Source organism: Pomacea canaliculata, linkage group LG7 (assembly GCF_003073045.1).
Source record: "Pomacea canaliculata isolate SZHN2017 linkage group LG7, ASM307304v1, whole genome shotgun sequence".
In the NCBI taxonomy this organism is placed as follows: domain Eukaryota; kingdom Metazoa; phylum Mollusca; class Gastropoda; order Architaenioglossa; family Ampullariidae; genus Pomacea; species Pomacea canaliculata.
Genome location: NC_037596.1, coordinates 9765939 through 9837418, shown reverse-complemented (window position 1 = coordinate 9837418; position 71480 = coordinate 9765939). Strand labels below are relative to the sequence as shown.

At 37.4% G+C, this 71480-nt stretch overlaps 6 protein-coding genes and 2 long non-coding RNA genes across 8 annotated transcripts in view; 4 read left to right on the top strand and 4 right to left on the bottom strand.

Moving 5' to 3' along the window:
* The window catches only part of LOC112568301, a 7741-nt gene extending 5673 nt beyond the window's left edge, over nt 1–2068 (top strand). The window contains exons 9-11 of the mRNA XM_025245541.1: nt 290–490; nt 923–1056; nt 1277–2068. Coding sequence (XP_025101326.1) covers nt 290–490; nt 923–1056; nt 1277–1579 — 638 coding nt within the window. The 3' untranslated portion in view covers nt 1580–2068. The remainder of the gene's footprint in view (nt 1–289; nt 491–922; nt 1057–1276) is intronic.
* A 3084-nt stretch (nt 2069–5152) lies between these two features.
* LOC112568821 lies at nt 5153–9281 on the bottom strand. The gene is made up of 6 exons (XM_025246318.1): nt 8958–9281; nt 8520–8642; nt 8053–8106; nt 6909–7073; nt 6454–6600; nt 5153–5843 (listed from the first exon to the last, which is right to left on the bottom strand). The coding sequence occupies exons 1-6, from the start codon at nt 9250–9252 to the stop codon at nt 5704–5706; spliced, it is 924 nt and encodes a 307-aa protein (XP_025102103.1). The 5' UTR covers nt 9253–9281; the 3' UTR covers nt 5153–5703.
* A 211-nt stretch (nt 9282–9492) lies between these two features.
* On the bottom strand, nt 9493–12780 carry LOC112568519. The gene is made up of 6 exons (XM_025245828.1): nt 12700–12780; nt 12123–12458; nt 11272–11396; nt 10704–10902; nt 10227–10529; nt 9493–9797 (listed from the first exon to the last, which is right to left on the bottom strand). The coding sequence occupies exons 1-6, from the start codon at nt 12776–12778 to the stop codon at nt 9493–9495; spliced, it is 1347 nt and encodes a 448-aa protein (XP_025101613.1). The 5' UTR covers nt 12779–12780.
* Nucleotides 12781–15632: 2852 nt separating this feature from the next.
* Nucleotides 15633–25967, bottom strand: LOC112569591. Its single transcript, XM_025247414.1, has 4 exons — nt 25830–25967; nt 20458–20847; nt 18361–18481; nt 15633–17556 (listed from the first exon to the last, which is right to left on the bottom strand). The coding sequence occupies exons 1-4, from the start codon at nt 25873–25875 to the stop codon at nt 17523–17525; spliced, it is 591 nt and encodes a 196-aa protein (XP_025103199.1). The 5' UTR covers nt 25876–25967; the 3' UTR covers nt 15633–17522.
* Nucleotides 25968–27182: 1215 nt separating this feature from the next.
* On the bottom strand, nt 27183–30242 carry LOC112568659. The gene is made up of 5 exons (XR_003100137.1): nt 30110–30242; nt 29303–29405; nt 28911–29020; nt 28413–28529; nt 27183–27808 (listed from the first exon to the last, which is right to left on the bottom strand). It is a non-coding gene; the product is annotated as an uncharacterized LOC112568659 (long non-coding RNA).
* Nucleotides 30243–34018: 3776 nt separating this feature from the next.
* Nucleotides 34019–40846, top strand: LOC112568518. The gene is made up of 12 exons (XM_025245827.1): nt 34019–34255; nt 34500–34841; nt 35079–35203; nt 35396–35594; nt 35950–36252; nt 36943–37230; nt 37416–37751; nt 38094–38216; nt 38499–38552; nt 39537–39686; nt 39940–40071; nt 40554–40846. Exons 1-12 carry the CDS (start codon nt 34180–34182, stop codon nt 40844–40846), a joined length of 2421 nt encoding a protein of 806 aa, XP_025101612.1. The 5' UTR covers nt 34019–34179.
* A 7638-nt stretch (nt 40847–48484) lies between these two features.
* On the top strand, nt 48485–51682 carry LOC112568631. Its single transcript, XR_003100129.1, has 4 exons — nt 48485–48829; nt 50035–50179; nt 50392–50551; nt 51037–51682. It is a non-coding gene; the product is annotated as an uncharacterized LOC112568631 (long non-coding RNA).
* Nucleotides 51683–52667: 985 nt separating this feature from the next.
* LOC112569052 lies at nt 52668–71133 on the top strand. The gene is made up of 4 exons (XM_025246700.1): nt 52668–52753; nt 62141–62539; nt 66844–66971; nt 67916–71133. Exons 1-3 carry the CDS (start codon nt 52708–52710, stop codon nt 66948–66950), a joined length of 552 nt encoding a protein of 183 aa, XP_025102485.1. The 5' UTR covers nt 52668–52707; the 3' UTR covers nt 66951–66971; nt 67916–71133.
* The last annotated feature ends 347 nt before the right edge of the window (nt 71134–71480 follow it).

Genomic DNA, 71480 nt, shown 5'->3' with positions numbered 1-71480 from the left:
TTACACTATATTTCCTGTGTAAATAACATTATTACAAATACTGTTCTCACTTCGTCTTGATGTTATGTTAAACCTATCAACTGTTCGATTGCCCTCACTTTCAAAGCGGACTGGTAAAAATGAAATTTACTGTTACATAAGCCTATTCATTGCGTCATCCCTTCAAAATTTTTTTTTCTAGCTCCAGTAAGAAGAGTAGCGACGATCTTTTGTACTAAATAACCTTTTCGGCCAGGTTATTAGCGGTTTCTTTTGTCGGTATTTTGTGAGCTTTCATTGGTTTTCCTAGAGTATCCCGAAAAATCTCATCGAATTCATGATCCTCGAAGCTTGCATGTCGGAGAGGAGGAGGTATATCCCTGCACCTCACAACCGGAAGGCTGTCAGACGCCCCTGTGTGCCGTAGTGGACAAAACAAACAACAGAACAAACATTCATTCTACTCAAGTCACTGAAGCTGGAGACCACATGGAAAAACTAGAGAAACGAGGTGTGTTCCAGGACAACAGACTATCGAAAGAGCAGTTTAAACTCTCAGAAAAGTAAAATAATAAATTGCAGAAAATTATTTTCGGTCCTCGAAGAACACTGCTATATAATGTCACAGCAATCAACCCTTGCAGATGATGAGGGACTCAACTTTTTTTAAGACACAATTGGACGAAACCTGGTATTATTACAATCAGAGTGCGCTCTAAGTGAAATACTGGTTTATTATTAATGTTACCTTTGTTTGGATGACAACTTGTGAAATATAAACCAATCTTTTGTGATGAATGTAACTAAATCAAATTGTCATCGTTTTCAATTCATCCAAGACCTATATAAATAGAGGATAAATGTATAATTAACCAAAACAGTGTGTTTATTTATTATAGTTTTTTTTTTTACTTAATAAGGCATTAGTAGAGAATCTGTGTAGAATTTTCAGAGCCAAGCCTCCCATCAGCTTGTCTAGCTGTTTACGCTGTTGTTGACAAAACCAAAGCCAAATCATCAGGCAGGTGTGATGACTCCCAAAAGTTGAACAAGAGTTGTGCAAGTCAAGGGAAAGAGGTCGGTTTTATCTCTTTTGTGTGTGGGTGTACGTGTGGGAACTTAATAGTTCTAAATATATAGTTACGCTTTTCATTTATTCACTTATTTATTTCAATTAGAGTTAATTCAAGTTGTTCTCCCTGATTGAAAACATTTTTGGCGCTAACGACAAATGTTTAGTGGTATGGAAAAGGAACAAAAGTTTATAAAATTTATGTGTAATTTTACTCATTTGCAGGAAAATATGTCGGAGGACGTCAACAGTTATGACAGTGATTTAGTTGAGTACCAGAATTCGATGTATTCACACCAAACTCAAGGTGAGGATATTCACAAGTGGGATGCCCGCAGTTCTGTATCACATTTCCATACAGTCGATGGCAGGTGGGTCAACTCAGCGAATCTTCTTTACACCTTCCCCACCTTTGATGTCGGAGATGATCTCTGCAGTCGATCATTGCCTACCCACGAAGAGACTGAGTATTGCACACTTCGCATGGTTGAAAAGTTCTCGTCCTTTAACGAAGAATCAGACGACTGAGATATATTCAGGTCTGCGTGTAAAATAAGCAGCTAGAAGAAGCCCCAACCAGTCCAATAAAGAGCAACAAACTGTGCTTCAAGTTACTTAAAAAATCTTTAGGTAAATAGAAGAAGTTCGTGGGGTGGACTGGCTGGGTGTTTATGATAAGATGTGACTGGCTGAGCATCAACATGTGATACACATAGAGCTGTTTGCCCTTGTTTCTATCTCTTAACACTTCTTTGCCATAGCAGTTGCAATAGTCACAGAATATTGTATTACTTTACTAAATTACATTCAGTGCAAACTTTTAAAATAATTCTAGTAATACACAGAGCTGTGCAAGTTATATTTCTTGTACAGAGTAAAGTGAACGAGTACTAAACCATGTTTCTGAATTGATAACATGGCCGTATGCTGTTTATTGTTCAAGTTTATTTTCTGTCTTTATCTGAAATAAAGATGTAGTTGACTATCTGTACTACGCGTAAAATAGATGGTTTTGTACTTCACATGATCAATTTGATGAAATAAAAGTTGTTTCCAATTGATGCTTTACTCTTAAACGAGATACTATTCATTTTGGTGTGTAGAAGTTGTCCTTTGTTATAACAGTTAATTCTGCTACAATTATAAATAAAAATCGGCCTTTGGAGTGATATTCCGCGGTGATGGAGATCATACTGACATCCTCAGCATCACCCGGAAACTGAAAGACGGTGCGTGGAGCTGAAGTATGGTTGCACTCGACTGTGGGACAAGAGTTGGGGTGGTGGCTGAAACATTTTCGGTGGAAGGAGATTGATCTCACACTTTCACATGCGGTGCTCTAGCCACAGTAAACCCCTTACATTCACTGCCCTTAGGCTGCAAGACTCTTCATGGTGTTTCATGCCAAAAAAGATAATCGGATCCACTTTGTCAGGCGGAATACTTACAGATGCTGATACCACACATCAAGGAGCATCTTCCTTCTGCACGCGGAACATCGAGATGGCGAGCGGCCCACGTGCGATGCTGATAAACTGTAAACCAGACGTGGGCTAAATTTTCGTTTCATGAAGACTTCTTTCAAAACAGCTAATGGTCTTTGTACATGCCATCAATATTAGTTTGTTCTAATACTAACTTCAAACTAAATTTAGTTCTTCATTAAGTCAACCCTATTAACCTATCATGAAATTATCGTCGTTGTCTTAAATCATCTAATCTTTTCATAGGCCAGGAACCTCTCTTTAACACATAGGTCATCTGGGCCAAAGTACAATGCGCCAGACGGGATTAGAACTGACTAGTCTGAACGTTTCCGTCTACAGCTTCTCCTAATTAAATATAAGATTTGAAATTGACTAGGTATTTGGATTGATTCTAGTTCATGCATGCTAGATCTTTAGTTTCTACTAACATAATTGAACGAAAGAAAAATAAATCGACGAACAGCCAAACAAAACAGCATTAAAATGAAATAAATTTATTGAATTTAGAAAGTCGCGGCAATGACCATACATCAAGAAAGTATGTGGAAGAAATACAAGCGATTTATTCTACGATTCCTGCTTGTAAGAAGGGTGGTACTCAATTTTTCAAATAATCCGCTTATTGTCTACGTACTCGTAAATTATAAATAAAACTGAGAGCACTGCGTTGTTCCTAGTTCTTAGACATTAATTTGTGTGTATGGAGGACGAGGTATCGAAATAGAAGGTAATCAGAATGAACAAAATGAGTGAAGTAAAGTAATTTTTTCTCTGTTTTCCATAACGACTAATATTTACCATTAAAATCAGTAAAGGTCATCCACGAGGAAGTATACAGGGTAGGTCACTTCAAAATATCCGTCCTGGTAAAAGTGTAGTACAGTAAGATGGATACTTTTAAGTAACCCTCCCTGTATAAGGAAATAGTAAGTAACTAGAGAACGGGATATATGCTCTTCATAAAGCCTAGACTTGTCGAAATTAATGCTATAAGTTCCTGGCTTTAAGAGATAAATGTAGATTACTTTTATCTGAGTCCGCTAGTTTCTTGAAGATCAAAGTTCTGAAAAATCTGTGTAGGTTCAAGCAATAGCGATCCACAAACTAATAACCTTAAGGAGGTTTTGTAGTGTGTTTGATTTCAAAGTACAGGTTCACCATTTAGAGGCTCATTAAACCAGTTAATAAATGCTTATAATGTTAACTTTTTAATAAGTGTTCGAGATTTACTCATCACGAATTAGCAAATCCCTGTCCGAGGTGATGTAAAGATATGAAGGCGTTGAAGAAGGCAATGATAAACACAATCTCTCTCACTCACTCTCTCACTCACTCTTACACACAATAATTACAATGCTAGCCCGCTGTGAGCAAGCTCATAACAACTTGAGGAAGTAAACAACGAAACGCCAAGAGTAAGAAAACAACAAACATTTATAAATATTTACACAATGAACAAATAAGTCGCATTCAGTGAAGTAAGGAGTGGCACAGTGAAGGGAGGAGGAGGATGACCCAGATCACAAGTAAACCGATTACTTGTTTGCGCGGAAATTTTAAACGATGTGTATAAGTATTGCTGTATATGGTAAGTGTAGTTTCCACGCGGAACATTCTAAATTTGTCCTGCTGTAGCTTCCTATGATGATTTTCATGTGAAAGAGGGTCTCTCAACAGCGTAAATTAATGTATTTATTATGAGAACTAGTAATTTATCTTTAAGATAACAGCACAGAAAAAGCGATAAACATAGAAGTATCATTTTCACAGTTTAGTGATATCAATCTCTCCGCTTATTGATAGCAGATGAATATTTCTATAAAATTAGTTCTTTTAAAATGTAATTTTAGCTACGCTTTACAATACTCCAGTATTATTAATTAATAAAAGAGTTTCTGGACATAAAAACGCCGATCTTTAAAATAACACGTTTAACTATCAAGTTGTTAATGACCTTTGTTTGTTGGCTCCAAATATAATGTTTAAAACACAAAAGCAGTTATTACTTCTCTTGGGGACGCAACTATTTGATCGAATATGCATGTAAATTAATACATCTACGTAAGAACATAAAAAAAACCCATGTGAATGGCTAGTGTAAAATAAGAAACTGAAAACTTTTGAAAATACCAAGATATCTGTTGCCAGTTTCCTTGAATAAAGAAAACATGTGTTTGACAAAAAATGTGGGGACATTTATTATAAGGAGCATCTATATTTTGGTGAATAATTACCTTGTTTTGATGTCTTAGACTGTTCAATGAAAACTATTTTACTGATATTTTCAAAACTAAGTAAAGAGATAGAGACGTTTGCCCTCAAGGAAAATAATAAAGATCAAGAACAGGGAAGTAATGTTATGTAGTAAGCGGAAGGAAAGAAAAACAGATTTTATTTTGACATATGAGTTCAGGATGACTAGTACTACTAACCCAGTTGAGTGATATGGTGTTTCACAAGATATATACTGTCCAAGAGATACAAAATAAAGCCCTTTACAGAAAAAGGTGTAAAATGATTTGAAAGTACTGTTTTGTTATGGAGATGGAGAAAGTATCGTGCTTTTACACCGAGTGACCTAATGGTCTCAACAGCAACAAATCTTGATTGAGCTTGTACCTCTGTCTTTATTACATGACAATCATCTTGCATGAAAACTGTAAATTCCAAGGAAATAAAATGAAATACAGCTCACAAACATGTAATATTCAAACTGATTTTAAAATATCATAAATTTCCATCTCAAGCTGACAGGATGAAGTCCTCGTTCTTCTTGGACAGCAAAACAATAACGTGTGATGTAAAGTTTCAAATAGGATTCTGGTCGTCTCTTTATTTTTCTTGTGTCTTATATTGCACCTCATCCTAATTTTGGGAAACAACTACTACCTGCACAAATACATGCAAGTCAGCATCTGTACATTCAAATACGCATCTTCGTCTGTGTTCTAATTCGGGAAGGCAGCGAAAGGTAAGGGAGAGAGGGAGAGGAGATGGGCACCACCCTCTCTTAAGGCTTATCCTGAGAAAGGAGAGGTCTCTAGCGACATAATAAAGGGTAGGGTATTACCTTTACCTCTTACCCAATTCTTTAATCGAAAACTTCATTTGTGAGCGAAAAAGTACATAATTTTGTCTTCTCTGGATACAATGATGGATGATAAATCAAATCGCCATCTGTAGCCCCTCTGCCTTTCTCCCCTTCATATGCACGTCCGACCTGGAAGTTTTATCCTGTTGTGGTGGTAGTAGGGGTCTGGCCAAATGGTCATAGATCTTCAAATCAACCTCGGTAGCTACAAAATCTGCCAAAAAAAATAACACAGAGAAAAAAATGCTTATGTAGGAACTGAAATATTTTCACCTTTATTCGAAAAAAAAGGGGGCGATATCAAGAAGCATACTTTCATTAGGTTTGTGGGGTTTGATTGTTGAATCTTAGATTTACAGAATAAAAAATATCAGTGAATGGTCAGAACTTTGAGACTATTTAAAAATATAAGGAATAATTCGTTGCCATCAACACACTTATCTGACATAATTGTCAGCATTGTTACAGTTTGTGATAGCGGCAATTATAGTGCTAACAGTGATAATGTTGACGCGATTAAAAATATAATTTTTTTTAATAATTTTTTTTTATCATTTTTGACTAACTTCTTCTACTTTTGAAAATCTTGCCTCATCCGGTCTACTTGAGAAACTGCTAGATACCATAAACAAACCGCCTTTGGGTTTTTAAAGGAGAAAAGTTTTTCTAATTGACTTAATATATAAACCAGAATACATTAGTGTGTACTCGTTTTTTAAACTACATTTTGTGTCTGAAAAATACCTGTCTGTTGAAACTAGTGATTCCTTTAAATCAGGGAATCCAGTGGATCATAAAAGTATTAGAACAAAGACAACAGTTACCTTTCTTTATGTTTGAACTGGACTCTTGTTTCATGGGTTTGTAGTTGTCTTTATCCCGTTTAGCTGGAGTTTTACCTCTGAATACATCTAAAACAGCATAATCATCATCTGTGTCACACTGCAATCCCGAATTCGAAACATTTACATCTGAAAGATAAACAAAAATATTGATAGATTTAGTAAAGTTATGAGTAAGTTTGTTTTGTATATTCTTTTCACATCTTTAAAAGGAAGTATTTCGAAACATGTAGATACAAAATTGATGATAGATAGATGACAGGGTCATAGAGATGGCAATAAGTTCTTTCAGTTTACCCAAGAACCGCAAGAAGCACATTAATTTTTACACACCAGTAATCGGGCTATTTTCCGAATAGTCACGACCAAGACTTTGTCATGCAGATGAATGTTTTCTAAGCTAATGAGTGGGATGGCCTTTTGATGATCATCATCACCTTGTGGGTCGTTTCTCCTTGCCTCCTTCATATCGTCTGCTACTTTAGGTCGAGTGTTCTTCTTTCTTGTCTTGTCTACTACAGCATACAGAGGCATCTGACAAGGACCAGGTTCTGAAGTAGCAGCAGTAAAATCTGTTTCCAAAGGTGGCATTGCTAGTGGAACTGGAATAAATATTCTTGATTAGCATCGACTTTAATGCCAGACGGTTTCATCAGGTTTGGTTGCATGATTTGAAAAAAAAATATTTGAGATAATCGAAAAAGGATTTTATGAAGTTTGTGTTGTGGTGACAGATGAATACACACATCTTTTACACACACACACACACACACACACACACACACACACACACACACACAACACACACACACACACACACACACACACACACACACACACACACACACATATACACACACACATATACACACACACGCACACACAGGCACGCACGCTCGCACATTAGCTACATTCTTACAGCTTTAAGTTGACCAACATAGTATAAACAATAATAAAAGTCAAAGCGTCAGAAATCCGCGGTTTTCCGAATAGTTCACCGATGCTGCATCGGACAATTTTCTCCTAGACGCACGTGTGGTAGCCAGTGTTCAAATACATTTAAACAAGTCGGCTCCTCGGTAAACTGAATTTAAAAATTCCGAGGTGACGGGCACACGTTCCACGTTGCAGCCCCGCAATAGCTGCCTCTACTGTTTCTTTTACAAAGACAAGATAAACGCTTTTTTTATTTGCTATTATTTCCATGTCATACCTCATCAATACAGTGATTTGCTTTTGTTTGTTTATGAGTTTCTCTTGCTTCTTTACTTAGATTTGTGTGAATGAATGAGTCGGCCATGCCAACAAACACAAGTAAATTAAATAGAGACTGGAAACAATCAACTGACGAAACAGACAACAAAACGACTTCACTAAGCAAGTTAAATAATAACCATTAATGAAACATCTTAATTAAAATCTGAGTCGCTGTGAAATGCCATGTTAATGCTAAATAATCGTTTTCTAAAAGTCAGTTTTTTATTATTGTTATCACTGTCTACAGAAATTTAAAACTATCCTTCGTTAATTTTAATTATGCTTAAGTTTTACGTTCAAAAATAAGCATAAAATTGTATGTACCACCATCCAATGGATTTTCGTATATATCTTCAGGTGCTTGGCTTGGCTGATCACCTGCACGACAAACGATTACAAACAGAGCAATGGCATTAAGCTAACAATTAGTCCGATGTGTATGAAATATATTAAATTCGGTATGTCTGTGCTGTTGATTTTCTTTATTTCCCTGTCTAAGAACTTTTCTATAAAATTTTATTTTGTTTTCTTTGTAATTAATTGTGGACTTTATTAGCTTCCCTCCTAGTTTGCCCTTTATTTATGGCGGTATGCATAACTTCCATTTAAGACACACGGTTATTTCCGGAACAAATGATATTCATTTCAAGTTTTGAAGTTTGGACAAAAGTGTTATATTAAAATAGAATTATTGTGTTCTTATTACGATTCCTAGTAGAGTTTGACTATGTATTTTTAAACACATGCTTATTGCTTATTTGTAATTAAATTGAAAAGATTAATGAGCATACCTTTACTTCTAGTAAGTTTTCTCATTACAACAATGAGTACGAGAATTGTGAAGGTGACAACGACGAGAGACCCAACACCACCAGCCATGGCTAGTTTAAAGAATTTCCAGTCTTCGTCATCAGCTAGAGAACAAATATTATTATCATACAATCAACTGAATTGTTAAATGTCTAAGTTTATTCAGCTTTTATCGAAGAAATGAATATATTTCTCGATTGGTGTAAATTGTTACACTATATAAGTAATATAGCCAGCTATCAATAACACCTTGAACGATGAGACATGGCCCTTAAAAGAAAAAGGAAAGATAATTTTGAGAAATGAAAAGTAAGATGCAGCGATACAGCAACGGGAGAGAGAAGGATAAAACAAAGTTAAATAAAAGATGAAGAATTTTTAAAAGATCATTAATACTTTTGCTTTACAAAATTACTCACCGTAACTGATCTCAACAGTGAAATTTTCTTTCCCGTGTTCATTGATGACTTGCAATATGTACAAACCACCTGACTGGAATGGAACACTTAAGATTGTTAAAGTACACCTGGACAGGTAAAGGTATTTGCTGGAAGCTTTACAGGTAACATTCAGCTCTGAACCTTCAAACTTCCTGGTGAAGGGCTTACTGTTGTTTATTTCTGGTGGATCGAACCATATTTCATAATTAAGTGGTACAGGGTAACCTATGACATCGAAGCTCAAGTCCTCTCTCTTGTTTTGGAACTTGACCATGCCGAGATGTGTTGATGAAAGACTTCGAGGTTTACCTAATATGTTAAAAAAAAAAAAAAACCACACAAATTACAGTGTGTAGAACTGACAAAAGGATTGAATCAACATCGAATAACTTGACATCGTAATGTTTGAAAAGAAATGTTTTAAGCGTAACTAATTTATTTATATAATAACTGGGCGCTACATGAGATATTGACACAAAATAAAACAACAACTAATAAACTTAACTGACGTTAGCTATATTTTATACTTACAGTTGACAAACAACTTGAGACTGTCGGAGGTAGTCACACCTAACTGACTGGAAAACTCGTTCCAGGCAGAGCACGTGTAGGTGGCAGTGTCCTCGCAGCGAGCGATGAATGTGTAGATGACAGGAGATGAGTTTCTAGTGATGACAGTGTCGTTGTCGTTGTTATAGATGGAGACATTCGGTGTGGGTCGACCGTCAGATTCGCACATAAAATTTACTTGGTGTCTTTCCTTGACAGTATAATTTCTTTCAAGTTTGTTGAGAAAAAGATGTGGTGTTTTAGGAGCGTCTGAAAATATGTATAAATATATGTTAATCTGTCTCCAAGTAAGATATACTATACTATAAAATCTGTGTAATGGAGTACACAGTAAGCAGAAGCATCAATTACAAATAAATATAACTAATTAAACTAATTAAATATTTATTTTTTAAGTTCTTTTTCCATTTTTTAAAAGATTGCAATCATAGATTTCAGACAACACAAATAGGGAATCGGAGTTTCGAGAAAGGTTTTGTTTTAAAACTCATTATTCCTAAGCTAAATTACATTCCGCCCCCTTCTTCATCCTTTCCACAACAAATTCTTTACTCGGTCTCATAGTTTATTTCCTGCTTATTATGCTTATTATTGCACTTTGAGAGCTTCTCTCTCAGGCAATGCATAAACATTCACGCTTAATGCTGGAATAAAAAAAAAAAAACATCTGTTACTTACATCCCACGCTAGCAGTGTAGTTCCCTCCTCCAGTCTCCTTAGGTCCCCAAATAATATCACATCTGAACCAAGTATTATTGTGATCTGAGGGGGTTAGGACCTGACTATAGTGTAGTCCTTTTGATGTCAATTCCTGTTTTTCTTGCCTGACTGCTGTACCTTGCTTTGTCTGGTTACCTGTGACCCATCTCAGGTACCCTGCAGGTTGTCCCAGGCTAGTTGTGGTACAGTTACAGTTGACTAAAGTGTTCTCTAACACGTAAGGCCGAGGACTACACAAGATTGTTGGTGATCTGGGCTGTTCTAAAGAAAATAAAAATCTTTTTTAGAACACATCTTATTTAACCAACTTTTGCTTCTAGACTACTGAAGGACGATTGTGGAATGTTTTGTGTGTGCCTCACTTTCCATGAATTCAGTGAAAAATGTGAAAAGTTATGTTTAGATAAACTAAAAGAATATGGGAAATATAAGTACCAACTGTGAACTGCTTGTGTTCAGTCATAAAAGTTCGTCTGCCTGGTAAGACAGAGACTAGGAACCCGTAGTGCCCTTCCTGTGGTGGGAGACTTGTGCTGAAATGACAGGAACCTGACCTCTTCACTTCGCTCTTGGTGATCCTTTTGTCGGTCGGGGATGTCATCATGGTGACATTTTGTAATGTTTTATTCTCTGACTGGAGAAAAGAGCATTAAAACAAAACGAAACAACCAATGCATAACTCATTTTGATAAACAGTTATATAAATAAATAGAAAATACATTTTTTCTTTTACAACAAACTAATACAAGGGAATATTAGCGTATGATGAAAAAAATGTCATTTATTTCCTTATTGTTAATTAAAAAAAATCTTCCTCGACCTCGTCTAAAACTTATTGTTCCAACGCTCAACATAAGCAGAACAATACTCACTGTATTCCGTGCATATTGTACATTGGAATATATCAATTATTGCTGTCTTACATTTTGAGACAAACATCTTCCAACTATACCAGGCATTGCACTAAGTAGGTGAAAATTTACTCTCTACTGTTTGGACAAACCATCTTTGTTCGGATCAGCGAGCATGTATAAAACTTCCGTGAGGAGTAGACACTGCCAATAACACAGGACACATTGATGGACCATGAGCTATTTGATGCTGTGCATGTAACATCCGATGGAGGATCTGAAAATAAGAAAAATTCAATCATAGAGAGAAAAGTGAGAAACAGATGAATGAAGATTTTAAAGGTGCACACCTGCAGAAAAAGGCGGGGTGGACAAAATGACGGATTGGCACACAGAAGAAAGAAGTCTGCACCCAGATATATTTTCAGCATTCTCCGAAAAATCGCACAATATCCTTTCATTTCCCTGTTTTCCTTTGGTATTTGTTGCTGTAGCTTTCATAAGCCACTGAGGTGTAGAATTGTTTTAATACATCAGACACAGCTTAGAATGTTTTTTAAGCGAATTGAATCTTGACTTAATGGCTATTAACATGATAAATTATTTCTTAATCTACCTAACTGAAAACACTGGCGATCAATTCTGAAATGATCTGGGTGATCATTATAGCGAGAAACTTCATTCTTCTCAAACATTTATTCAATAGAGTGTTTGCTGTATCATTATACGTCCATGCAACTAAAGTTTCCCATGACTACCTCAGAGTAAATGTTAATGTGAAAATAAGATCTCTGCTTACAAAAAATCTGAAATTTGACAAAGACTACCTGTCATATCACATTGGCGACCGACAGTTGAACGCAGCGAAGTGAAAATTAAGAGCTGTTAAAGGAAATAAAAAAAGGACATACCGTCTAAACACAGCTAGTTGATTCCTACTGTTGTATGTTGCGGATAGTTAACTTTTATGAACAAAAAAACAAAGATGATATTGTGTACTCACACACAAAGTTGAGCTCACAGCCAGCGAATATGTCTTCTCCATGACTGCACTCCAGACTGACATTCAGAAGTTGGACGTTGTCATATAGCTTTCTGTTGCTCACAGGATTAATGACCATAGTTGTTTTGTGAATGTCAGGGCTAATTGCTTTAAAAAGTCTTTCAAACGTATTTTGCATAGTGCAGTGATTAGTGCATGTAGCTAACATGATAGTATACGTGTTATTTAGTTTTAATCTCCACTGTATTTCTCCTTCAGCCGTGCAGTCAAAAGAAGTTTCTTGGTCAGCTAGTACTTCCCACATACCATCACTGCAGGATGGTGTGGTGATGAAACCTGAAAATAATAATCAAAGACGGAAGATGAGGAAGAAAAGAAATAACAGCAAAAATTACAAGAAAATGACAATGAGAATAATAACTCACAAAAAAACAAAATCCATAAGAAACAAGAGCAGAAGAAAGCGACGCCCACCTGTTTACTACAGGAGACCTAAATCAAGTCAAATAGATTGCATTAATTATAGAACAAAGACAGATTCGGCAAACACAGGACAACGAGATGTGCCTTTCCTTACCTGCGATGAGCGATGGACCCAAAAAAAGAAGCAGAAAGGTTCCTGCCGTTCCGTGTCGTTTGTTGAGTGTTGTGAGCATGATGAGACATTAACATGCTTGTGACTGTGACAGCTGTGAAGAAATTTTCTTTCTTCTTGTGTTCGTGTACATTTTATTACACGACATGTCTCACGAGAGGCAAAGACACACCGGGAAATAATATAGGTTTCCTGGTTAGGTTTGTCCCTTATAATGGGTGTGACTTCCGTCTATGAGGCGCATGTGTGTGTTTGTAGTTTCAACCCTGGTACAAAGGGCTAATCTTACCACTAAATCTCTCTTCCTATAACGGTGGGAACATTTTGTCCTTGAGCAATTTGTGTTTGCCGAACCGCCTGCCACTGTTCTACGTGTTTTTCTATTGCTGTATTTTCTTTTTCGAGTAACTGTTTCCAAAACCTTGTCTGTACCATCTTTCTCGCCGGTCTTTTGGAAAAAAATCCCAGTAGTACTCCACTTTCATTAGTGTTTCCTACACAAGAACTCCCACAGAAATTTGCTGATTTATTCACCAAGAACATTGTGTTGAGACGCAAGAGTCTTGATTCCTCTGTTGTTCCATCTTCAAATGTGTCAGCAGGCCTGACGAGATGGGGGGACAGGGGGGGTCTGGTGTACCCGGGCCAGCGGCTGTCAAGGGGGCCCGGCCTTGGTCAGTGGATTTTTTTTTCTTCTTCTCCTTTTCTTTTTCTTTTAAAGAAAGGTCTAAGGACAGAACACCCAAGCATTACACATGCAGAAGTGTAAATTGTAAACATTCGAATTGTAAACATACATTATATACTGGGAAAATAATTTACGATTACAAGTACAAGGGGCCCGGAGAGGTCGTCTGTCCCGGGGCCCGGGCTGGCTCTCGGCGGCCCTGTGTGTCAGATACAGTTCACAGTGGTCATATGTTGTGTGGTTTTGAGCCGATAAGTTTAAACCTACAGTATTCTCTATGTATCCTGAGCCTACTTTTCCCAGTCCTCGTATCCGACACTTGTGGTGGACGCACCGCTGTAACCACCTTAGAGTCTAAATTTGTAACTATGTACGTAAATAAATGAATACATAAGGGAAGAAACACTGGCAACCTTAGGAATAGTTCCTCTATGGATTGCTTCCCTTTGCTTCAACGGCTGAAAAAGTCAACCAATCAGGTATTTTGTTATGTTTTGGTTCACCTAGCACCATGTTGATGTTCATTGCCGGTTACTCAATTCGACATGGTTTTGTACTAAAACAACAGAAAACAGTAAATAATATTTAAATTCTAATGTATATTCTAATAAAATATATACTTGTTTCGTATTTTATCTGTGTATACATTGTGTAAATAATTTTTTCCTAATCCTAACTTTTGACCTATTTCCCGATTTGTGAATTCCCTGCCCCACACAGTTACAATCTTTGATTTGATTTTACTTCTAGAAAACAAAACCTTTAATTCTTAAAATTTACACCATACAAATGTTTTTGAAATGCTCTTTCAAACGGAGTATCACACATAGTTCTCTTTATTGTATGTTAATGAATATAATTTTTTAGAAAGATGGGTCAAAATTTCATTAGCGGGCAATCGCCGCTCCGCCAGGTCCATCGCGTATGAAGGGATCGCATCTTTTGAGACTGTGAGCCTGTCCCGATCATGAGCGTGCATAACGTGTCTGTATTTACTTTGTGTACGAGAGTGTGTTGTAGAAGTTAACGTGTATGTTATACGGAAATGTGTGTGCATGGCTGTACGGGACTCTGTATATCACTTCTGTAAAGCAGTCTAAGCAAATCGGTAAAGTGCTATATAAATTTTCAGCATTATTATTGCTGTTTTCACTGCTATTGTTTTGATGTAGCCTCCGTGACTGTCATCTAAGTATGTAACAGACATCTTCAAGTATGTTCCTCATTGTCAACTTCTTCGCCCTCGACTTCAGGACATGCCTTAACACTTGTGATGGGCGAGATACCACTCCAAAATATGTTTTTCCCAACTCTCCAGACCTCAATATTATACTCGACGCGATATTGTTGTTGCAAGCTTTGTGTGCATTATTCTCTTCTCTGGTCTGTATTTATTTCTCTATTTCAATGTGTGTATTCTATTTGTTGCTATGTTTGGTGTACGGCGTATTTAGCCAACTCTAAATAAGGGAAGTGCGCTTTATAATTGTTATTATTATATGCAGTTTTCATTAACATGTCTCGTCTTTTACTTATTTCTTAGTCTTGTACATTTCATGTCTTAGGTTGACTTATTGTAGTGCATGCACTGGTGTGTGTGAGAGAGAGAGAAATAGACAGACATTGGCAGTAACCATTGATGTTCTTCGAGCAATGTCTGGAAAAAAAAAGGAATTCTTTTCCGTCTCTATTTCCGTATCCTATATTATAAAATTCAGTTAGGACAACTCGTAATAATTGCATATTTTTTAATCATCCTTTGGTTATACCATGCACTAGCGACGACAGTAATTTAATGAATTCATCATTTCCTGTTTATCTGAAGCACTAAAACTAAATCGAATATGTTGATGAAATTAAGATACAAAGGGAAACAATCGAGTAGATTCTACTTTTAAACAATAATTGCATACCTTGTAATCTAGTGTATAATTCTTTGTACTACTCTTAATTTAATTTTTAAGTCAGAAAAACTCCATTTCCTTTTCCCTATCTTCTCGTATGAAAGCAGTCAAGACTGGTTGTTATGTGGCAAAAGTGACGATCCTTGTGGACACATAAACAGATGTGACACATAGTCTCACTTTCTTCAACATTCCGTAACTTTGATTCGTCGGCATATACACTGGAAGATACACAAAAACTTGGATCAAGATTTTTTTATTTGAAAAGAGAAGTGTTTACAATTTTGTCAATTTATGAGGAAAGATTCATCGCTGATCTACGGGCGTTTCTCTAGCCTCCATCTGCAAAGTGAGTCAGCTGAAACTATCATAAACTATTTCCTAATAACTTTAAGCAAAGTGTGCTTCTCGCCCTAGAGAGTATGACATGACAGGTAAGCTACAAACTAAACAGATAAACCTGACGCATCCTGTCTTTCTTGGCTCTCTTAGTAAAAAAGTCCAAAAGACTGCTTTATTCCTACAAAGAACGCAAAAAGGGAAAAACTATTTAATGCATTTAAAGTATGTGTCAGAAATTTACCACTCGTGAATATTTTTAATCTTTAAAATAGTCTTTTACTATGAAACCACAGCAAAAAGCGATTTCCGCTTCTTGTATTGTGAATAAAAAATGAGAAGTGTGCTTTAAACCAAATTTGATCTCAAGACTTCCAAACTTTTTCGGCAAATTTTATCATGCGTTACCAATGCAGAAATACCCTCACCCCCAAAAAACAAAATAAAAAAAAAAAAAAACAAGCAAAAACAAAACGAGGAGGGGTAAGGAACGATTGGAAAAAAATGATCAAAAATAAACAGTACACACAACAATGTGAACATAAGTTTTTCTTTATTTTTAACACTTTATTTCAATACAAAACTCTAGTGCTTTCTCATTTCTACACACATATATATATAATTGATAGTACGGTGGTATTCCCTGGTTGACTAGACCATCCGTTACTGACGCTTTAACGTAGCATACCCAAAACAGTGCAATATAAATATTGAGTTGCCACAAAAATGAAAAAGTCTAACGTCTGTTCCAAAAGGATAACAATGAAAAAAATATGAGATAGTAAACTGTAAAAAGATCTGCATGGAAGCTGCAAGCTTTGAGGACACGTGCGACCCAGTTACAGATAACCTTCTGGAGGAAAACGACACTCATGCGGCGACTAGACTTAATTCGAGATCGTCAATTGCCAGACACCACCCAAATACAGGAAATTTTAATACACACTCCACAAATGATCACTATGGTTAAAAACGGCTCACTTCTGACTAGAATCAAAGTAATACAGAAAAATCAAAACATTACAAATAGAAAGTCAAAAAATGTAATTTCGTCCGGAAAAAGTTATATAATTTTGTCAGGAGCTAAAGTTGCAACCTTGGCTACGTGTGTGTACTTTGACTTTATTCAGCGTAGGCCGTGGCTCATGACTGACAAGAGTAAACATAGATATTTACATAGATGTCATAACTCTCTCTCTCTCTCACAATGTCACATATCTAGTTGGAGTGGGAGGACTAAGCGCACGTGCAAGGACGAAAGAGCGTGAATGACGACAGTTTTCGGAATTCGTTTATCGATGATCTAAAAAAGAGAAGTGTGACGAGAGGGGGGAGAGGAGTTAGGGAGGACGGGAGAATGGTGAGGGAGAGCTAAGCGTGAGGGGACTAACTGCTGGATTTTTGACTATGAGGGGAGAATATTTTCAGGTTTAACATGGATGCTAAATGCCGAGACATTTACATCGTAATATTTGTGCGAGATCAAAAGGCAATGCCCACACGTTGTGCCAGTATTTATTTGTAGAAAAACGCTTTGCGATCAGTAGAAACATTAGAGAGCGACATGTCAACGCCTAGCCGTTACGTCTGTGCCCGTTGAAATACAGTGGAAAATTGTGTATACAGGAATATCAGTTTCAATGAAGGTTATAGATCGTAGTTAAGATTTTTTTTTTATATACGTTATTTTGTTTTGTTCAGTAAAAATAGGCAGACTCCCTCAGGCAAATTATTTTGTTTATTTGTATGAAAGAACGCGTATTTGTCTGACCCTGCAAGTGTGACGAAAGGAAGTGAGTGAGAGACACTTAGCGGTGTCGTGACACACACAGAACTTCGTGATCAATCTTGTATTTGTGGCCCATTTTCGTAGCTCAGGTCCTACAGAGGGTGATATACTTTCGCACCCTGAAACATTACAACCAGAATCACTTTGTTAATGTCTTGAAAAATTAAAAAAAACAACAGTTTACAACAGACGACATGCCCATGCAACTTACGATATTATCATTTTCGACTAATGATGCTACGATCTTCGACTATGTTAAATTCCTATTTCAAGAAGGAAACAGAGCGAGCAAGTTAAGGTGTGTGTGTGCGCTTGCGCACAGATGAAATACTGAGAGTCAACACCAAAACTTTCTGGTAATATGAAGAAAGTATAGAGGGACTGAGAAATAAGTTAAACACGCTGAACAACTCTGAAACACAACAAAAGTCTTAAAGTAAACTTTTTTTTTACATTTTTCTTTAGAAGAATTTGACAAAATCAATTTAAATTTTACAGGCGACATTTTTTTCACATGTAGAATACCAATTTCCCGCTTTAGATCTATTTATACGTCTATCTAAATCGTTGGATATTACAAGCCAAACGACAAGGAACTGCTCCATATAGACAGCTGTAATGTTTACATTTGACATGCAGTTTACTTACTTTCTTTACATATTTACAAAATGCAGGGCACTTTTACATCTATTATGAAGTATATTGATGGATGTGGTTACATCCTTGACTTACGTAATGTGACACTAGTGTAGCTAACTTAAGGTGTGTTTTCTTCAATGCATTTTTTATTGTTAATTTGATATGTCAACAACAGATGTTTTTACAGAAAAAGACTTTTTCGTGTTGCATATGAATAAACTTTGGTGCTTACATATTTTATAAAACTAACAACAAAAGCTGACATATCCAGAGTGCGAACTTACACTTCGAATAATGATGACCTTTTTATAATGGCGACAAATATGATCGCTGAAACAATTATAACTGCTACGCTGACACCAGCAATGAGACCAACATTCAAACCCTCCTCTGACTCTGATCTGCCTGTTGACAAGCAATATATATTGAAATGAGCGTTAAAAGCACAAATACTCAGAAAAATACAACATATTTGCTCACATTCTTTCTTACACTCATGTAAGATGTCGAACCCACTGACAATCAGATCCCCGAAGTAAAGATTAAAAAAAGTCAATGTCTGACACATTGATTCACGTACTCATACGCAAATGCTATCATCTGCATATTAAACTGTATGGTCTATATCATCAAATTATTGAAATATCATAAAGTACAGTTATCTTCACCCCATTAAGACCGTTGTATGAGTAAATATTTCTAACGACTCCGAAACTGAAAATGTATGACATTTTTCGCTCATTTAAAATACGGTATACAATCACAAAATATTAAGGGACCTATAAATTATACAAAAGATGGATAATGTTCGTGTTTCCCTCTCCACACATTGATCCTTATCTGTAACTATCACATTCTGAAAAACACTTGATTTTGATCTATTCTACGACAAGAGGAGTTGCTGTATGTGATGGAAAAATTCAAATTAAAAAGAAGCCCCACACAAGAAATCATTGAGTGCAGTAACAACATTCAACTAAAAAAACTTGTTTCAGTGGGTGTCCGTCAAGGGTGTCCCATTCCACTGAACTTTTCAACATATTGGAGAACATCACTGAGAAATTCTCCATTGCCATCACACCTTCCTGTCAGTCGATAGGAAGCCCTTGAGCAGCCTGCGCTTTGCAGACGACATTGTTCTCATGACATAAGTAACAACGAATGGCAAGACATCATTAACACACTGAGAGTTCAAGTGTACGTATGATGCAATATGATGAAGAGCAGCACTGGCAAGAGTAAAGACTTAAGCGACAGCTAAGCTCAAAGAGATAAAGAGGTTCCAGTCCTTAGGAGCCACGATTTTATAATGTACAATGTCTTTTACAAAGATAGCATCTGCTCGGCTAAAATATACATCAGAATTGCAACATTGTCAGCAGCAATGCCCAGGCTGAACAAGACTTAGTAAGACAGCTCATTATTAAAAAAAAACAACAAAAAACAACAAAAAAACAACCCTGCTCTTTCTTAAAAGAAACGAAGACTAACGAACAAATGGAGTACGGCTGCCATCAGGAATCTCTTCTGTTAAAAACGGAGCGGTGCAAACTGATCTGGTGACCCGGAATGACACTATCCCTAGGGCCATCCCTCAGTACCATAAAGGTGGTCGCCAGTCTTACTCAACATTTGGCTGCAGACTTAAAAGAGTATGTACTGCTATGGCATGTGGCACTTGCTTTCGGACGCTTAATTAAGACAGCCTGCATGGCGAAACTCGCCAGCCGTATCTTTTATTCAGATAGACAAGCATATCAGTATTGGTGTGACAGACGTTGCTGGTCTTCAGCTAGTACCAGTCCCAGAGTGGTGACGATTTATCTTTATGCTTGTTTGGAATTCACTATTTTCTTCAATTTAATATTACCTATCCCGCTAAACCAACAAAGAAAACGTTTTGATAGATAAACAGACGAAAATAGATGTTAACAATCTATAAAACAATAAGCGAAAGATAATAAAGTTAAAAGAACACTTTTTAAGTTAGTTGATACATAAAATATCATGTTTGTTGTTGGTGGTGTCAGCTACTCCTGTAATAAAGGGTACTTGTAAAAATATGACGCAATGTACTTTGGGAAATATAAAATAACAGAAAACTACTTCCAGATTTCCTAAAATAATATAGTAATATGTTATCAAATAACTTAAATAATACCTTTCAATTCCTAAGCTAAATACTCATAGTCTTGCGCTTCAAACAGATAAGAGGGTCCATCATGCTGGAAAAAAGCAAAATTTTAAATATTTACCACAACATTTTCTTCTCATTTTATTTTAATTACTCCAAACGATATAATTTTTTCAAAACAAACCCACTTCTACTAGCTTATAACAATTAACAACTTAATGCATTCTATATTATAAGAAATACTAACCAAAGTGCATACGTTTGCAATTATCGTTTATGCTTTCTTCAAGAGGATTCTTTGGTAAAATGCAAATTTTGCATTCCAGCTTTGCATCGATATCTTTGCTTCGATTGGCCTTAAAGGCACACTTGTAGTCGAACACCTCTCGATTTGATTCCTCACACCAGCAACCATCCGGGACAGGCTCTTGAGCAGGTCTGCAATTTGACAGATTAAAGCTTTCGGTGGAATTTATCATTACTGTATTCTTGAAAAGTAGTGTTTTTTCAAGAGTCACATAATCTTGCACAGACTCGCAATCCGCAGCCTCGACAGCTGTCCTGTTGATCTTGCAGGCGACAATATTTTGTCCATCTTTGAATATTGGACACGTGAACTCTACTCCAAGAAGGTGCACTGCAACAATACAGTAATGAAAAGTGTCACAATGATAACTTATAATGGTCTACACAGTGTCTACACTCTACATTATATGCTTGCTTGGCTTAAAGGAAAGACAGCATAGTAGTGTAATTTGTCAAAACTTACAACCTAAAGATGTTGACACATTCTGATTAAAGAATAAGACTTTAGTGCTTTACTTCATTTAGGCTGAACGTACAAAATATTAAGTCTGGATAAGCAATTTGAAGCTAATCGTATTTGATATGTGACAGATATCAATCACCAGTGGCCATTTTGATGATACTTATTGCTGCTCGCTCAGCATAAAAGAAACGGATAATAAACTTCCACTTCAGAATAATTCATAAAATTCCGAAAAAGGAAGAAATATGTGCAATATATGTAGTTAATAAACAGACAACAGTAAAATGACAGTTAAATTCAAAGCCTTTCATGTCTTTCGCACGGATTTTTTCCGTTTAGATCGATCTCTTGTGCGTTGTCTACGTTGCTAAGTTCAGAGGAGTAGAGGTCAGGTCATCATAAGAAGTTATCAACGAGGACGAGAGACTCGATCCGTTTGATGTTAGAATTTTTCGCTTTCATATAAGCAAATTATATATATATCCTCTGTAGCAGACCTGGGCAAAGCATTCAAAACTGTGTGTATTTGTTCTTTTTGAAGTTAAAAGTGAGAAGGAACATGGTAAGTCCTACCAAGCAGACATGAACACAGACATGTGTTCTTGCCCAGATGGCATCAGGCCCGTTCTTAGCCCCCGCGGGGCCCGAGGCAAAGGGCATGTGCGGGGCCCTCACGCCACGGCTGACTACACTTCCATATGCCTAGTTACCATATCAATCAAAAGCGCGGGGCCCTAGGCAGATGCCTTGTCCGCCTGCCCCTAAGCACGGCCCTGGATGGCATGACAGGTGCACCCTGCATGCTGTCATCAAATTTTAAAATGTTTCTTCATGTAATATTCCCTGTTAAGGATGTCAAAGCAAGGACTTTTCTTACAGTTAGCAGCTGGACACGATAGTATTCAGCAGGAATGGTTCCAGCCTCTTATTGATAATCGAGAAGACATCCGTGAACCGTATACTTTGAGTGCAAAATTCGGAAACTGCAGAGTGTAGACACACCACTTGAGGCCGACAACAACAACAGCTAGGTCTGAGGAAATTCTGAAACATGACTCCCAGGTCGAGTTTGATATCCCTACAAATAACAGACAAAATGACGATGCTATACAACAATGTAAAAACAACATAGACAAACTTTTAAAAGAAACTGAAAATAATAAGAATGAATTTGTGGGTTCTATCCAGCGGGACAGAGCCTTGGCATGTGCTGTCATCGACAAAGGTCATACGCTCGGACTCTGTATTATCCTGTTCGAGCCTTAGCTTTATCCCTCCCGAGATCCCTCCCATAAGGCAGCCTGACAGCGGACAGGTGGGTATTGTCTTGGGCGGTGCTTTCACGGTGAGAAGCTTGAACCTCGATGTCATGTCAAGCACCTATTTTCTGCCGGGGTGGTCTCCTTTAGCCTATGCGTTACAGCAGTACCCAAAAGGCAGTGGTGCCATCCAGGAACTGAGCCGATTTCAAGGTCGGGTGGTGAGGGGGTATTGATAGACCTGAAGAGTTAGTTCCCTTCTGAATTTCATCAAGCACCACAATGACATAATAAGTAACAATGACGACCAAGTGAAAGTGAACACGACAAAGAAAATGGTTATGTTTTTAAGAGCTTTTTTCAATATTTAAACAGGCAAAGTTGAATTTATAGATGCTTGAATTTATGGTTCCTGGGATGAAAACAGAGTGACTTATCTGATTTTGGTGGATTTTAAGCAAGTCTTAATAGAGATCGAGGTTTAATTATATTCCACATTGAAATGATACAAAAGACAAACTACGACTATTTTTTACAATAAAAATTGTAATTCTTGGTTATTTGACTCAGTATTAACATTTTAGTCAATAGTTTAAATGTCAACTGAGTAAGAATCCATCTCCTGATTATTCTTTTCCTAGGTTACTTCATAATGTTCAGCCCTATATTAAGACAGTATAACAGTAATCATTACTTATTTTACTAGTGCTATTTTTGTCCTAAAAAGATGGTGTTATAATTACATAGTTCTGACATCAATTAGTTTCATTAAAAGAAAAAATACAAATAAGTAAGATCAGGTCAATTATGATAAAGTTTTGAAAAGAAATTCATAAAACCATTAACACTTTTTAAATATTTGATCTAAATTTGATTATTGACCTATTCTGCTATCGTTCAATGCGTATAGCTCTCTCATTGACATCTTGAGCTATGAATGTCCTGGCATTCAAATTAACTTGACAGAGACAGCCACAGGAACTTTGTCTGTCTTGTGTTTGTTTGTGTGGAGAGACTGGCTTTGGCTGTAAAACAAGTTCACACCATTATTGTTATTATTATATTATTCCTTTACCACAACCAATCCTAAGATCTCTTCCCAATATGCACCTAAAGAGTACTTTCAATTAATTTAAGCAGTTTCTTTTGATATTTACTTAAAGTATGCTGACGCATTTCCTTTTCGGCATAAGCATTGCCCCCATATGTGAGCATTTCCCATTTGTGTAGCTGTATTGTGTAGCTGATGTGTACCTGCATGATAAGTGCTTTAAACCCTGTTTTCCAGGATAAGAACAATAACAATATTTGTTGGAACTAAATTTATGATAATTATAAAAGAGAAAGAGATAGTTTGGGTAAATAAAAGTTACAGGTTTGAATCTGTTTATTTTAACTTTTTTTTTTAACTCTAGCCTTTATCCTAATAAAAAAACAAACATGTTAAGTGTGCTTGATATATATGAGATGTAATTGTATGAAAATATTACTTCCCTGATGAAATAGTGGACTCTCCAAGCTGTAAATCATAAACATTGTGGAACAGAACGATTTACAGGATTTGTGTTTTACAGCTGTGATGTGTTACTTGCTATTTTATGTAGCCATTCATGCAAAAGAAAGAGATAAAATTTGTTTGATGTACATCTCATATGTACTCTTAAAGTGATGAACATTATGATTATAACAGCAAATAGCAGGTGAAAGAAAAATAATTTAAAATGCACTGTCTAAAATACTGTAGTATTCATCGTTATTAAATGTTATATAATTCGCATTGAAGTCATAATTTGGCTTTGTTTTGCCAACCTTTAAATGTTTTTAAATGTTAGGTCATGGTTAGGGTTAACTGTTAGGTTAACTGTTCTAAAAAAAGAAAAGACACAGCTTTAGGAGGGCTCATAATGCCATGGGACTTTTTGATAAGCTGGATTACTCATCCCCCTCCTTAGTTTTATGGTGTATAATGAAACAATGAAACTTTATTGTCTCGTGTTCCTATATTTTGGACAGGTATTTACAAGAAAAACGCCCAGAATAGACAAAAAAAGGTGTTATCATACTTCATTTCCTCACAAAGATTAGAATAAATCATTGCCAACACTCACCCCTTTAAATTCTCATACACCCAGTCTATTTCTCTCTCTCACACACAAAGAGTATAGTCTGGTCTTGTTCAGCCGAATTATGGACAAAGGAATAAACCTTACCTTGCTGATAACCTGGGCACCCAAAGTCTCTGACCTGATGGGAAAAACTGAAAACTGCTCACTGATACATCGAAAGGGTGGGGGGAGGGGGTATTTTACGATGAGCCAGCAATGAAGGTTATATCAGGGAAAGACAGCCATCCCTGCGATGATGCATGTAAGAATCAACTTGAGTTGTATAGCCTTGATCCTTGTCCTACATTTATGCAAGGTACCCAAGCTTCTCTAACTCACTAACAACTCTTCTTCATGTATTCACCTTGCTCTCACACTCAGACCCCTATACCAACCTAGGAATCTAAAGGTTAGCACTGACACAATGAAGGTGATGTAAAATGAATTTTTCACAATATCAGGTGCTCTCTTAATGCATTATCTAAAGGTATCTTCACTTTTATTGTTTATAAGCAGTAATTTAATTAAGTAAAAATGGTATTAGTTCTCACTTGCTACTATACAAAAGAATAATGTAAAAGATTTTCTTATGCATTAGATGTGACTAGTGAAGATCTTAAAACCCTAACCCTAACTTCTGAAATAGAAATTTTCCTTTGTTGGGAACGTCCATAGGCAATAAACTACAATAAGGAGCATGCTCTTAGCACTTAAGAACAAGAACAATAAACACGGACAACATACGAGGGACAGCAAAACTAATAGGACATGAACTATACAAAAAATAAACAACTGTACTAACAAAGAATAAAATCAAATACAGAAAACACAAAGAGGAACCATATAACAAGAACATGAGCTAAGTAATGTGATATTGTGAAAGGAAGGGTGTGACAAAGATCGAGTAGCATTATGGGAAAGGGTGCTAGGTGTAATGTTTACGGTAGAGGTGTGTTTTCAGTGCATGTTCAAAGGATTCAATAGTGGGTAGGTGGCGGATAAGGAAAGGGTGAGAGTTTCATTGTTTCGCTGCACAACTAAACATCCTGTGTCCATATGTTGTTGTTCTGGTGACAGGAAGAGTAAGAAGAAGATCATCAGACGAGGAGCGGAGCTGTATAGATGAGACGTAAGGGAAAAGAAGCTCAGAGAAATAGTCAGGGCCTTGATGCATTTTTCTAACCCCACAGTACGTGGGTGTTGTCTAGTACTGGTAATTACGTAATCGCAATTGTTGAGTGCTGACGATGAGGAGAGAAAACTACAGAAGTATGATTCTTTCTTTACAGCTACTAATGTTTTATTTGGTATATGTCAATTAAAGTAGTTATACGCATATTAACTGACGAGGATGCTATTTATACTGAGTCTGCGTTAAGGAAGATATATAAGTAATGATTATATATGTCCGTATTGATATTGAAAAATACATCAGTTACGTTAAATAACACTGTGGTGCTGTAAAACAATGGTTGATAGAACCAACCTGTAGGTAGAAAGAGGATAACCAGAAGCAGATCACACTGAATCATTGTAACTTCAAAATATTCTGACCACCCGATGAACACATACTCCACTCAACGTTTAGTATATTTTATCCATGACGGGATCCTAGTAAACTCGAGCACTAGTCAATTCAACCACAACTATTGCCAGCGATATAGCCTCTGTTAGCGTTAACATAATAGTACGTCTTTATGCTTGCCAAAGATGTTCATGTTAAAATATTTTTAAATAATACATTGATCTTGGGAGCTTGTGAAAAATAAAAGTTTTGAAAAGGGAATTAAATGTGTAGATATCGAAAACAATTACTGTAACGTGACCTAATTCCTGTCATTCATTTATTACCTAATGCGATTATTGTTTAATACATCTTTTACATAACAAATTTATGTTATTGACTTGTTTTACTACATAATTTTTAGTGAACAAATTAATGACTATTGTTCTGTAGTAAGGAGGGAAAATAGATTTATGGCGAATGCTCGTTTAACGACTGTTGAGGTGCTGACCTGTTCTTTGCCGCGGGCACATTTCCTGAACTTCGTGACCTTGTTCTAGTTTTATAATCGTAGACCTAAACGATTTAATTCGAAATATACAGCATACTGAGAAACACTACGCATAATGACATAAATGTACTCTTTATCCACGCATTGTGTTTAAACTCGTTTATCTGGACACTGTGTTGCATCAGTATTTTTCTTCCGGACTGAGATGTGAACTATGTTACTTGTGGCCGTAATGAAAGTACGTCCTTAAAAGTAGCCTTGAACGTCTCGAAACTTGACCTTTAGTTCTCATTATTCAGACGAGACTCTGGTCCACGCACCCGTTAGCTAGTTCAATTGCAGGCTGTCCAAACTGGGCTGTCAAGTAGTGTCACAGCTGTACGATTTCGATAACACTTCCTCCCCACCCCCGACCCCACTTCTTGAGTGTCACTCCAGTACGCCTCGCTACTGCCTGGTTACCACCATGTCCGACCACTTCCATAGTAAAGAAGGCAGTAGAACATTTCTGCAACACACAACATATTCCAACGATACTGTTTATCAGTACCATAACATCAAGTTCCTTGAAATATATTTCTTTGTTGCACGTTTCAAATGTTTAGTTTTTTGTTGTTGTTGTTACTTAGGTGAAAAGACTAATAACAGAAAAAAATAGTGAATAAGTTTGCATGCATACAGGTGAATTTTGTCTCATCTCAAGATGACAAATAGTAAATGTTGTATTTATGTCATAGAAAACCAATGAATTAGTAATGGTATACACGCAACAAATTTAGAAATCCAGCATGCTTAGAACTCCTTATTTGCTTTTACGGTTTATTTTCAAGCTGGTTTTAAGAGTATTTTCATTTATGCAGAACAGAAATAATCAAGAAATGAGTGTACAAACTACAAAGAGAACGGTAATAAGGTCTCAAAGTTAACATATTGCTGCATTGTAAATTTTCCCCCTACAAATACTTTGCTAGACATTCATGTTATAAAATATTAAAATTGATGTTTTGCCTTTCCACTGTAAAGTTTCCTCATTACCTTTAAGCAGCAAGTTAGGCAGTGATTTATGTAAATTACTTAAGCTGTATTTAAACTTACTTTTAGGTGTAAGGAAAAAATGTTAACAATTTCCTAACATTTTTATTTTCCTTGTTAAACATATAAAGAGCAAGTCTATAACAAACTTATAAGAAACTGTGCCTCCTGTCTCAAAAGTACCTTTATATTATGAACACGCATTTTGACATTTTGAATTGCATACTATTTATGCCATCAGTAACCAACTCCTTATCTAACTTTTCTTTTAGGAAACTGGTAATTATGTCAGCATGAGTAATGTGCAGGTACATTTTGGTCCATTAAGATTTTGGTTTTTTTCAAACATATCTTTTGTGGTCAGATATGATTGTTGAAAAAGAACCTCTTGCACTGATATCATTCCATTCTTGTGCAACTGAAAGCCAGAAGAGAAACATTTTTTGCAGTAGTAACAAAGAAAAATAATATCACTTCGAAGAATATGCAAATGCAGATTGTAAACTTTCTTTATTCATAACTCAAGGAAATGCACTTTACATATATGTATGATGAGTTATCATAAAAAGGGCAACATATATATTAACATTACCTGACGTTGCATTCTCTCACATTCATGTATACAGTAATCATTCTTCTAGGTCACGTGCACACTGCATATATACATTCCCCTTAACACCCACAGCATGGAACATATAAGCAGATGCATGTATGTGCGTGCACACACACATATCTTGTGAGATGGCCCATGAAAGCCACATCATGAGAAAGTTACGAGTTTTTTATCTAGAGAGGACAAAATGTTTCTGTAACTAAAGCCTGTGTAAGCTGTGTTCCTCCGCAAATGTTAAAGCTCTGCCTTATTTAGTCAAAAAACCTCTATATGAGTATTGACATGATGGTTTGGCCACTGAGCAAAATTACCTGCTGATATTTCCACAATTTCTCTAAGACTATAATAAAGCTGTCAAAGTAATATGATATATGCAGTAAATTGTTTAGCAGATGTTTACAACACTAACCTTTGTTTCACATGCAGAAGCTATTGACAGGAATTCACAGTGGCCCTCTTGCACAAACTTTCCTCATCACAGTCTTTTGTATTTTTTATTTGTTTTCTTTCCTGCATGATGCCTGTCCTAGTTATTTGAAAATGTGCATTATTATGACAAAGCAGGATGTATGGCAAAGTAATGGTTAACTATTCTTGGCTCTTGAAAGTACACAATGCTTATCTGTCTTAAATATGGCAACCTCAACAACAGATAAAAAAACATGTACACCTGATGAATACTTCGCTCTTCTGCGCAACTGAGATAAAACATTGCAACTTACCTGATACCATATCCAAGTTAAAGCACTGTGTAAATTTAACAGATCACAATGTCCACACATTAAAAGCATCCAGTAATTAAAGGAGTAATTTAAGTGACAAAAGATTAATCTTTTGTGATAACCTCGCCTAAAGTTAAGGGCTATTGATGTCCCATATGGTAAACATATGGTAAAGCATCACTAACCTTCCGTCCTGTCATTGCACTCGAGCATTATTTCCACCTCTGGGCTAGAGACTGGCCTCGATGCTGTTTACTGTTTAGAGCCTCGATCTTTCTATTTTCCTTTCCTGCAGCTATAATGAAACACGTATTATTGGCTTTGCAGACTCACACCTTTACAAACATTCACTTACGAACTGATCTTTTCCTCCTCGAATAAAAATAGTACCACACACAGTCGTACAAAAATCAACCTCGTCTGAAAAAATGTTAATGACAAGGAAAAAAAGGCAGAGCAGAGTAAACTTGTTAAACCGTTTAATAACAAGACTGCAACAATTACAATCAAGGGATCAACTTCATCCAAACTCTGTAAGTAATGATTAACCGCTATCTTATATCAAGATTATACTCACGGAAAACGTGTAATTACCTCCAGGTCAGTATATACGTATGCCAGGTGTTGCTGTGTCATTTCCCCTCTAGTGGGCGTTGTCCCGACTGGCAAGAGCTGTGCCCCTGTAACATCATGTGTGCAACGATTTCCTCAAAGATGATATTGATTGTCACCTTCTCATAGTGTATCACACATAACCAGCAAACACTAAATGTCAGGGGGTTCGCAAGTCCCAAGATTTGACCTGATGTCATTGTCAACAGCGAATTTGCTGCTTCAGTTGTGATTTTTTCTTGCTATCCCTTCTTTCTATAACATACATATACATGCACAATATACACATGCACGTTTGCAGGTACTGGCTGGGCCGCTGGGCAAGTTCCTTGGTTATTTTATAACATCGCAACCAGCTCTCTTTGTATACATAAAGCTAACCTTGTGTATTCTTGCTCAGGTTATGTCACGTTTCATTTTGACCCTGTGCCCTAAGTACCTCATTCCGAAATTATAACACAATATATCTCGTTATCAACGCATTTCGTTTAGCATGAAACATCAGCTTATTGGTCATAGCAATTTCACCCTGACCTAAAACAAGTGCATTTTTATTGGCGTTTCGACGTCTACACTAGCCATAGCATCTGTGTGCACATCTTTGCTTTTCAAAGCCTTCTTTAAAACAGAAGAAAAATTATTTGTCAAAGATTTTCTTTAAAAAGAGAATTCAGACCTTCCTGTAGAAAGTGCGAAAATTTCACCATAAAGTACAAAAGTAGAAATCAATCGCAACTTGTGTACTAACCAAATATGTTTATAAATTATTTACCTTACTGCCTGTCCGACATATGCTCAAAGTCCTATCATAGGACTGCCCGCTGTCATGTTGTCACCTGTTTCACGTTTGAAGGCGCAGCGAACTTCTGAGCTCTACCCCAGAATGTTTGACATGCTTTGACTTGCCTCAGCAGAAGATTGTGATCGTATGCGAGGCACGTGACGGGCTCGGTGTGTCTCATAAGCAAACCGGTGACTGACATGATTATACACTGATTAGCAAACCACTGGTAACAGCTAGAATTTGTTTACCTGTTTAGGCTTTTTATCAGCTACGCCAGGTAAAGTGCACTATACCTACCTAGTGATATGAGATACTCGCACTCTATTTTTTATCCTTTTAGAGTATGGATTTGTTGTGGTTGTACTACATCAGTCTCGTGTCATCAGTGATGTAGGCGTATTTCAAAACGAAAGTATAACCTAAGTAAATACAAATTATGGCTAGAGTTCATTGATGAAACAGACTCGCCGGTCAAACATCTAACGTCTGCCCATGTAGAAAATGTGCTCGTCTTGGGCGCATAACAAACAAAGGTCCCTCTGTAGGGCATATTATATCGCCGATTACCGCAGTGCAAGACCATGCGGTTCTTGTAATAGTGAACTTTTTGTTGGCTAATTAAACTTTTCAAGGACTTTCAGATCGAGCCCTGCTTTGCATAAAAGTATTACTGGCTAGAAATTTGATGATACATCTTCTAGTTTTCACTCTCTGCAAAGGAACGCTGTGATTTATCTTTCTTAGAGACAATGTTGGAAACTGTAGAGGCTGATTGACAAGCCGCCTTTTCATGCAAAGAATTACCCTGTTGCCTCAGTACCACCCCCACCCCAAACAAAGAATGTTTTCAATGTAACCATGGCTTTGTAGTCAACACAAGGCCTGTAGCCCAGCAGGTAGAGCGACAGGCAAACGCTTGATCGCTCAGCCGATTCTCACAATTGTTTCGATCATCAAAGTCCTTAAACATGGCAGTGGCCAGGACTCACACACTCCCCATGGCTGACGTGTGCAGGTCCGCGTGCAATTTATTGATTCACTTACACCAAATGTTTGTGTAATTTCCTGCTAAAAGATTCATAGGAATCTTAGTGACAGCATCATTTTATGGAGCTTTAGGGGGGTCCCCTGATATATTGTTTCAGAAACCAGATGTATTAAAAATTGATTACGGTTGTTGAAGCTTCCAGTCACTCGTTATCACAGAAAACTACCCGATGGACTCCAAAGGTCATAAAATGAAGGTGACCAAAATACATAAGGCATTGTTCTCCACGGGCTTTGGGTATGTTCTGATGCTCAACAGATGTGGAGGGAGAATATTTTTCTAAAGAAATTTAGAGAAAGATTAAATGATGTTTTCCTCAAGGAGTGGTACACAAGTCTGGAAAATACTTTCCACTCTGATGCATATAGTAGTTCTAAGATGTGCTTTCACTGGGAATTTTATTTTGATATTATAACCAAGATTTATGTAAGAAAGACTTATGCTCGTTTTAGAATTGGGGTCTCAGAAAAAATTGCCACAGGAATCGTTTTGCTCAGTTTGAGGTAGCTCACCATTGGAGCATGAAGCACACTATTATTTTTTCTCCTCATTATGCTAACTTGAGAAATAAGTATGGGAAAGAACTTAATGGTGATCACATGACTTGTACACCCTGAGCATATACATGCTACACAAAGCAACTGAAATTACAACGAACTATAACTTGGTACACCTTAAAATGTTGCAACTTTAAAAAAAATCCTTGATATACAAAGATGACGATTATTATTACTATTATTATTTCTACTACTGCTATAGGCTACCGTGAACATTGGCTGAATAAATATATATCCCTTATATACAATTCTATACGTATAGTCGTACCATTATATGTATACCTACACATTCCACTTAGGTAACAAATTATAGATATGGGTACAGATTTACCTATATTTACAAACTACCTACTAACAACTATTTTAGATATAAAAATATTATCATATACTATTAAAAAATTATCTGAACGTGTAGATCAAGAAGTTAAGATGCAGAGGGAGAAAAAGTTTATAGTCACAAGACGTAAGTAATGCGCGGTTTGGAATTCAGGGGAAAAAACTGCATTTTATTTCTGTTGAGAGCTGTAAGAGTTACTTACCTTTCTAAGGCGATCAACTATTGATAGTGTGGGGATATTCCACGATTTACATGTACAGTGATACCTCGGTTCTCGAACGCCTTGACTTTCGACCAAATCGGTATTCGACCAGGAAATTCGAGAAAATTTTGTCTTGGAATCCGAACAAATATTTGGAACTCGAACATCCGAGATGAGCCGAGTTGAGCCGAATGGCGTTCATTTCGGCCCAGCGCGCCTTGCTTGCGTCATCAGTGTGAGTGCAGAGAGAGAGAGTCATGAAATGTGTGCAAAATGGGCAGAAATCGCAAATTTTGTTGAACAACATCACCCTGATAAAGTGGTAGCAAATAGAGCAGTTAACATTTTTAATGACAATGTTATGTCCACTTTCCGCAAAATTTTGCAAAGGAGAAAAAAACAGCAAACAATTGACAAATTCTTCAGTAAAAAAATCAGACAAGCAACTGCAGAGCAAGATTCTGATTCTCCTCAGCAAAAGATACAGAGAACAAAAACACCCGAAGAGCAGTTACCCTCTGTTTTTATTGAAGAGGACTCCCCTTCAAAACAATAACCATCCCCCTTCCCTCCTTCCTCCACATTCATTCCCTTCTGCCAGAAAAATTGGTACAGGTACAGTAAATGAAACACAATTTACTGTACTGTACTGTACAGTACATTTTTTTATATATTTTTTTTATTTTAATAAATACACTTTTATTTCTTATTTCTTGTTGAAACTTATGTTTTTCTACATATTATATACAAATTAGGCCAGTAAATAGGCATTTTCTGGGGCTTGGAACGAATTAATCCAGTTTCCGTTATTTCCTATGGGTTTCATTGCTTTGGTTCTCGAACAATTTGGTTCTCGACCATTCTCCCGGAACGAATTATGTTCGAGAACCGAGGTATCACTGTACACTGTTTTTACCAGTGGTTGTGCGACTTTCAGCTAATTTATTTGCTTTTGTAATGCACCTACGTTACTTGAGGCGTGACAGACAACATCACAGCTCATATGCTAAAACAAACAACAATAGAATGTGTGAGCAGCTCAGTACTCAGCTCATGGAAAAGCGGATATTTATTCTTTTTTGTCCATTGAGTGCCACAGGTGAAGCATTCAAGTGCGTTACTGTTTCTCTATACATTAATATGCTTCTAAAATTATAATGCAAAAGACTAAATGTAGTCTACGACTGATGAGAACTTGTGAATAGCTCATATTGTGTTTTGCATGCTAGCTGATAGAGAAGATAAAGTAGGCTTTAAAATATCCTTTGGTCTTTTTTTTTTTTTTTTTTTTTTTTAATATCTCGCCAGTAGCTTCGTATCCCAGCATCATATGACAGCAAGACACTGAGCACGGTATTAAAGAACTAGTGGTGTACAGTTTACTTTCAGCATGACATTGCTTGGATGGATTATTAGGCTAATTAATTAGATAATTTTAGGACTGTATCACAAATATCAAGTTTTAGGGTTCTGAAGAAAATACATCAAAAACAAAACAAAAAAATTAAGAAAACGACGCTTAGTAATTCTGTTTCATAGGACAGCTCGAAATATGGTTCATGTCAAAATAGTCTTTGTCTTTTATAAGTATGTATAGTAACTATTCTGGAAATAAGAAGGTACAAATATAATTAATTTGTTGACTTCAATACAGGAATTTGACACTTGATAGGGATTTAAACCTACGCAGACAATTAATTCTATTCTGAGAATATTTAAAATGGCTTTGTCTCATAGGCGGAAGGATCAGACATTAAACGAGAGGAAAATAGTCAGGAACCTTCTGTCTCGGTGTACAGTACTGTGTGCTTTTCCCTCTCGTGAAACGTATGATGTGAGGAACTGTGCACAGTCCTCGGGAAACAGAGGGTCTCTCCACAGCTGTCACAATCACTGGAATTTTCTAGCTGTGACATGTTGACACCACACAAACAACACGGGACAGTGGGAATATTTGTGATTTGTTTGTTTGGTCTATCACTCATTGCAGGTAAAGACAATCATATTGTTCAAGTTGTTTTTTTAATTGTATTTGCTGTATTTGTCTTTGGTCTATTTTTAAGTAGTATTTTCGACATAAAATCATTTAAATTTAATGCAGGCGTCAATGATGATGATGATCATTGATGATTTATGACGACGACGACGACGACGATTATTGTCGTTGTTGTCGTTATGATATTATTATGATTATTATTATGATGATTATGATTATGATTATGATTATTCTTCAGGTGTCATCCTCTCACCTCACTGTAGTAATGGTATGTGGGAAGTACTGGCTGACCAAGAATCTTATTTCACCTGCACGGCTGAAGGACCGGTATACTGGACATTACGATTAACTGACGACAATATCATCTCAATAGCTTCGTGTGATAAACACTGCGTTTTATACAATGCCTATGATGGGCTTTTCTCAACAAGTACTGTCGACCTTCACAAAAGGACTCTAATCATTAACGCTCAGAACAACAGAAGGGTGTATGACAATGTCCAGCTTGTCAACGGCAGTCTGGAATGTAATCGTGGGGATCAGGATACAACGTCCACTGCCTGCGGGCTCAACTTTGTGTGTAAGTACACAGTTTCCTTAAGAAGAGTCGTTTATTCTCGCGTACAATTACAGCAGTATACATAAAGTACTGTGTAGATTTTTTTTAAGCTGTCCTTGTCATTAACATCATTGAACGTGTTTAACAATTAAAAACGTTTCCTACATTTTAAATTGTATTCTTTGGTCCCCATTGCATGTCACGTCTGGTCTTTATTTATTTCAAGAGATTTTACTATGGGAATCACTTATTTAACAGATCCTCCACACGGCGTCTCTTGCACAACGTTGAATTCCTTGTGGTCCATCAATGTTTCCTGTGTCATCAACACCATTTACTCATCAAGAAACGTTTATACCTGTTCATTGATACGAACACAGACGGTATGTCATAAAGTAGGGGTAGAGGTGAAGATCTTTACTTCTTACTAACCGTGTTTTTCTCGTTAGGCAACTATGTTTATTCCCTTGTAGTAGCTGAGCAAAAAATTAATTTAATTTCTGTTACCTACATCTGTTTTCCAAAGTGCATAATATTTTATTTTAGCCTTTGTTTATATACTTCTCTTTGTAAAGTTAAGGAATGAAACACAAGAAACTGTCACCATGGTGACTTCACCAACGATCGAGAATATCAGTAAGACGGAAGCAAAGGTGTCAGGTTCCTGTCAGTTTAACACAAGACTACCACCAGAAGAAGGACACTATGGTTTCCTTGTCTCTGTCTCACCAGGCGGAAAAACATTTATGACTGAAGACAAGCAGTTTACAGTTGGTAATGATCTTTCATTTAGTTCTTCCAGTTTAATTTACTTTCCATTTAAATACAAGGAAAGACAAGAACGCTAAATCATTTGAGTGTTTAAGTTCTCAAGAACATATTGATGCAGAAACGCTAAGAAATGACTTGGAAGTCAACAAAACCGTCAGAACAGCTCTTCTCATTTAAAATTTAAAATTTAAAAGCAGAGTGAATTTCCCCACAAAGGCAATACATTGACTGTAAATCGTGATGTCAGTTATGGTATCACTAGTTCTGTAGTTTTCTGTTGTTCAAAAACCTAACACCATTAACAAAACATTTGACTGGATAAATCGTGTTCTTAAAGGCAATGCTTATTCTGTTATAGCACGGCCCGAATCGCCAAGAATTTCGTGTGATCCCCAGGCCCATGTGTTACAAAACACGACTGTCACATGTACCTGTAGTACACCTAGCCTGGGACAACCTGCAGGCTCCCTGAGATGGGTCGTAGGCAACAAGACAACACAGCAAACAGCAGCTGGGCAAGAAAAACCGGAAATCTCCTCGAGAGAACTCCTTTATAGCCATGTCCTCTCCCTGTCAGACCACAGCAGTACTTGGTTCAGGTGTGACCTGCTTTGGGGAACGGAGGAGATTCGAGGACAGAACTATACTGCTAGTGTTGGATGTAAGCAAAGTTTTTTTGTCAATATTTCGGTGAATTTGAAAATTATCGTAGTTTCAAATGACAATAGCTTAAGTTACTGTATAGAAGGTTAATAAGCACCAAATAAACGATAAGAATCAGACTCGCTTTTTTTGGCATGTCATTTGGCTTAGAAGAAACTATTTTAGTTTTACGAGGGGCATTTAAGTACTCTTTCAATAAATGGAGCGAGAACCTAATCCAAAACATAAATCATCATCGTAATTATATACCCTGGTATCATGCTGAGAAGGTCCTTCATGAAGCGGCCGACCCACTCCTTCACGTCTGCTACTCAGTTCTTTCTCTACCTCGGTGGCCCCCTCTTTACACGGAGCCTTTAAGGATGATTTTAGACAAGATGTCGTGCCAGTCTCCTCGTTTCACAGCCGAACAGCAGCATGGCAATGAATGAATACTCGTACTAGTTGAACTTAGTATCAAGACCTACGCCGAACCATATCCTGTCCAGCTTCGCCGTTGCCGCTGTCGCTTGTGTGATCCTGGTGCGAATATCAGCCTCGTAACTGCCATAATAAGTAGTTTAATGAATAGGGTATTTTTTCGTTTTACATGATATTTTATTATTATAGCTTACTCTTTGAAACCCAGGTTTGACTAAATATATTTTATTATGAGACATCTTAAGGGATATAAATATATAATTTTCAGACGCTCCTAAGAAACTACGTTTTTCTATGGACGGTCTTGATGGAAATCGTACAGTGAAGGAAAAAGACCAAGTCAGTTTTCAGTGTGAATCCGACGGTCGACCTTCTCCAAACGTCTCCATCTATAACAACGACAACGACACTGTCATTATTAGAGACTCGTCTCCTGTTATCTACACCTTCATCGCTCGCTGTGAGGACACGGCCACCTACACGTGCTCTGCCTGGAATGAGTTTTCCAGTCAGTCACATGTAACTACTTCATACAGTCTCAATATCGATGTCAGCTGTAAGTACAAAATATCACAACAGTAATAAAGTTTTTGATATGGGTTCTGTCTTGTTTCTTTTGAGTTTCCCTTTCTGTTGTTATTTCAAGTATCGTCTTAATATTGACCAATTTAATTCGAAGTCTTCAATTCTTTTGTTGCTTTCACACTACATTTTAAAATTTGCTTGTTCCTAATATCCCAGGTAAACCACGATGCCTTTCGTCGACGCCTCTGAAAATGGTAAGGTCTCGAAACAAAATACAAGCAAATGAGCTGAGGTTTGAAGTCATCGCTTACCCTGCGCCTCACAAATATGATGTATGGTTTATACCGATAGTAACAAACAACAGTGAGCTCTACCCAGAGAAGAGTGAAGGTTCAGAGTTGAATGTCACCTGTAAAAGTTCCGGAAAACACCGTTACCTGTGGAACTGCACGCTAACGGTTTTCAGTGTTTTACCTCGGTCAGACGGAGTCTACAAAGTGAGAGTGGCCAATGAGCATGGGGAAGAAAATTTCACTGTAGAGATCAGTTTCGGTGAGTGTGGTTATGAAACATAAGTAGTTTCACCAGTTCAAAATACCTCCATCATTTATTTAAAATAGTTTATTTGTTTCTCTTCCCCTCTGTGATGCTTTAGCTCAGTTTTCACTTGTCAAAATTGCAAAGATTCCACTTTTGTCCGAGGGCCATTTTCATTATCTTTGATAGCAAAACATCGTCAATTTACACGTAATCAAATAATGCTTAGTTCAGCATACTGCAAATTAAACGATCTCAAAATATTATAGTTTAAGTACTTGACTATGATTAAAGCCAAATATCGTAGACTTAACAATTTTGTTATTTATATTTTTTATTGCATTACTTTTTTTCCAGCTGCCAACGAAGACTTGGAACTCTTTAACCCAGCCGTTATTTATGGTGTTGTGAGTCTCGTCGTCTTCATCTTTGTGATTGTTTTGCTCATCGCTGTGATAAGGAAAGTAAATAAAAATAAAGGTATGCTAAATAGTGGTTTTTTTAATTTACTTAGAATATTGCCGATTGGCAATAACATTGGTATATGCTAATCTCTTTACACTGTAATGTTTCTCTTCACAAAGCCAATTCATTAGGACCCCTCCCCCTTAAATTTACATAGAAAATTATAAGACAGAGAAGAAACAGAACTAACTGCACACGCACATTTTAGTAAATGTATGTTTATATACATCGAACTGTGTGGTTTGTAAAATGTTTAGCACTATTTCTCTTCTCGTGTTCTTTTTGTTGTTTGCACAGCTGATCAGCCAAGCGAAGATCCTGAAGTCATATATGAAACACCGTGGGACAATGGTATTTACTAGTCTTTCTTTATTTGATAATTAAAATCAAAATCTTTGCAATATTGGTGCAAGGTGGTGTCCTATACATTTCTCTGCTTCACAATAACATTCATGATAAACAGAAATTGACACTAACAAAGAAAACCCCCATCAGCAAACTAAAACACACACACACACACGACCCAAAGAGTTTCCTGAAAGTACAAAACGGAATCTGCAAGAAAGGGAAGGTGCTTACCGTATCTCCCTATTAAGAAACTGTAAATTCTTCTATTTCGGGGCTGAGAGAGCTTGTTATGCGGTTCAACGTTGACTTTGCTTCAAATTGTCGTTTATCGAGGTGACTGGCTTTCTTCTTTTTTTTTTAATACGAATGCATATATATATACATATCACACTTTGATTGTTACACGTGCGTGATGCAGAGCCGACATACTTTTGAGTAACTCACTGATTTTTTATACCCCTCGTTCTATGAGCAAGAGGCCTGCTGCTTTATTTCAAGAGATAAAAGAATGTCACGAGTTTGTGCGTTCTTTGCGAGCGATATCTGTTGTTTCAGTGCTGACATCTTATTTCACATAAAGATTTTTGGTGTATATTAGTGTTGCTCTTCATTTACTACTTGTGTCGAATATCTTACTTTTAAAAAATGAAAATACATGTTAAAATCGGGATGTCTTGACCATTTTGAGTTTGTTTTCAGTTTTTATGGGCAAAAAGAAAAGTTTTGTTTGCTGTGGGAATAAAACATTTTGTACAACTACAGTAGTGCATTTTTGTACAGCATCCCCTTAAAACTAAAGATACTGAAAAATGTTAACATTTTAAAATTATGTTGGCATGATCACTTAAATTTGTTTTTATACCTGTTTTTTTTTTCTTTTTAACCGTTTCTTCTAATAAAACCTGAACCCTATATTTAAAAACACCTTGAAGAAAACATCAATCAAGCCTGAATATTTTAAGTCTAAGGACAAAAGTTTCATTCCAGTCCCACTAACGATGCAACCCCTGAAAGTGAATGTCACAGCCGCTTCCCCGTTGCCGGAGCCCTGTCAGATGCCCCTGTATGCTGTGGTGGACACGACAAGAAAGAAGACAAACTCTCGGTCTGCAGAGACAAAAAGAAGCAGCGCACAAGGTGACTATTGTTGAAGGGGCATCAAACTCATAAGCTTAAAAAAAATAATCAAGTTATTTGCAAGGCAAAGCTGGCTTTAATGATGAGGTCTTGTTGTTACAGCTTGTTGTGAGTACTGTGTAAATGCCAAATGAACTATGACTGCAAATGGGACGTCTGCAAATGTGTGCATATGGAGAGATTTTTTTGACTAGAGAGTTAATTATTCCTGAATTACATTACTAAATCTCAAAAAGTTTATGATTTTTTTCAGATACACACTCAAACTCCGAATACGCAAATTCCGACACAGAATACGCTGTTCTGGATAAGTTCAGAGGTAGAACTCTAGCAACACGTGATAATGACCACAAGGACAATAAGTCCAGTTCAAGAGCAATGAGAGGTAACTGTTGTTTGATGTCGAATAGCCTTTCGTCCCCTCCTTGTGCAAAATCACATCAAAGCACTTTCCCGCCATCAGGTTGACAAAATCAAACGAGATTTGCGAAAGAAAACGAAAGAAGATTTTTGTAGAAATTTTGCGGAAATCCTGTTCTTATGATGATGTGTTTTGCAGTGTTAACGTTTTAAATAATTAGCGTAGTGCTAATTTCTACCACTATTACAAATATCACAACAATCACAGAGGATGACTATGATGACCTATTAGATAACACATATTTCTGACAGCCGCTTATTCTTTTAGGTTTTCGTTTTTTAAAGTCTTAAAGTTCTGCGTGCTAAGTGATTTCTTTTTGATTTGTTAATTGAAGATTTGACCAAAAATTCTTTGCAAGCCTAATATAATTACACGCTTGATACCTTTTATTTTTTGCAATAAATGTAGGAAACTTTAAGGCCGAATGCAAATTATTTATTTCGTAGGTTTAAAGGCTGATGGCTCTGATGTCAGCACTTATGACCATCTGGTCCTACAGCCGTTACCACCAAGGCAGAATGATTCTGCAAAGTGGGAAATGCCTTGTTCTGCTTCACACTCCCACACAGTGGATGATGGGAGATGGGCCAACGACGACGGTCTGATTTACGTGACTCCCGTCTTTGATGTGACCAACGATGCCAGGCATCGTCCAACACCAATGCACGAAAAGACAGAGTACATAACACATCGTGAGATAGGAAAGTTCAAGCTCTCACAGAAAAAATCAGATCGCTGAAGTGCATGCAGTTAATATACAAGTACTAATTAATGTATCTGTGCAAGTAATGTGCGTTTCCCTAGATATAAATACTGAATAATATGCATTGCCTTTCCAGGGAAATCGTAGAAAGGGTTAGAATCTTGACATATCTAGGCACACAGCTTTTATTTATTTTTTATTTTTTTTACTGCCTAACAAATAAATCCGATCAATTTGGGATGTACTCCTTTTGAAAAGTCTAGAATGAACAGATTCATTCTCTACTCTCCTCTATTTCTCTTACTTTTAAATCACACATTTTCTTTTGCAAAAGATCGGTTTTTTTTTTTTTTGGTAATACCCCTGTAGAAAATTCACATCTCATGAGAACTTTCTTTTCCATTTATGTAAATAGTACTATTCTTACCGAGTCCTCTTACATGAGAATAGACAATGTATTGTTTTCGATTTGCTCACTTCATATCCTCCCTTTAATCTTTTTAGCGTTAGGTTGTTCATAGGTCATCTGGTGTTGAGGACAAGGACCCAGATTTGTCGTCATTTTTATGAGTAGAGTAGACAGCCTACAGAAAGTGTTCAAATTGTTGCTCCGCTTCTGTACATCAGAACAGGACCTAGGCTTTCATGTCAATCGTCTTGAGATGGCTGTGGAGAAAACAGTGTTCAATCCTCAGGCAGGTGATGTTCATTTTTTCATAGCGGGGCAGTTTGTGGAAGAAATATGCGTATGAATTGCTTCTGCCATTTTCGTTTTCAAACTGACTTTTTATTCCCTTTGCGCATAATTAGTATGCTTGATTCCTTGTATAACACGCTTGGTGTTGACTGTTTTCTTTTACTGCTGTCTTTCTTTTCCAGCTGGTTTTTTCTCTTGTGTCCTGCAATCCTTGTGAATTGTATGTTGGTGTCTACTGCAGTACAATATTGGTTCAGTTTGTTGATGCTGTTCGCTAAGTGCTCCTATGGCTGACCGGTATGAATGCTGGCAGCTGTTTTGGGCTTGGCATGCTGTAAAAAGAAAGTTTCTTTATGGATAAGTCTCAGTTCTTTTAAATGAAACACAATGTGAAGATGAAGCTGTCTTGCTTGGGGTTTTAAAGTAAATTACAATATCCCCCCAGTTGTACTTAATTTTCAGCTAATCCATGTATAGATGTTTCCACCTTGCTGTGGGGCTATCTTTCTCCATCATCAAAACATTGAAAATATTGTTTTGTTCATTTTGTTTGTTGCTAGATGATGCAGAACTTCTACATATATAGCTTTACTTGACCAAGATGCTTTTGATTAGTCTCTCAGTGTTTAATCATCTGCTAGAATGTTTATATTGTCACGCTTCAGCCCGTTTTTCTTTGTAAGGTATTTAAGTTTGCCATTCAGTGGATAATCTGGACATCTTGTTTTTTTCATCATTGGAGATCTTAGACTGTCATTTGCTCTCAAAGTCTCTGTATCGGTAAAGTTGCTGGTAAATTATTATTGAATAATTTGAGACAGCTTTTGAATACAGATGTCGAATTCTAAGACAACAAAGCAGGAAAATAATAAGTAATTACGAAATAAATTTTCTGCTTTCCTCTCTGACGTTAAAGTATTGTACAAGATACTTTTTTTGTCTGAAATTCATTAGGAGTTTTATTATGCTCTTCATTTACGTTTCTATTGTTATATTCTTTCATATCTATAATATATGCGAGCACTCAACAAACTGACTGTATACTATATTTGCATTATTATTTCTGCATTTATGACACATAAACACTATATTTTTCTTGTAGTAGTTCCCACTTCAGGTTTGCATAGTACACGGTAGTAGTAGTGTGTCTGTGTTTTGTGAAAGAGTGGTAAGTTTTAAAATATCCTCCCCTTACCACTTTTATTATATCTATGTTACTTTTGCTATGCCTAGTAATGTAAAGCACAAAGATTGTAAAACTTTTCATCAGTGTACGCAGTTTCACTAAATCTTCTTTGTGTACTACCAATGCTTACAGCGGATGATAGTGCAGAAGTAGTGCGCAGTCCCTTCCAATGTCTCACTTTAACCAAAGCACAAAGACACACTTGCTCTAAGTTTAAACATAGATGGCTTCTTCAGAGTGGGTGCTGAAGGTACTAAACCCTACAGATACTGCATAGGATTTGTATGGTATACATTGCGAGAGATGAGCTGCTAAGGATTCTTGTGAGAAATCCCCCCAAACACTGCACGTGCTATATAGACAAAGCAGCTAATAAGATTGAGACTAAGCTTTCTCTGCCTCTTCGCTTTACCCTACTTTATTTCTGCACTTTCTTGTGTCTGCACTTAATTTAATTTCATTAATTAGTTTACTACTTCTGATCAAGCTTACTCTCAATTACTATAATTAATAAATTAAAATTTCTGGATTATTATTGGTCTTCAAGTGATTTATACCCTGTGTCTATAACAGCCATAGAGACCTTAACTTACTTAACATCTCTCGAAAACTACTTACGAACAGTGTTTACGATACCCCTTTAGTATCATTAAGTGATTGAAAAATTCCTGTAGTTTCAGTGCAGGGAAGCGCACGTGCAAGTACAGAAGATTACAGCACATACAATATACAAGTAAATAAGACAAATATCAGATAAGTCACGACTAACTAAAGGCACTCGAGACCGGAAGATAACCAGATAGGTACCCGTGGGTGCAGCGCACTTTCCTAAACACCCAACTGTACCTGATCTCTGAGAAAGACAGATACCACCCTTGCAAAACGCTTGGCCTAACAAAAGTGCGATCTCTAACAAGTCTCCAACAACTTATCAACACTACAGGAGCCTAGATTATTTAAAATATATCGTGTATATATGTATATGCATATAATCTCCACACAAGCGTCATTTACAATACTTTGTAGTTTGTTATGTTAGAAATCTAATTAACAAAATTACAAGGTTATTAGAGATGGCTGTCTTAATGAAGGAATTAAGGTCATCTTGGAACAGCTTAATACAAGAATTTTCCAAGATTACCGCTCTTAGCTATCTCTAGAGAAAGCCTTTGTTAAGTGGAAAATCAACTCAAGTCTGGATTTAAAGTTGAGTTTAATGTTAGCTACACCTGCACTGGTCTCTAAGCTGAATGAAGTGCCACAACCAAAGGAAAGCTGATTATTTCTTTTATCTGTCTCATTTGCTACGTCTTGTCAGTTCCCCTTGATGCCCTGTACCACCAGACAAACTGTAAATCCTCGAGTAAATGTTTAAAGAAATATATAATCACTGTAGAACGAAGGACAAGCCTGATCATAGATCTTTGCTTAAACTTAAAATTAATTAACGCGTTTAGTAATGACGAAGGAGAAGAAAAAATAAAGAAAGAAATGAACAAATAAAGGAACACAGGATCTCAAAGACGAAAGAGACTAACCTAAACAATCATGCAAGACACTCCTTTCTGACCTCTGCCTGGGGAAACATGCCCCTGCGATTAATAATTAAAAGAGAAAAAAAATTAAGTTGGATGGACGAGACGAGAGACCAGGTGAGGGCTAAGCACAAGCAAGCATCCTTGCTAAGAGAGGCGCCAATAAAACGATAAAAAAAAAAGGGACACAGCCTTAGTCACCATCAAACCCGCTGTACGGCGGCTGCACAGTCCGTCCCGCGACGATTTGACGACGATAAACGAGCGATTGGAGAAACGTGTGATCGGTTAACGATTGAAAAAGCGATGCTTGGAGAAACGACGACGCCTGAGGCAATGCCATGTCCCCCAAGTCCACCCTCCCATCTCCCATGTTATGGGTAACGGGTAACGGAAACAGCAAAACAATGAAACCGATGCGTGCTTTGATGCGTGAGAGTCCTGCACAGTCTGCCTTTGTCTGGCTATTCCAGACGAACACTTGTCTGCTGTTTCGAAGACGATTTACTATACTCGTTTTTTTTTGTTTTTTTTGTTTTTTTTTTTAAAAAAAGGCTTTCTAATTTAAATTTCTCCGTGGTGTGGTTGTCAGTACAAAAACACCTCCAAGAAAATAATTCATTTTTTTGTAAAATGATGTACAAACAATATTGATGTAAGCTCGCTGTAGTCTACATCAGTGGTTCTCAAAGTGTGGTCCGCGGACCACTAGTGGTCCGTGGGCATAGGTCAGGTGGTCCGCGGCTGACAGTCGTCATAAGTCAGCAAAGTGATGTTGAAAGTGATGCATTCCTCGCATTAACATTTTAATTACAAAGAACGAGGTAGTTTTATGTCAACTTATTACTATACTACTGTCACAGAGGTACATTTAGTTTTGAATTGTAATGAAACAAGGGCGGCAATTTAAATTTGAAATTCATAGTACAGACTGATTTTTAGGCCTTGGTGGTCCGCCATAGTTTTTAGTTAATTAAGTAAAGTGGTCCGCGGTCCGAAATACTTTGAGAACCACTGGTCTACATGTATATCAACATTATCAACAGTTATAAAGTTACCTGCATACCTATATGCAAATAGGTTTAGATGTAAGGAAAAATTATTACTAAAAACTCTTCGAGAAGTTTATCAAGACTGGAGGACAACAGATCACAGAATACGGTAAGTGTAACTGTGAGATCAGCGAAAGGCCTCGTGAATGCAAGGGACAGAACTACGCTTTACCTGAGTTGAGGAAAGGAAGAGTTACACACCATTCAAACAGATCCACTAGTCTCCCGGCGCGTTCGCATTTATCACAAGGACAGTTTTTTCTCCCTCTCTCGTTGTTCAAAAAGCATTACGTACATGCTACCATAACAGAGATAGTATTGTACTGAAGGGATCGTTAATCCAAGAATGTGTGACAAAATGAAATACCAGAAGGTTGAAAAATTACACTGGAGAACTGGCGCGTATCATTTTCTCGTTCTGTGTACTTGTAAAAAATGAAGAGGTTAAATGAACAAGGATAAAGGAAACATTGAAAAAAATATTCTTGCAGTATCTTCACATATGACTCAAAAAGAAATAAAGTCGATTTCTGGTGCTCAGCTTCGATGTCAATGACTTTGAGGATAGATTGGTACTAGCTTTGTGTTTTATTGCTATAATTTTTAAACAAAATATTAATGTAAAATAAACTCGCTTCCATTACTTGAATAAAAGAGTGCATACTACATACATGGTCTCTTCATATGCCTACGCACACGCACATAGTCACCCCCCCCCCTCTCCAACACACACACACACATACAAATAAGCGACAAAGACTGAGATAGAATAGACATACAGTGTGCGTGTGTGCGTGTGTGTGTGTGTGGTAAGTGAGAGATGCCGTACGTTTGTTTGAGCACACAACTAATGACATCAAAGGCATGGCAATGTACACAGTTAGCCCAATAAATGGTATAACCTCACCAGCGCAAACAAGCAAGAAGCACAAAAAGCTTTAAGAAAACTAATTGTTCTGTTATATCTCTCATTGGTTTCGCTCGCGTAAAATGTAAATTAATGTATTTCAGTGTCCATGTGTAACTGGGTTTTGTTCTCTCGGAATAAAGCCGAGATCCATCTGGCTAGCACAATTGTAGTTGCTTCCCTTGGAACACATCAGAATTTTCTTTCTGGATTCGACGGGCGATAAAGAAAACGGCGCCCGTCGTTGTGTATTTTATTCGTCTGCGGTGGAAAAATTCGTCTGCCAGCAGTACAGAAATACATGTTCGTGATTAGAGTAAGGCACAAAGACAAAACAGAATCATCGAAATAATATAAATACAACAGCGCGCCCGGTGGCTTGCAGCGAAGTCAATACATTCACAAAGGGCTGGTGTCGATCAAGCGGAGTGCGTCAGTACCTGCCAGTCCTGAGGATCTGCTCCAAACGATAGGAACCAGTCGGGCGAATCGGCTGCGTAATCAAACAATTGTTTAACGTGTTACCATCGCTACACCTTGTTTACTGCCAAACCACTGCTTGGTTACATTGATTACACGCTTGATGAGACAGAATGACATTCATTTCCTCACACATGTGCATGGGAAAAACACTTGCTTATAAAGAGAGAAAATATTTTAAAACACATATAAAAAGCTTGTTCATATATATTTATATATTGATTCTGGCTTTGCTTAGGGAAAACTTTTTTTTTTTTTTTTACAAATAAGTGGCGTAGAAAAGGCTACCAGTGTGACACTAACATTTCATAATTCTGACGGTTAAAGCCATGCTGCAAGTTTTGCTAAATGTTTTAATCCTTTGTGTGTTTTAAACTCTCGCAACGACAAACTTTAAAAGGCAAGAGAAAGTTAACACTGTCTTCTTTCCCGATAATAAATGTCTTAACACTCAGACGAGAAATATTGTGGTGATGCAATGACGGAACTTCGTATTGAAAGCAAACTCAGTTCTATGCGCTGGTGTATTTTGTGTCAGAATTTTAGAATGACATGTGCTTTACCTAACAGAAATATTTATGTCGTGGATAAGAAAATCGGTGGAGGCGTGCAAGCGTCAACGCGACGAGCACAACAATCATGTAAACTCGAACATCTGTCCCAAGCTTGAACCTGCTGTAGCATAAAATGTGTGAGCTGCAGTATCAGACATTGATTTCGGAATAACAGCTGGTGGAGCCCGGTAAGTGTGAACTTTAGCACAGTTGTAATATATATGTTAATAAATATCCACAAAGCTGTCGAAAAAAATTATTACATTCCTTGTAGACAGAGAAATGTGTCGAGCAATGCGTTGGCAGCTGCCTTTACATTTCACCAAGGTGTGTTTTTAAAATCATCATAATTTATATAAAGCAACAAAAAAGAAATAATACATCTTTTACAACCAGCGTTGACACTCACCCACCCAAGCACAAAAACTGATAGAGGACTCGTGAACTCGAACTCGAACTCGAATATTTTATTAACTTAAGGCCATTTCAGCCACTTTTACAGGGTGAGCATAACGATAGCAATACTCTCACTCATCCAATCACCCATCCATTTATACCCCTCTCATCCCTATCTACATATATATACATATAAAGTCTGTATGCACACGCTATGACCATTCCCTAATACTGATATCATGATTCAAAGCACATTTCACATGCAGAACATCAGAAAACATGGACAGGAGGTCTATATCATATTTCACATAAAATAGATTCTTATTTTAAAACTACCCATAATGTCCAGTTCCCCTCCATGGATACGGAAACTCTCTCACGCATGAAACAGGCAAAGTCACGTTTCGCTTAGCTTTGATTCTTCTATTCGCTATCTAAAATTATTACAGGCAACTGTAAAAGCAACTTTTTACAGACTCAAAGTTTCTCTTTGATTCAAATCACTTTTTATCCAAGTCAATAAACTTGTAGCTTGTAAAAGATGCTCGCAGCGAAAGAATGCCATCAACCAAGACACGCGTACTCTCAACCCCCTTTTACGATTTGCGCACGGCATTAAAACAACAAAATGCTGATTGGACGTTGCCATAGGACACCGATCTGAGCGAAAGACCCTCACTGTTAAGTCCTATACCTGGACATCGGATTAGTGCGTAGGACAGATGGTATCGGTCAATAAGTAGGTAACCTCGACATTAATTTCAGCCATAGTCTGCTCATACTTAGACTAACAGATAGACAATACGCCTGCATCAATAACAACATATTGGATTTGTACATCACATAGCTGAGGACAAATATAATGTGAGTGTCTAAAGTCCTCTGTCTAGCTCATTTGCTGGCAAAACAACATATAAAGCTTGCGACAGAAATCGTATCGACAGCTAGAGGAATGGAGTGTATAATTATAACAGTCTCTAGCTTGCATATGGGAGCACGTCACCAGCCTCCTCCCCACCACCTCAAATCCCCTGTCGCCCCCCACACCTGTGCACTGCTTGTGGAACAGTTGAGTCACATACCGAGGCAAAAGTAGGTACTCGAGTATTTCATTTCCCTGTTCGCACGCGAATGTTGTCGCAGTTTACTGCGTCTTCTGACGTGAAACAGGTGAGAGTGTGTGTTGTCAGCTAGGTTTACCTAGGACAGGCGGTAAGTGAAATCCGTTATGGCTTTATTTTTGTTTCCTTCTACTTTATTGTTAGAATTCTGAGCACTCGCGGGGAAAGTTTTATTACAAATTTTCCTTTTTTCAAATAATAAAAACTGCGTCTGTTAGTTCTTGATACTTAGTGTTGAAAATCAAAACAAGTTCGGGGATGAAAAAAAAAATGTGACTTGTTCTTAATCATGATCAGAAAGCAAGTAAAGGCTCAACATTATTTCGATGCCCTCATTATCACTCCCACCCTCAACACACTTGATTGCATTTGACCACGATCTTGTATTACTGGACTGCTGGCAGACGATTTTTTCTAGCTAACTACTAAAACGAGGCATGGGACTATAAAGCTTACGGTTTAGTCACATTCTCGCTGAGACTAATTAACAGTGGGGAACTTCGCAAAAGGCTAAGCGTTGGTCTTGACAGACAGACAGCAAACCACCTATGCATGTCCATGATTTGACCAACAGCATCAGTACATAAAAAATTCGCAACACAGCCTTGACTTTGACACACCCTAGAACAGCTGTGCTTCATCAGTTGGTTTTTTTTTTACCTCTACTACACGTCATAGAAGGAAGACCGGCCCTTTTCCAAATGAAGTTCAGCCATGATTTACATCTCTATATTTAAATCAGCGACCAGAACAAAACGACGGTTTGCGACACATGAGTATGGCGGGCTTAAGTGAATGGTATGCTCCTGTGTTTTACCTATATCGAGACAAGTATCTCAAAACTCCAACAGCTCTCTGTCTTCAGTAAATCTGTCATTTCTTATCACGGCATGATTTATTGCCCACTGGAAGGTTTGAAATATGGTGGACACGCGGCAAGTGAATAAGCTGGTCTTATTCTCTGCAACTTTTTAAACATATAACCCTAAACGTGTTGTGTGCTAATGCTTTACTTTAAGATGAGAACAGTTATTAATTAACCAGTCACATTTACGAGTCAATGCAAAACTGCACCTATTTGATTGAGTTTGTGATTTTAGTATGCAGCTAAATATTTGATAAATAAATGTAAAGTATATTTAAATGTATGCAAATCGATTTGTTCTAGGCAGCAGCCAAGCGATTTCATAGTGTTTATTCGGACATTTCCATTGGCATCGTCATTTAGCTCCATGGTCCTACCCGATTGGTCCGAGTTATAAACAAATTATAAAATATAATTTTTGTAAATTTCAGGGCCCGAGCCACAACGGTTTGTTTATTATCGACTTTGAAAGTTGGCGATTTCCACCTGTAGTCAGCAAGTCCTGCAAAATCTCGCTCCCTAGCACGAATAACGTGTGACGTCACAGCCGATGGCGTCCATGAAGCAATGCATCAGGTTCATCAGACGATCATTATTTATCGTGCTCTAGTCGCGAAGAGGAGTGTTAAAAGTTGTTCTCTAGCCTTGACGGTATTAAACCATTCATATGTTCGAACCTGAGGATTCTGAAAGTATGCTGGATTTCACAATACCACATGGTAATCATCGTTGATGTTATTCAAATGTTACAAGCTGCAGGTGACCATAATGTATCTTTACTTTTACAGATATGTCGCCCTTCTTGTCCACGTGACCAAGCACTGCTGAGCCAAAGACACGATGCCAGGTATAAAAATGTTACAGTACATTAACTATATTAGACCACAATCTCCAGTTCATGACTCCGAAAAGGTCTTGAACCTGCTGGCATGTGGAATGGGACCAGAGGTATTTATAAACTTATTTATTGAGAAAGCGAACGTTTTCTGTTTTAAACAGTTTCATTTGCATGGGCATGGAATCATGTTAGAAGTCAGTGCTTGAAGTTAAGATCTTTGCATACAGTTTGGCCTGCATAATCGTCATTGACAAAAAAAACAAATAAAAAAATTACACAACAATAACTACTAAAGGGATCGATGTACATGTACACGATGTTTCTACGGATGACCAATCATCATTCCTCTCAAAAAGGAAAAAGCAAGGAAAAAATATAACTGGAATGGTTGTAAGTGTAATGAATTTTAATTATAAAATATTGATAAGAAAAGACAATTGATATGACATGATGTCATACTTATGTGCCCATGCTCATGTTCTCCGTAAGCTTGATCTGCCTACAAATATTGCTTTTTTGGCTATTACTTCCTTACACATACAACATAAATTCAAATACAGTTTTAATGGATTTGCATCGATCATATCTTAATTAGCTGTTTGCAGATAACCAGGAAAACTGCTTTGCATTTCCAACATGGAACGTAAGACCGACGAGTTCATCCATGATAGTTGCTACTCTCAAGAGCTACAAGCAACATTGACTGCTAACAGTGAAGCGACGCAAGCTGTTTTGTCTAGGCGATGTCACCCAACATGATCCTCAAAGACCGTCCTTCATGGTATCCAAAGAGTAGTCAAGGAGGCAGAACTGACTGGTATAAACTTAAGAGACACTACTGGTCATACCATGCATGACTTACTCATGAAAGCCGCTACGCGTATCCAGCTTCTCTCTTGACCTGCAAACTAGTCCACTGAAGGGATGGATGAAAAATGAAATACAAAGCAGAATTCTTAACACTGGTATTTTGGCTACTTAATTTGTCTTATCACAGATTTGTGAATTATGAGAATAGATTGTACAGCATAAATATATTTTCCACTTCCATTCCTCATTGTATATTTTGCAGAACATTCAATAACATTTTGTTCGTCATGTTCTACTCGAAAGTACCTCTTAAAAAGATACAAATTGAAGTTATAAAACAAATTAGGAGCAGTAGATGTATTAGGATTCTTAGTTTGTTTTGGGCAGTTACAAACTCAACGGTTTTCTGTGACATATGTGCAAGCTAAATGCTTGTACAGACCGCACCGGGTACCATCTTTGAATGTGTGTGCATAAACTTATGTTCACTATTTAGTTCATGTTGCCTCATTTGTTTGTTTTTTTTATTACTCAAATCCTACTAAAATGAAACATTCACCTTTTAAAATCATAATAGTAAAAATTTGCTTTCTTAGTTTTTAAGCGATTATAGAAAATGAACACGTGTTGCAAAATCTTGTACATCTAGAAGACAGCTGGCTGGTGTATGTTTCACGCTGAAAGCAGCGAGGACTATATTAACAAGTGCAGAAAAGGTACCACAGCCAGGACAAATTACAGGTTCTAAGGGCGATGATTAAAAGCAAAGACCCGCCGCAACAGCAAGAGATCGAGTTTGTGACTGCACGCGAGAATATCACTGTTTCTCGACCCACTTCGGACGGCGAGCAGACGAGCTTGCTATCTGCTAGGGGTGCAGGGTCGAGTTTCGCGTGACTTTTGTGAAGTGAAATGTAGGTCAGGTTTTGAAGGAGTTTTAGACTGATATTATTATGTTGTAACTTCATTCCTTAAAGGTCAGTCAGGGTTAGGTTAGGTTCTTATGTCACAGACCGCAAGGCGGGAGAAAGAACGTGAATTTTAATACGATGATCGTCAAGGAAACGCTCACGTGCTGTGCCACGCGGTCACAGGCCAGCACCAAATATTATCCTCCAAGTTGATCATGAATCCCTCTTTGGACATTATTCACTAAATACTTATCGTACTGACTTGTTAATAAATAAAACTAAATAACTTACGTTCAGTATTAACAGATATTAAAAAATGCTCGGCAAACAACATTCTTTTTTCCATCCCAATCATGTAAAAACTGTTGTTTCTTTTGTGTACATCCTCGATCGTTCTTTCCAATTAAAATAAATCATTCAAAAAATTGTATTTAAAAAAATGCTATAAGATTAACGTCCTTTAATTGTCGCACAGAACATTTTTATTTTTAATTAATATGATATCTAGACTTCCCCATGCGTGCTCGGAATATCACATATGTGCTATGGTTCAACTCCATCTGCTTTGGATGATTCTTTCTCTCCCTGCAGGTTGGCTCTGTTAACTACAGCTTTTTAACAATCGAATGTCAATAATATAGATAGCATACACACGTATTAACCGTTTTCTTATAAATATTAACTTTTTCTCATATCAGCCATTTTGCCATACGCGATACGGATATCTATTTAATTAGCATCCTCATTAATGAAGATGTTTACTTCCCTTAGGTACATCGAACACACAACTAATTCAAGAAAGAAAGATTCCTATAGGTTTTTTCCCCACACTTTATTTTCATAAGCAGCGTCAGACACTGGTTGTTACATAATCATCAGTCCAAGAGAACAAAGAGAGTGCCAGGAGTGAGAGCATCATGGCGGCTCACATATAATTGTTAACTAAGATATGTAATACTAACACACTATTTCAAACTTTGTAATTCAGATCATTTACTGTGTGAATATATTTGTATTTAAATAACTGTGTTGCAAGTTCTATAATTATAATTAGGATTAGGATCTATACTGACTAACGTAAAAGAAGAAAATCTGTTGCAAGTTCGATAGTTACTATCACAAGCTATGTTGACAACCGTAACAAATGAAAATGGCAGAAATCCTTCCTGATATCATGTTAAGATGTGTCCCACTTTCTACAGTACATGTACTGTAGTTATAAACCCATGGTAACAGTTTTACAAATATTCTATCAGCTTATTTGAGTTCTTCAGATTCTTTATACAACACACACATTAATTATATATTTTACTGTACTCTTTTCAATAAAAGCAGGATAAAAATTACAACAATTTTCACTAATACATGTATAAATCCTTAATTTAAATAAATTTAATTTAATTTAATGTTATTTTGCATTATAGCATAGCTAAATAGGTTGCACTCTCGGTACCAAGCAACAAATAGTGAAAAAAGATTTCTTTTAAATGCTATCTAGCTCTCCTGGTGAGGTATACACAAAACAAATATATAATTATTATTTGTGTAATCAAAAACACACTACACCACAAAGATAGCCAACAAACTTAACAAACAAAACTAGAATAGAGTAAAAAATCTGTACAAAAAGTGTAAAAGTGCATAGGACGTCAAGAATAATATGTAAAAAATAAATGCTGTTGTTGCATGGTATTGGAAATATAATGGAACAATAAAAACTAAAAGTAAATATTCCCAAGAGTTTTTATAAGTTACATTAAGTTTAACTCACGAACTAATGATATGAAGATGAAATGAAAACACGAAATTTGATTAAAGGCATGTATGTTTTTTTTTTAACTTCTGATGAATACAATCTGAGTTAAAAGAATCATGAAATCTAATCAGATTTATTATTGTGATATGAGACTCCGTTCGACAATAATAATCATACTTTAGCTTTTTAAGAACCGTCAACGATTCATGGAAAATTAGCATGTCCATTTAATCACAACTACTATTGCTATTTGCACAAACAAGAAAAGCACCTCACCTGTACACTGATTTAGTCATCTACCTTCAATCAACACACTTCCGTAGTTTCATCCTGGCATTCTTCTCGTTTTAAACAGTTTTAGACTTAAACGCTTTTTAAGTATAATAAATGATTTTTCTTAGTCACAGTCGCTTTAACAACATAATTTCAATCTTCTTTTAAAACAAAAATAAGATAAACTAACAGTGGTCGAATAAGATAAAAACTGCTCCCATCGTACGTCACCTTTGAAAGATTAATGGCCGCCCCCAACAAGAAAAAAGAAACAAGCAAGACGGAAAAGTTTTATAAACAGTGCAATCAAAGTTACTAAATGGATTCTTTACTTGTGAAAGTTAACATCAGCATCGCAAATAAAGTTGCATACTTGGCCGATGAGACAGGCACAGTGAATTCAGAGGGATATAAGCGCTGCATGAGGTAAACAAAACACTGCAGGCAAACTCGACCATTTTAAAGAGACGACCACTCCGTAGGCCTAGAGTCCTAGACGATAGAAACTGTTTTGCAAAATTACAGCATGCATGAGTACATTGTGTGTTAAAATTATTGTCGACAGTCGAGAAACTCAACCCAAGACTGATGATCGAACACCATTAAAAGTTTTTCTTGCAATTTTTTTTAAATCGCAGATTTTTTAGTAATCAGTACAATTCACTAATTCTGGCGATATCATTTCGTTGAATGCGAAGCGACAAAAACATTTTGTTGTCGTCTTATTTAATTATAATAATCTCTTGGCTTCTTCTTAACACATCGAGTTCTTCTTCGAAGCTGATTCTAAAAAGTCATTTTCTTACTTTACATTTTTTTTTCTTTTCTTGAGACTGTATTTTAAACGTGTCATGCAATTCTTGGAAACAGGCGGTTTCTGCTGCATTCTAAAACATGGCAAATTATGTGTATTGTGAAGGTACACTGTTGGTGAAAATAATGACTGTACCAAAACTGCTATTTATATAATGTATATTTTAAGCTTTGTCTTCACCAGATATTCGAAACATGCAATAATGGCAAGTGGAATATTCATTCCAACACGGGGAAAGAGCCACATTCTGTCAAAAGTAGAAAAATTATAAATAGTAACATTCAACAAACAAAGTCGAGGGAAAATAAATTGTTTGCTTTTGCTAAAATGTAGTGAAACCTAAACTGTACACAGAAAAATGTTATATGCTGCATGGGAAGACATGTTCCCCTGCAGATAATGATAATGACCAAATTTTCGGGGCAGAATTTTTGCCAAGAGTTGGAAAGACTCTATGTAATAAAAATTTAATGCACTTTGCTGGCTGACTGCATTCCTTTAATAGCGCATGTTTGTATATCAATATTACATGTGCTGTATTATCATTGTTCATGTTTCTTTAAAGCAGGATTCACCAAATACTCACATAGGCTATGAAAAAGGCTTAGAGAAAAGAATTAAACTGGGTGTCAGATGTAAGGAGGAGCTCACGAAATGAGTGCTAAAGAATTTTTTTTTAAACCTGCATTGTTCAGAGGGAACTTTTTACTTACAAAAACATTTACACCTGTCATGTTTCAGAACCTTTGTCCCATAACTGCAAAAAATGTGCATTTTAACTAATATTAATTAAGAAAAAATATGCAAAAGAAAGTTGAAAAATTTCATTGATTCACTCAGCTTTTGTTAGACGTAGTATATTATGGTCACACGAACATTCACTTTTAATTAGATTCATTTCAGCAGTGGAAACATGAATGAGTGATATATGGCGGGTAAACATGCAGGATTCTACTACGCCAAATGCCGTAAAGAAAGGAAATGCATGCTCTTTTGTTGTAATAAAAACAAATTTTTAAAAGCATTGTGACTAAATGACTAGTGAAAGTGAAAGTTTTTCATTCTCTGACAATTACATATTACATGCAGACAATTCTCACATTTTATGATTATGTTTAAGGCAGAAGGGGAAGCAGATAGCTGAGTGGTTAGTGTGATGGCGTCCGAACTGAGAGTGGTTCAATGCCTGATTAGTGCAGCAAACTTCCCCCAGTCGATCAAACTTGCAGGAATGGGTACCTGACTGCACACAGGGTTGGAAAAGGTAAGGCAGCAAGGGAGAGAAGATCGGCACAGAGAAAAGTGAGGTCTCTAACACCTCAACCCCACTAACGATCTGAAAAGGTTAGGGGATGACCTTTACCTTTTTGTACTTCAAGGCAGAAGTTAACATAGTTGATGGTGAAATGAAACTGAAATAAATAGATTTATTTCTACTCTCATTCACTGTTATACTTTCTCTCTTTCTTTCACACGCATGCATACACAGACACAATAATAATAATGTATGTACAATCTCTCTTTCTCCTGCACTCAGTAATCCTAAATTTAGTTAGAGCTTCTACACAGATATGTAAAGGTAAAGGTTGTCTCATAATTTTTTTTCTAGGGAGTGAGGTGTTAGAGACCTCACGTTTCTTAGGGACAGCTTTATGTGAGGGCAGTGCTAATCTCCTATCCCTCACTGCCTTACCTTCTCCAACCCTCTTTGGAGTCAAGTATCCATTCCCACCAGCTGGGTGTACTAGGGGAAGTGAGCAGTGTTTTATGGGTATCAAACTGGTGTACCTCTCACTTCCAATGTCAGCGCTCTAACCACTCGGTTGTCCATTCCATCAAAACACAAGCCCGAAAAACAAATAATGCATTCTCACACATAATGAAAATTATGTACAGGTTGTGGGGGTGGGGAAGATAACACAATCTACACACTGAGAGAAAATAGAGAACAATATGCTGTCATAAATTGTTAACTTTTCACTAACTGTTCAATGCAAATGCAAATGTTGGGTTAAAGACTTGGGTAGAGACATAAATATATGGTTCACAACCCTAACCCTAACCCTAACCCTAACCCTAACTAGAACTATGGGAAATTTGCATTGTCACAAACTGTGTCAAAATGATGGGGAGGTTAAAAAAAGTCAAAACTGTCTTTGAGCAACATCTCTAATGGTACTGGAAAAAGGAAAAAAAAACATCAGAGATACACATTTTCAGGAATGCTATGCAGGTAATCCATGAGAAACGATTTACTGTATGCTTCTCATCACCAAATTTAAAGACAACTGTGCAGCCGTTCATAGTACTGTCCATTGTGAAGTACTACAATTAGCATCAGCTTTTCATAGGCGACTTGTGTAACATAGCAACACTTGATAGTAAACATTATATTCTTCATACAATTTCAGAGAAGAACTTAACAATGATGCTGCAGCAATTTTGTTCCAGCTTCTCTACCTCTGCTTATGCCCATCCACTATAGTACTTTTACAATGATTTCAAGGAGAAAAAAGCAATTATTTGAATATATAGTGTTTTCACCGGAGTACAAGAGGAAAAACAACTTTCAGCAGTCTTTTGCCTAAACTATAAGTTCTGCATAAAATTAATAATAATTCCTTACAGATATTACAGATCTTAGCAACACAAGCAAATGATTTATTTAGACATCAAAAAACCGAATAGTATACAGCCCAAAGTTAGCACATTCGCCCCTCCTGGTGCATAGGCCATCGACGACAGTCCTCCAACACCTCCTGTCCTGGGCTACCGTCACCAGTTGCCCCCATTAGATGAAGGCCCTTCCTCCAGGACTGTTGGCCATTGTTTTACTGTTGTCGATGTTTTTGTAGCAAGGGTTTGTTTTACGGGGTGGGGGTGCTAGCCCCACGCCCAACCCTCCTCCTTTTTCAGCCGGGCTTGGGACCGTCCTTGGCCCAAAAGCAACACATAATGAATCATTACACAAATGGAATCATTTACTATTACTAGTGTATTTGTATGTGTGTATTGGCACTTTGTTATTGTGTCAGAAATGAAATTGGCCACTTTATCCATTGCAGCTGATAACTATTTCAGTTATATGCACTAGTGCGGACAGATCGAGGGAAAAAAAAGCACACAATAAACTAGTTTTTAAAGCAGCCTGAAAAGCCTATTCTTTTGTTTTGGTCCTTGCCAATGCTGGATACTGCATATCCAACATATTTTTCCGATCTCTCAGTGTGCTTTACCTAGATACCTGTCTCCCTGTCTCATCTGTTCCATGGTACTGTGCAACGATCACTCTAGCAGTAAGCAGCTTTTGAAAGTTGTGTAAAGCACCTTTCTGGTATACTGACTGGTAAAAATGATGGCATTCTACCTTTACCACTGCTGAAGACCATTGTTCCCTTTTCAAGACTTACATTTTTATATCTGTGGCTAGCAAACCTGGACTTCTTCAATAAATGAAATTAGTAACATTTTTAAATGCTGGTTTGGTGGCCATACATATAAAAAGAAGGAACCTGTTTCTGATGTAACATGATGTGAATAGCTGTTGTGATGCTTCCGTCTTTGGAAAGGGTGGCTTCCAAGTATATGAAACTGCTTACTTCTTCAAGCTCTACCATGTTCACGTCAATCTCTGCTTTGATCATAACTTTGCTGTTGCCAGTGTTTGTCTCCATTCCATATGCCTTCAAACTGTCTGTCAGTCAGCTGGTAAGATCTTAGAGTTCTTTGGTTCTTTGTTAGTATGTACTAGCAGGTCTATGTGTCTTGTCTGCAAAGCATAGGTTGCAGACTGGCCTTCGACCTATGGAAATGTGATGGTCATGAGGGCTTCACGCATGGTGTTCTCTAAGAAGATATTGAATAGCACCTGCTCTGGTGCAAGAGTGAGCTCCTATTTGGTTCTCAAACAGTACTGTGCTCATTGAGCTATTTTTAGAGTGCTTTGATGACTTGAGCGAGTTGGTTTTTTTTTATTAAATTTTTGCAACACATGCCATAGCCCCTCATGCCAGACTCTGTCAAAAGCCTTTTTAAAGTTATGATAGAGGCCCTGCTGATGGCGAAAATGATTGTCTTGAAGAATGAGACAGTTGAAGATCTGCTTAACTTAGTTGCTACCTGGGCCAGCCAGCCAGTTCTTTTGCTAGCAGTTCCTCCACTGTGGTGCTGAGGCGCTTTTATATTACTTTCAGCATGACTTTACCTGGGTGTCTGATAAGGCCTATGGTTCAGTAGTTCTGGCACTGTTTCCTTTTTTTGGAGGAAGGGTATTACTAGTGACTGTATCTATTATTTGGACCATGCTTTGCATTCCCAGACTCTTTAGCACAGTACAGTGAGGGCCTTTGTAGATTCTGCTTCACCCTGTTTGAGCAGCTCAGCTGGAAAATTATCAATGCCTGGCGACTTTGTCCCGTAAGACTGCACAGCTCTTGTGACCTCTTCCTGTAGGACTTGTAGGTCTTCAGGTTCACTGTTTCTAGTCTGGTTTTTGAAGGATGTTAGCATCTGTCTTCAGCTGAAAGTTGTGCACGTCTTTGCAGTATTCAGTCCATCGATTGAGTGCATCATTGCTTTCTGTGAGAAGGTGGCCATTGCTGTCTTTGATGACTGAGATCTTTTGCTGGCCTGTATTAGTGAGGGTCCTTAGTAGCTGGTAGGCCTTTTTGCTGTCGCCTTGGGCCATTCCCTCCTCTATGTACAGCATTGGTCCAGTTCTCCTTATCTGCCTTTATTTCTTTCTTGATGGCACAGTTTGCTTCTTTGTTTTTGGAAGCTGCTTTGGCTTTGCTTTTCCTTTCTCTCTTAAAGGCCCTCCTTTGTTCAGAGAGATCTAGGGTGTCATTCATGACCCATAGTTGTTTCTTCTTCTTTTGACTCCCTAGAACTCCCTGGGCTGTTGACAGCAGCACCTATTTGATGTTTCCAGCAAGGGTGTCTACATCACAGTCCAACAGGTTTAGTGCTGCAAATTTGCCTTCAAATGTGGCCTTAAAGACCTCTGCAATGTAAGGGTCATGCAGCTTCTCCAAATAAAAACAAATTTGGGGGGTGTTTAAGAATCGCTTTTGCTTTCAGCTTCAGCTTCAGGCTCATTATGACAAGGTCATGGTCGCTATTTATATCAGCTCCTGGGTATGCCCTCGTCATGGCCTTGTTGACACTGGACAACCGAATAAAGTTGATCTGGTGATGGACAGTCTATCTGAGAGAATGCCACATGTCTGCCCTTGATTTCTTATGGGGGTGCAAGGTATTGGGTAAGGTAAATTGATGGCTTTGCGCAAACTCTAGGAGTTTGATGCCCCTGTCGTTGGTTTCACCAAGGCCAAATTTACCCAATCATAATGTCAGGTTTACTAAAAAATACAATCCGTCCAAATCCATTGTAGTGCTGATCATACTCTACGCATGGACTCTGTTTGCCGATATGGAAAAGAGAATACCGGCATCCAAAAGCAAGTGCCTAAAGAAACCAAGGAGTCTTCTCCTAATCTCACATGCAGAGAATATAAAGCCACTGACTTTGTCAGCGTAGGGCACCGGGAATCTCTACCTGCAACATCAAGTGACATATGCTGGTCTGGTTTGGTCATGTGACCCGTCGCGACACCTGGTCAAAGACTTGTCCTTCAGTGTGTCTTGGAGGGTGGTCGACGCCATTGTGGCCAGAGGAAGAATTGGCTTATGAATGTCAAAGATTAGGCTGGTAGTCCTGTGCAAGACCTGCTCACTGACACTTGAAATAGGCTTAAGTAGTGGGCTTTGTCAGCTGCCATGTCTGTCCATGTGCTCCCTTCAACAACAGCTACCAGCCGAATGATAAATCACTGAATGACTTTGGATTTACATTACAAAGCATTTACACTTTTATATATTTGCATTACAAATTCTGCATTTGTTCCTCTCTTTTTACATATGGATGACAGTAGGAGGGTGGTGGACATAATGATAGGTTACATGTTGAGTGTAGCTTTAATAGTTCACACATGACAAGTTTTATTTATGATGCCTTGCCATTGTTTGGCACAATCAAAACTGACATTCCACTACTTGTTTTTCTACAGAATTTTGTTTGCTGTATTCTTTATAATTTCCTCATCTACAAGCTTAGTAGGCGCTACAGTGTGTTTCTGCAAGAACCTACATCTTTCTTCATGTCAATTTCTCTCCCTTGTCACACATACCCTATTTTCCCTGTTACAAATTAGAGGAGTGCACCTATTAACCTTGTAGCCTTTTCTGTTGACTTAATATTGTTTGATGTATTGACTATCCACACTGACAAGATGTCAAATCTGATGATGTATTTTTTTTTATTTCGTTACAAAACACTGTCTCTTATTTTGTTTTGTCACACATGGTGTGTAGAAGAAGCTAGAGACTGGTCAATGCAGACTGCTGGTATGGTTGCAATAGTTGAATCTATAGTTGTCACTGCTGTGACATACTCTGATAGCTCAAACTGGACAAGAAAATGCATTCTTCTTTACAGTAGGCACGTGTCCTATACAAGATGATATCAATAGTAGTTCAAAAACTGTTTGCTTTTGTTTAGTATGTATATACATTCGACAGTAATATTAAGCTGCAGTGTTCTTTTGTTCATACACGGCAGATGAATATGTGCAGGAATGTAAATATTATTATACAGGTACGATAACCTACACATACAAACAAAGGGTATCTGCTGTCTTCTCAAGATTTGATCATTTTGGAAAGCAGGAATTCTTTCCTGTGCATTTAGCAGGAACGCATGTGCTGCCACTGCGCTTGCGCTTTTGAGGTTCAGTATTGTGGAGCTTGTATCAACAAGAGACTGTGTTCATCCATGTCCCACCTGTGACGTCACATGCGGCTTCGTGCTCAAATGGAGATTAGAAAAAGAAATTGTTTTTATTCAATTTTTCTGAGATTTTTATTTCATTTGTGATTTTATGGTCAAGGTGTTAATAAGGACATGAACTGTGTCTTTTGAGTGTGATATGTGCCTGTCACAACTCGGGTAGGTCTTTCATCAGTATCTTCAGATTTACATGCACACTCAAAATACACTATGTACAAAAATAGCAGGTAAGCTGTGTAATATAAAGCATTGTTATCATTGTAAAAAAAAATATATATTTTGTTGCAGCGAACCTTATTGGAGTGGAATTAATTTGCCCAACATTCAGAGATGGACAAAATATTGTCAGCTGCAAGATCAACAAAACAGCTGTGGAGGCTGCAGATTGTGAGTCTAAGCAAACATATGTGACACTGGAAAAGACTACACCTTCCCGTCGAAATCCACAACCTGTAGGTTCCACTGAAAGCTTCAATGCTTCTAATTGCAAACATGTTCAAGGGCCTGTTGCAGATGGCTGCTGGTGTAATGAATCAAATGGAGATATCTTTGACTACAAGTGTGCACTAATGGCCAATCGAAGTCAAGATGTCAACGCAGAGCTCAGATGCAAAATTTGCCACTCACCAAAGATATCAAGTGCTCTGGTAGAAGAAATACATCCAAACTGCAAACCTATGCGCTTTGGTTAGTATTTTCTATATTACTGAGTGTATTTCTGCATATTCTAGTATAATAGAAATCAAGTACTTATTCAGCAAGATCTCTAACATTTGCAAATATGTAGACATGATATCGACGCTGGTCACATCTTAACTTTGTTTCTTCTGGTTTATCTTTTACTTACTTTCAACCAGTCTCTGTAGCTGACTTAAAGACTTTCTTGAGGGCCAAACCATTAACTTGTCAGTATGACCCAGTCCCCACCCACCCACCTTGAATGATATTTTGACATTTTGTGATGTTTCCTTTGTTGTCAATGTCAGTTTATCAAAAGTCGTTTTTCCACCTTTGTGAATTCCTGTCTCATGAAACCAATACTTGGCGTCAATGTATTACAGACCCCTGTGGGACCCCGGGGTATGCTTGCCTAGCGAGCATTGTAAAAATAGGGTCCCTGCCATCCAGCCAGGCATGTCGTAAGAGGCGACTAAGGTGGACACCTCACCTAGAGGTAAAATAGGTTGTGGTAGGGCTAACAACCCCACGGGTAAAAGAAAGCCTGTTACGGAAACTAAAACCAGAGAACTCGTCACGGATGGCGGAGGTAATGAAGCACACCAGGAGACTGGGCTAATGACGGACGACAGCCAAACCCGAGAGGGAGCTGGCGCCCTGACAGCGGATTTACTGAAGCCGAGGCAAAAGATGAGGGTGGGGTGCTGGAACGTCCAGACCTTGTACCAGACTGGCAGGATGCACCAACTAGTCAAGGAGTTTGACAATTACAACTTGGACATCCTGGGAGTCAGTGAGGTCAGATGGACCGGCACGGGAAAGAGGAGACTATCGGCAGACATACCATCTTGTTCTCAGGAAGATCAGATGGTCAGCACTCTGAAGGAGTGGCACTACTCCTCAACAAGAAAACTGAAAAGGCACTGCTGGAATGGAAGCCTTATGGACCCAGGCTTTTGAGAGCAAGATTCCATTCAAAGTACACCAAGCTATGCACCAACAAATGACTGTGAGGCAGAAGACAAGGATTCTTTTTATGATCAGCTCCAGGCAGCCTTGCAGAGTGTTCCAGCCCACGATATGCAGCTCATCATCGGCGATCTCAATGCCAAGGTGGGAAGTGACAACACCTGCAGGGAGCATGTCATGGGCAAGCATGGAATTGGTACCATCAATGACAACGGAGAGAGGCTGGCAGACTTTTGTGAAGAAAACAACCTACTGATTGGAGGCACACTCTTCCAACACAAAGACATCCACAAGGCAACGTGCACATCATCAGATGGGAGCACAAAGAACCAGATAGACCATGTCATCATCAACCGAAGATGGAGGAGCTCACTTCAAGATGTCAGAGCCTACAGAGGAGCAGACGTTGCCAGTGACCACACTCTTGTGAAAGCCACAGTTTCTCTGAAGCTCCATCGATTGCGAGGAAAACAGGCACATCAGCAGAGAGTGGACACCTACAAACTGAAAAATCCAGCCACTGAAAGGGCCTTTGCTATGGAAGTAAAGAACAGGTTCCAGGCACTAGGAGACCAACAAGAGATGACCTTAGATGACTTCAACCTAGTCTTACAGGAAACAGGAGAGAAAATACTGGGCTTCCAACGAAAAAAGAAAGTATAGTTGATCAGAGAAGAGACATGGAAGAAGATAGAAGAGAGAAAGTCAGCCAAACCAAAAATCAACAGCACTAGATCTGAACGCCTGAAGGAACAACACAGACAAAGATATACAAAACTAAACAAAGAGGTAAAGAGGATGACAAGAACCGACAAAAGAGACTACATAGAGAAACTGGCAGACGAAGCCGAAAAAGCAGCTAGCAAAAATGACCTGAAGACACTGTACAAAATAAACAAACAGCTAAACAACGGGTTTAAGAACAGTGATGTTCCAGTGAAAGACGTGAACGGTAATGTCATCGAGGGAGAGGCAGGAAAACTACAGCGCTGGAGGGAGCATTTTGAGTCAGTTCTGAACAGACCAGATCCCCCTCAGCTTGCAGACATCCAGCCAGCAGCTGTAGACCTCAACATCTGCACAGACCCGCCAAGCCTGGAAGAAGTGACAGAAGCAATCAAGACAATGAAGAGCGGCAAAGCACGAGGGGCAGATGGAATAACAGCAGAGATGTTGAAAGCCGATGTGAATGTGACAGCTCCCAAGCTGACTGAAATCTTCAGGAAAGTTTGGGAATCAGGGCAGCTCCCTGATGTGTGGAAGACATGTCTCATCTTCAAGTTACCCAAGAAAGGAGATCTTGGAGACTGCAATAATTGGAGGGGCATAACACTTCTTTCCCTCACCAGCAAGGTCTTCAGCAAGATTGTTCTGTCAAGACTGACGGCAACCCTTGAGAAAGACCTCCGACCACAGCAAGCAGGATTTCGCCCTGGGCGATCCTGCTCTGAACACATCTTCATTCTGCGTCAAATTCTGGAGCAGAGCAACGAATGGAACACATCGCTGTACATCAATTTCATTGACCTGGAGAAGGCTTTTGACAGCATCCACCGCGAGTCCTTATTGAAGATCCTGAGGCATTACGGAGTCCCTGCAAAACTTGTTCAGGTTGTTGCAATGCTGTACAGCGATTTCAAATCCCAGGTTGTCTGTGACACGGATCTCACAGACCCCTTTAACGTCAGTAACGGGGTGAAGCAGGGCTGCATTCTGTCGCCGTTCCTCTTCATCCTGGCCATGGACTGGATCATGAAGACTTCCACCGACAGTGAGAGGAGAGGGATCAGATGGACCATGACTATGACAGCAACAACAACGCTGGAAGACTTGGACTTTGCTGATGACATTGCCCTGCTATCACACTGCCACCAAGACATGCAGGAAAAAACAAAGGCCTTATCAGAAACAGCTGGAAACCTTGGCTTGAAGGTCAGAACAAAAAACACTAACAGTATGAGAGTGAACGCCAGAGTCCAAGACAGCATCAAACTAAATGGAATAGAGATTGAGGAAGTTGACAGTTTCACCTATCTTGGGTCCAAAATGTCAAACACCTTGGATGCGGAGGTGGAGATTCGAGCCCGACTGGCGAAAGCCAGCCAGGCCTTCACCTCACTCAGGAGCACATGGAAGGCAAAAGACATCAGTCAGAAGATCAAGCTGAGAATCTTCAAGTCAAATGTGATCAGCACCCTCCTTTACGGATCAGAATCATGGAAGACGACCAAAACCATCAGTAACAAGCTTGACGTCTTCCAAAAAGGATGCATCAAGCGCATACTTAACATCTTTTGGCCAAACACCATCACCAAGGAAGAACTCCACCGAAGAACTGAAACCGAATCCATCACCAAGCAGGTTCAACGAAGGCATTGGCGATGGATTGGACATGTGCTCCGTCAGCAGACAGCAGCCCTCTCCAGAGTCGCCCTACGATGGACTCCAGACGGCCGGAGAAAATGAGGCCACCCAAAGGAAACTTGGAGAAGAACAGTGGAAAGGGAGATGAAAGGAAAGGGCTGGACATGGGGTCACCTGGAGAGGGTTTCAGCTGATTGACATCAGTGGCGGACTCTGGTTGAGGCCTTATGTGCAACCTGATGCACGAAGAGGAATAGACAGAATGTATTACAGAACTACCACCACCAAGTCTCTAACTTGAATTTCTTCCTTAAATTAGTTGAGAAAGTCGTTTTGAAAAAAAAAAACCCTCAGGGATTACAGGGCAGGGGACTAAAAGTATCCCACCCCTTATCACATTGTCACACAATGCAAGCTACTTTTAAGTGGCCTTCCTTTAGTTACAAATTTTCCATATCCTCCACATTACCCAATCAGCATAAGGTCCTTTTCATAGTACAAAGACTGGTCTCATTAAAGAAACAACTGACATTCTATCATCAACTGTGGGGATACTTATGCATTGACTTTATACGACCAGTCAGCTGCAAAATTCAAAATTGATCAGCTGCTTTGAACTATATAATTCTTATCTGGACCAGTATTCAAAAATTTAAAAAAACCCATTATTTAAAATGATGTAACTCTGGCTTTGTAAAGCTGCAGAAATGATTCTGGTGTCAGTAGATTAAGCTTGTTGAACTCTTTTTAGGAAATACATTCATTTCGTTCCACAACACTTTAGAATAACAGATATGTTTATCCTTTTTATGTAGGCTTTTCATAAAATTACTGATTTCAATTAGCAGAATATCACAGGCAAAGACATACTTATGCATCATCCCTCATTTGAGAGGCTGATTTGAATGATGTTTGTGTTGATTTGTCTGTAGATATATGATTTGATCTGCATTTTCAGATTATGCACTTTTTGTCTACAGGCACAGAGAGCCAGGATTCAAGTGGAAGTTCAAATGCTGCTCTCATTGTTGGTCTCAGTGTCACAGCAGTTGTTACAGTGGCGTTTTTGATCCTACTTTTATTTTAGGAAGAAGATGCTGTTATAAGTGTGAGTTCAGCATTGGACATTAGTAAAGATATTTTAGTTAATTTTAGCAGCAAAAATGTATTTAAATGTAGCAAAAATGTAGTTTGTGACAGCAAAATGTAGGTCCATTACTGACATTTCAAGTGTAAGTTTGAAACATTTTTAAATGAAACTCACCCAGTCAGTTACAGTAGTGTTAAGTGTATATAAACTTAGGAAAGAATCACATCCACAACAATATTTCTGTGTAGAACGTATGGATCTACAATGTAGGTGTTGCATGTACTGGTGGGCTACTTAAATCTAGCTATAATTTGTTTGGACAAGGGAGGTTACTATTAAGTGGTCCACTCTTAATGCCATCTATATATAAATGTGTATATTATAACTAACATAAATAAGACACATGACCTACTTGTTAATTAAATGTTACATTAGTGTGTATGGTGAGGCAGTTTATTGATTTTATTTGTTTGCTTTTTGTATTTTGTTCGTTTCTTTGCAATTTCTGACAATGCTATGAGGTTAATGTCACCATCAACCAAATGCAAGTAATTAGTATACCACATATGAAAATGATTGCTGCTGTTAAGGACATTTCCATTTTATTTTGCGTTTTCCAATTTAATAAAATGTGTACAATTAACTTTTACTTTTTTTTTTGCTTGGTTTCAACAGATAAATTGTTTATCAGTCTCATCATCTCTTTTTCCTGAGACACTCAGTATATCTTTATGGAAAACTGTTTTTAAACTTCGTGTGCTTTTCAGTATATCTCCCCTTTCACAAACACCTTACTCTCCCTATATATTCACAATCACATGCTTGTCCGCAAACATACTTTATTGCTTGCTCAGTTAAAAATTATGGTTACATAGTCGAAGATAATAGTATCAGTAATTAATTTAAATTATCTTCTTTAACAAAGGCACTAAAATGCTAAATCTGGCTTTAATTTGTTTCAGAGAGAAGTATAGAACTTACCAAGAGGCCCCCTTGGCTGAAACATAAGAAACAAATGGAACCACATGCCACTGCTCAATCTTACTGTGTTATTTCTCCAGTCAAAATTGGTGGGGACTTTTATCCTAAGATGATTATATTCTCTTACAAAGTTAAATAGATGAGCCTCATCAAGAACTTTTAAAGATCGCTTAGATACGCTGTTGTATATGCATCATGTGTCATTACTTACTTTTCTTTTTTGTTATTTTCATGAAAGATCTAAGTTAACCTGTTTTCAGCATGCTGTAAGGCACATTGAATCACTTATATTCACTGCTTTTACAGCCATTGTGCTATGTCGAGATTCTGTAAGTTTTTGAAGTGCTCCTTTAAAGCAGACATGCAAATAATGAAGCAAAATTTAACTGTGGGTGTATTTATATTTTATTCTGTGATGTTTTTAAACTTTTATCTTTATGTCTAAATCTTTGGACATTTTGAAATATGTTTTACTTTGTATAGCATCTTATGCTTCTAGTCATTACTTGAGGCAGCTGTTAGCAATTTTCGTATAAAGAATAATTTAAGGGTAATGTTTATGGTGAATATAAATTTTTCAGAAATTATGATCCAGAAATTTAGTGTATTTATTTCGGATTCATGTTTTTGAAATTATTGGTAGTAATTCCAATGGAAACACAGATGAGTCTGTTTTTACCTTGAGGTCATCTGAACTGGTGACAATGTAACCTTTTGCATTGTACATCAGTATTTGTAAAATTTATTTATGCATTCATTTCCATGACTTTCTGACCTATACAAAATACAATCCCAGACAATGTTATTAGCACCTTTGTCACAAATGCCATATAATTATTTTCTGTCAGCCAATGACAATCACCACATTTATATCGTACCTTTTATTAGTATAAAATAGCATTACCATTTAAAGACCTCATGCCAGGCTTATCTTCACTGATTTTTCTTCTGCTTTTAATGCCGTGCAACCTCACTTGTTGGCGAAGAGTCTAGTTTCAGATTTCCATTTGTCTCACCAACTCTCTGTATCCTGGACTTTTTAACAAACAGGCCATAGAGAGTGTCTGTTAATGGTCTGGAAAAAAATAAAATTCCCATCATGAAATAAATCTATCTTCTTGGCCTACCTGTCTAAATGCTCTCTCTACCATCCTCCCTCAATCTTAGCTTGTAGTCAGCCTTCGAAAAAAGCTGATCAATATAGCCACATGCGTTTTAAAAATATCTTTCAGTATGCCTGTTTCCTTTTCAGTCCTAAGTAGACAAAATCCTCTTTTTCAGTAGAGTAATAATTACTTTTTCCTCTGATAAAAAATAATGATAAATATTTAATATTTGACAAACTTTTATGCAGCTGGTCTCCCTTAGTATCACCCTCAATTACATCTTTTCTATTACATTGTTATGACTTGTTCTTTATACTTGCTGACAAAAATGTTCAAACATTTTGTTTGTATTCATTTCACCCTTTGATAAACTTCATTCCTTCAAATCGTTAATTATTGTTGGTTGTCGAGCCCATGCAAATTTTATTATGTTCTATATTTATCTTAATTTATATCTCGCTATTAAAAATTTTAGGTATGGGAAGGGGGAGAGTTTATTTTAATATCATGTTTTCATGTGTTTTACACTAAAGAAAGAATAAGAATTCTTTCACCATAGTTTTTTTTTTAATCACACTTATTTGTACTATCACTGCACCAGTCACAAAACTATCAGTAAATACATGTTCATGTCATAATACAAAGAAATTTGATGGATTTAAGATTTATTTGTTCACATGCAATTATCATAATCATTATTGTTACAGAGTAAATAGCTTCTCATGTGGTGCAAATTTGAGTGCATGTGCATACTGATTTCTTTCTTTATTTTAATTTTCATATGTACAAAGAATTTGAAGAATTTTTCACAGACTTCCTGTGTTTATATACCCTCTTGCATATGCATGTTTATTAAGAACACTGCATAATACAGTACTATTATCCTCACTAATGGGTTTAAGTACTATACTTTTGTAATATAATGTAAGAAATATAGTGCCTTCTTTCATAGAAGACATTAACCGTCCTAGGAAACATGGATCTGAAATAAATTAAACTTTCTCAAAGGAACCACTATAGACACATATTAAGAATATTATTATTTTTTGGAACATTCTTTTGAGGTGTCCGCACAAAGAGTACGCCTTTATGTAGCTATGAAACTTGTTGCAATCGGTAGCATCCTCCCACCCAGCCCTTTTTGTTGAACTCAGTTTTTTCATTATTCATGAACCATTTCAAATATGCTTGATTTTTGGCCTGAGGACTGATTAAGGATTCTATAATGGTATTCATTTCTCTATTGTATTTGTGTCACTTTGCTTTCCCTTATCCTTTTCATCTCCTCCCTATGTTCATAGGTATTGTTATTTTTATTTGAATGAGCTATAAATAACATAAAATGGTGCTGAGCTGAATATGTGTTGTAAGTCATGTAATTGGATGTGAATAAGCGTAACGACAATGTATTTTGTGTGGCGGTGGGGTTGGGGGGTATTCGACTATTTTATGTCTTTTGCTTTATTTGCTGTCTTAGTCATTCTCCACTGTCCTTATGCTGGATTCAAACATCATCTTATTTATTTAGTAAGAAACGAATCTCACATTGTAAAGAGCCGTTGAATGCCATATTTTTAAAATGGAAAGGTATATACATAATCTAATCTAATCCTATGCATAAATATATATAATCATATGATTCATAATGAGATTAAACCCTCTATTTCTGACCCACATTTGAGAGGGGAAAGCTTAATTGTATTCTTAGAATTAAAGAGATAATTCTGCAACATCATCGACACTCGCCTGCTATATCTCCAACTGTTCCTTGCCTTTCCGACGAAAAGTTTCGTTTGTGTATGTCGACATCTCGAGTAATGCAAAGTCGGAAGCAGGTTTTTACCCAAAAGTCAGCGAACAGCTATTTTTGTTAGAATTAATATCTCGATACGAAACCATTTGAAAAACAAAAATCTACCATGGTTGGCGCAGTATGCATCTTGTTAAAATTTATGTGCTACGAATGCAGTGCAATACACTTATTTTCACGGCTGCTTATATATAAGTACTCTTCTTCCGCTCCGATTATTTGCTGGCTATTGTGCAATTTTATTGTCTCGTTATTGAGCTTAATAAACAAAGCTCTGTTGTTATACTGAATGTCTTCTTGTGGTTATTAGAAGTGACTTGCGTTGTGTCGCCTATGGGCTGTGCGTTTTGTACTCTAATGACGTGAAAGAGACGATGATGTTGATTGTGCATCACATGTCTCCAGCTCCACCTTGGGTTCTTTTCCTGAGAATGACATTTGTTAGAGAGAGAGAGAGCTTTAGCAGGTTAAGCAGCCGCATAGTTTTTTTAAAATATTTATTATAGCTAGAATTGGGAGAGAGGGAGTAGGTAAAACAATGGTCGACATTATCTAATATACAAATATAGAATCAGTTTAAGGTGGCCACCGAAATAGCTGACGTAACAGCTAAAGTTGAAAATAGGTACT

Excerpts from the sequence above, each read along its gene's own strand:
- LOC112568821 (XM_025246318.1), bottom strand. The coding sequence starts at position 9,252 with ATGGTCAAGTTCCAAAACAAGAGAGAGGACTTGAGCTTCGATGTCATA. Across the intron at positions 7,074-8,052 it reads CGAAAATCCATTGGATGGTG|TTCCACTAGCAATGCCACCT; the intron begins GTACATACAATT and ends TATTTATTCCAG. Across the intron at positions 5,844-6,453 it reads CAGTTCAAACATAAAGAAAG|ATTTTGTAGCTACCGAGGTT; the intron begins GTAACTGTTGTC and ends TTTTTTTGGCAG.
- LOC112568519 (XM_025245828.1), bottom strand. The coding sequence starts at position 12,778 with ATGCTCACAACACTCAACAAACGACACGGAACGGCAGGAACCTTTCTG. Across the intron at positions 10,903-11,271 it reads CGCTGATCCGAACAAAGATG|TCAGAGAATAAAACATTACA; the intron begins GTTTGTCCAAAC and ends TCTTTTCTCCAG. Across the intron at positions 9,798-10,226 it reads CTACACTGCTAGCGTGGGAT|ACGCTCCTAAAACACCACAT; the intron begins GTAAGTAACAGA and ends ACATATTTTCAG.
- LOC112569591 (XM_025247414.1), bottom strand. The coding sequence starts at position 25,875 with ATGATTCAGTGTGATCTGCTTCTGGTTATCCTCTTTCTACCTACAG. Across the intron at positions 18,482-20,457 it reads TTGCAAACGTATGCACTTTG|GCAGATCAGAGTCAGAGGAG; the intron begins GTTAGTATTTCT and ends GCTTGTCAACAG. Across the intron at positions 17,557-18,360 it reads AGGTCATCATTATTCGAAGT|GGTGCGAAAGTATATCACCC; the intron begins GTAAGTTCGCAC and ends GTAATGTTTCAG.
- LOC112568518 (XM_025245827.1), top strand. The coding sequence starts at position 34,180 with ATGTTGACACCACACAAACAACACGGGACAGTGGGAATATTTGTGATT. Across the intron at positions 36,253-36,942 it reads CTATACTGCTAGTGTTGGAT|ACGCTCCTAAGAAACTACGT; the intron begins GTAAGCAAAGTT and ends TATAATTTTCAG. Across the intron at positions 39,687-39,939 it reads AAAAAGAAGCAGCGCACAAG|ATACACACTCAAACTCCGAA; the intron begins GTGACTATTGTT and ends GATTTTTTTCAG.
- LOC112569052 (XM_025246700.1), top strand. The coding sequence starts at position 52,708 with ATGGTTCAACTCCATCTGCTTTGGATGATTCTTTCTCTCCCTGCAG. Across the intron at positions 52,754-62,140 it reads GATTCTTTCTCTCCCTGCAG|CGAACCTTATTGGAGTGGAA; the intron begins GTTGGCTCTGTT and ends ATTTTGTTGCAG. Across the intron at positions 62,540-66,843 it reads CTGCAAACCTATGCGCTTTG|GCACAGAGAGCCAGGATTCA; the intron begins GTTAGTATTTTC and ends TTTTGTCTACAG.